Source organism: Oculina patagonica, chromosome 6, assembly GCF_052425735.1.
Source record: "Oculina patagonica isolate OP01 chromosome 6, crgOcupat, whole genome shotgun sequence".
NCBI classification, from domain to species: Eukaryota; Metazoa; Cnidaria; class Anthozoa; order Scleractinia; family Oculinidae; genus Oculina; species Oculina patagonica.
In genome coordinates, this window is record NC_135763.1 from 31238749 (window position 1) to 31310002 (window position 71254).

Genomic DNA, 71254 nt, shown 5'->3' on the forward strand with positions numbered 1-71254 from the left:
TAGTAAACTCGTGTTGGCAACTTCAAGTTGGTGTGTGTGTGTGAACGACACAACAGCAGTTGGCAAACAAGTTTGCAAACTGTTGGTTAGAATAGAGACAAGTTGATTTTGTCGCCAACAGTTGGCCAATTTGTTTGTTTGCTGTTGTTGCGTCGTTTACACACACCAACTTGAGTTTGCCAACAAGAGTTGGCCAATAGTTTGTCGTGCGAGGGCCGCTTAAGGAGAAGTTCGACTGTAAAAGTTAAAGCAGAAGAACTCGACGTCTCTTGTGACTCAAAGATCGAGAATTTACCACGTAAACCCGGACGTTTAAACAAACAAAAACATCGTTGCCTCACGACAAGTATGGGATGGTTGCTAAGGAAATCCAACCATACACCAAACAGTATCGAAGAGCAAGATTGCACTCTTCAAAATGTACTTCCCTTAAAGTAGATATGATAGAGTTCAAAATACCCTTTGTTGTATTAGGGCCTCGTTGTTATTGTAGGATAGGATGATTGCAAAGGAAATCCAACCGTACACCTAAGAGCAAGATTTCTCTCTTTAAACGTTCTTCCCTTTCAGATATCAAATGAAAGAAAAAAGGGGTTTTAGAGTTCAAAATACCCGTTGTTGTATTAGGGCCCCGTTGTTGTTGTATGTTCCAGCTAATCTACAACATATTGTTCGGTAGTCGGAGAATGTCGACTTATGGTATCTTCAATATCAGGGGTCATGAATGGTCCCTCAAAATCTTGCAGTGCTCGCAATGCTCGCAATGCTCGCAAAATTTTAGTGGGTGCTCGTTTGCTCGTGCTCGCACATTTTTACAAGTGCTCGCATGCTCGTTTTTCAGTGGTGTAACTTTTTGAAAAGTGCTCGCTGCTCGCAAGGCAAACTTTTGTCAGTGCTCGTGCTCGCAAAGAAAAACGCTTTGCTCGCATGCTCGCAAATGCTCGCAAAGACCATTTGATACCCCTAATATCAATGATAGCCAACATCTCTTGATCTTATCTGATCGATGAAGTCCAAGATTACTTTATTGGCCTTAGCCTCATTGGTGACCCTGTTATCTTAATAAAACACACATCAATCCTACTCGGTGTAGATATCGCGAAATCTGCCAAGAATACCTCCCTTCCTCCACCCGTCTGGACCAAATGAACATATATACTGTAACTCGTGTTTCTTTGTTCTCGTGGGAGAATTTGAGGTGATTTCAAGACGTGTTCATGCTGCACACGATGTCAACATTTCTTCATATGTATTGAACTATTCTGCCTACATGTATATTGAACTGAATTCTTCATTTTCTAATCATTTCCTGTGGACGTCAATTGTCGAGTACTGTTCTATACTATTGAATCATACTTAATGCATCAGTTTTCCTATATCATTTTCAGGTAGGTATGTTTCATTTCAATATCATGCATGCTCCAAGGTTTCTAGTTCAGGAAACGTTAGGAAATGGGAGATAATAGCTCTCGTCACCCCATTTCCAATTCTTCAATTGAATGAATTGATTGATCCAATTGTGGTTAAAACCGCCGTCAAGGGTAGGAACTATGAGATATATTTATATCTCCAGCCAAGATCAGTATCATACAATATCTATTGAACTGAGCTCTCGACTGGAAAGCGTAGGAATCTAGAAAAAAGATTGAAACAAATGAAACAAATTTAATGAAATGTGTACACTTGCAACTACGAAATATGACTTAAATTGGCGTTCGAATGCATTCGTTAGTTTTTGTGGGCCTGAAGTCCCCTGTGCACCTTACACTGGTCGGATTAGTCTAGAATATCATACGAGTCGAGTCGCGTGTAGTAAGCAGCAAGTGCACATGGATTCCAGTGATTCTGAATTGATTGAGAAAAAAGTGGAAAAATCACGATCATTAAATATATTAATAGTCTACAAATTAAAAAGACTTCTGCCAAGTTTACAAAAAAGCATGGAAACAGACCTTTTTTTCATGTCTACCGCAACACGATTTCGTGCGTAACGTTTTCTTCATGTAAAGCGTGTTTTACATACATTCCCGCCGATCCAGTAAAATAAAATCAGTGTCTGTAAATTAAGACAATCCTTTCAGTGTGTTTGTTTATCTAATCGCTATTATCGACTGCACAGTTGACATGAGGTTAAATAAGTACCATTTAGAAGATTTCAACCGCCGGATAGCGCTCGAAGCGTTGGCTCTCTATTTGTAAACCTGAAAACAGCGAAAGAAACGACGTCGAAACAATACTGAGGAAGACTAGTCTTTGGATGGTCATTGCAATGGAGGTTAGCAGAATTAAGTGTTGCGATGTACCCTTAAGTTTCATGAATGGAGTGTCTGTATAGGAGAGGTATAGATTTGACTGCCTACCGTATTAAGGGATATTTTTGGCAGTTGACTGTTTAGCAGTATTTGAGGGTTAACGGTTAATCTAATTCTCCCATGAAACACAAGCTTATTTAGGCCTGTCTTGCTTTAGTGTCCGACGGTTAAAAAAAATCCCATTAAGGTCGTTTTAGCCTTTATTTAACACTTGACGTTTAATAGCGCAATTTGTCTGGGTAAAGTTTTTCTTTAATAATAATAATTGCTCTACCACGGAAGATAATTTAAAAATATAACCAATCAAAAAACAAGTTTAGAACTGATTAATTGGGCCTTTTATGGCACATTACCACAAGCCTGCCAATCAAAAGCATCCCGGTTTTGTTTCTTAGCATGCATGCCTATAAAGGTAGAGGCTAGAGGTTGGCAAAAACATCATGAACAAATAAGATGAAGCACTATATAGTTTTGATGGCAAGAAAACAGTTTTTAGGCGAAAACCCTGTCAGGGTCCTACAAGGCCAAAGTTAGTTGATGATTGGCTGGCTTAGAGCTCGCTTAGAGCTCGCGATATTAATATTTATGATATTTATGAGTCCACGCTTTCTGCCCTTGCCACTAGATTTGCCGGCCCGAGAGAAAAGCGCAGAGGAGGTAGACCTCGTTGTTTCTAATTAGTAATTAAAATGCAAGAACGCAAGATAAGGGGAGCGTCAAATCGCACCAGGAGGCAATGGCGTAAGAAATTGTGATGTGTTAACGTACCTAAAATGCTAGCAATTCGGCGGGAGGCACGTTCACTCCCGCTCGCTTGTGTACATGTTCCACACCTTTATGAGTGGGCGTTGGGGAAATAGAACTGAACCACTCCAGTCGGGCAAGGGTCAATTTTGAAAACTGCCTAATGACTTTTCTTTTTTTTTAACTAAAAAAAGACTGCCAGAGAATGGCATGCCTTGTCGTGGATTTATTTTCTTTTTACGACATAAACACCCAGCCAGACAGGTGTCGAGTGAATTGAGAAAATAAGCATCAACTATCAGCTTTTAAAAGAGGGTGATTTGAGCTACCAATCAAATTCACGGAAATAAGAATCTAAAAATAAAAGCAACAACAACACTGAACACTAAGTACATGAAAACATTCAGCCTTAAATGTTGAACAAGCTACAGCTCTATTCTTTACGTGGCTACATGCCATCAGAACGCGGCGAGAAGAAAAAACAATGAAGAAACATGTACTTCTCTAAGATTAAAACCAGCGGTCTCGTATACTTTACATTTATCCCAGATATTTAATTTAGAAATTACCATCTTGACTAGAAAAGTGGCAGAACGAAGTGAGTTTGAAGTCGGTTTGTTTTTGACCATTTATAAACTTAATGTCATCATGGCACCTTCGCTTTAATCGTGACACGCGCATATAACTTTATTTGTCCACATTTGTAATTTATTTGTCTTTGTCTCAATTTCAATGAAAACTTTGCACTTAGCGTATTTGTACAGCTTAATTGCCCTTTACGAAGTCGGTGCCTAAGAGAGCTTAAAACAGGATAAAATCTTGTCATCGCGCTAAGCTGAAACTTTTTTTCATTTTGCGTGCCTTTCTTATCAAAACGTAAAATCTTGGTTTTAAATCGGAACTGTTAACCGCAGCAATTTCCCCCTCGTTTTTCTTTCTTAATAACTTTCTGTCTCCACTGTCTGTGAAAATCTTAGCCTCGAGCTATCTGATCCTTAAATTTTAATTTCGTGGAAGCTTTTAAGATTTAACGAGGATTAAAATGCATCGGCGGAAATATAAAAGCCCAAATGCGCAGCATATTTCATCAGAGGACATCTTAATCTGACTTTGTGGTTTGTCGCTAATACCGCTCAGGCCCTTCGCCTCGAGTGTTACAGAGACTCCGCATGTGTCTAGTGATAAGATTAATAACTGAACACAACTAACAGAGAACACATTCAAACTCCAGACAAACGAGTGAAAAGAGACAACCAAAGTTTTCACCGTCGTTAATGTTACAGAAGTAATTTATTCGTTTAGCGCCCGAAAATGAAAGAACTATTGTTCCAAACATCAAGCATACTTATTAAAATTTTCGCAAAATCAAAAACACACCTGCCTTAGGCAATTTACCTTCACTGTTCAATAATTGATGAATTCCAATTTCGCCAAATGTTTACGCGGCCATAGCGATCGAAAAGAACAATTAGGGATCTCGAAGAAACAATAAAGGGCTAAAAAACGGAGGATGTAATTGATTTTGAAGTATTACTAAGTTGCCCAACCCACCGAACGGAAAAAATTGGTCAAAGTCGGCGTCGTAAATCACATGAAAGTGACTTAATATCAATCTTGTTTTCATTTGCGTATCACGGTATAGCAAGAGTAGAACGTGAAAGTTATTCTGCTCAATTCCAAGAAAGAACTGCTCTTCACTTTCTAATGTGGTTCATGTTTATGTTTAGCAGCTTACGTCATTTCCGGACAATTTACTTCCGTTTTGATTGAAGGAAGCCGCTGCACGAGCTGACCAACGTTTCCAAACAAGTGCGGTCGTGTGGCACAGAAAATGAGAACGCTTGGACATGGTTTGGAAAAGTTGGATTTTCGTCTTTAACTTGGCTACGCTTCTCCTCGATTTGTCATTGGGAGATAGAGGTAAGTCAATTTTGCTGGCGTTTAAGAGTTAAGCGAGAAAACTCAAATTTTGCGGTCGCACTTGGAAACGAAATTTTTTCACGGTTCTGGTTTGCCCGATGGTTTGTGGCGATTTGAGTCGAAGGGCGCGAGTGGTTTTGTCGGATTTACTTCTATAAGTGGCGAATAAACCGCTTTAACAGGATGACCTCCTTCAGAGTTTATTCTTGCTGTGTGCGTGACTTTCCTAGCGCGAAAAAGATCTGTCATTCGAACGCTTAGGAATATGACTGCGATGAAACGTAATCTAAGCAGCGATGATGCGTTGCGGTTGTTCTTTCCCAATGGGTGGTTACTACTGTTTACTTCGACTACAAAAACACGGATAAGGCGAGGCTATCAAACCCAGTTAGAGAAAAGACCTGATGATAACGGCGATTTCGTTTAACATTTAAATGATATTAGTAAAGCCATTCGAAGGAACTTTCGCGTGTTGCGTGCCAGAGATCTGTTCGTCTGTTGATTACAACTTCATTTCTATCGAAAGAAAAAGTTTTATTTCACTTCCACTGGTTGAATATGCAGTTCTACAGTGAAAATATGTAATGTGAATTTTTTTGGCTTTGTTTGTAAAGTGCGGCCGCTTTATTTTCAAATCGTACGCCCAAAACTCAAATTATTTGGAAACCTGACACGCCACATTTTAGACTCTTTCAAGTGGAGTAGGTTTCTTCGATATTTTGCTATTTGCCAAGCAATTATCACGTCTAACTTTCAACTTCCGATCTGCGCTGGTGTTCCTTAACGCCGCGAAAATCCAAGCGAAGCAAAATTTGATTTTAGTTCATTTTCTTTTATTTAACATAACGCATCGCTGTTCATAAAAGGTTTGATACCATTTCTGCTATACCCTTTATTTCCCTAATGGCTCGCAGCTTGAGGTTATTCGCTGCTAATGATCTCACTCTTAAATGTTTCGAACACAATTCGAAAATGACAGCGATTTCTTTATTTCGAAGGCAAATGCAGCGTTTCTTTACTTTTCTAATGTCACTCCTAGCGGAGGTAATTGGAAAAATGATGACTTCAACAGAAACATGTCTGTTTCTTTTGTCGTTGTTTTCTGACAATCTGGGCTGATATTTGCATACAAGCTGCAATCGAAACATAAATGTTTTGCTTGATGGGGAGAGCGCAAATTCGTAAACAACACTTAAAGAAGGCTTCGTATTTAACAGCTGCCTTTAAAAGGTGTTTACTAAAATTGTCATTTAGAACTGGCATCGTTCGTTATTTGATTAAATGTTTCTGTAAAATATTTTACTCCCCAGCGTGGTCGGGTTAATCCGTGCGTGGAATAAACCAGAATTTTATAACAGGAAAATTGTCGCCAATGCAAATACGAGACGAAAGCAATATTATATGCAAATAAATTTCAGGAAGCATTATCTTTTTTTAGCCTTCAGGCGTAAAAGTGTGATTTCCTTTATCAACTTCAGAGCATCTAAGTTAGCTCTTAGTTAAAAGTAAATACTTTTAGTGGAGTAAAGTAATTAAATTACCACCCGAACAAAATTAATTAACATTGTACACCGCTGATAGGAGTCTGGAACAATTTAATTTGAGTGTGGTTGGCTGCCCCTCAGAATATTTTTTTCTGATTTTAAATCTTCCTTTTTTATAAATTTCAGTTGTGAAAAAGTACGATTTCAATGCCCTTAATTTAAAATAAATTGCATACGTGACTGTATGTATTTTTGAAATCTGACCAATTCACACAGGATAACATAAGAGGGCTTAACTCATTGTACTGTAACATAAAACATACTGTGAAATAAAAGTACAACCTTGTAGTAGTAATGATTTATTTTCTATTTAACTCCAATTTTGATTCTTTGCTTAGAACGTTCTGTATATTGTAAGATTTTATACCAGATAGATTTTTTCGTTCTGTGTATCGGAATGGCAGTATTTAAAAACATGTGCTTTAGTTTTGCCTTTAAATTTAAGGCATAATTTTTTAGATTTTGCTAGGTGATAAAATTACAAGAGATAAAGATATTAACTAATTACTAACTAAATTTTAAATATTTAGCAGAATAAAATTGATTAAGCCAGACATTCAAGATACGCAGATAATTATAAATTCAAAACTATTCTTAATCTTGTTTTCAGTTTTGAACTCACGCAGATTTATTTTTACTGCATATGTATGACTTATTCACTATCAATGCTGTTTTTAATAGACGCTTCTCATGAATAGTCTGAGCCAAATCCATGAATCTGATTTATTCATTCGTCATTGATTAAATTTACTGATAGACCATGATCGCATGCATGCACCCACTTGCCTTTTAAGAAAATTGTCTTTATTTTGGCTTGCAATTACATGTACTCAAACTTCCAGGGATTTGGCTAAAGCCTGAAGTTTTAAACCACTGAGAAGTAATTGGAAATCCACTGTTTAAAGGAAACTTAGCTAGAATTCTACAAAAACAATCATATTACCGGTAAATGATAGTTGAAGAGGCTGAAGGTCTCATCCACTATGTTCGAGCCTAGTGGCCCACCGGGCTGGTTCTTTTCTCTGGTTTTCAAAGCATGGAGTGCGAAGGAGTAATTTCCTACCCTCCACCTCCCCCCAGATTGGATGATTGTCCATTGCAGGGATACCCCCAGCAATTATTTCATTGTACCCATATATACACCTGGGTGAAGGGAAGCACTGTGAGAGTAAGGTATCTTGCCCAAGAACACACAGGGGTTTCATTAAGGGCCAGCCACCAGGCAAATTGACTGGCTGTGAACATGACTCTGCCCGGCTGTTTTCAACATCTGAACCAACTTCAGTTTACCAAAGAGGGTAGGGCTTTGCTGATACTTTGCCTGGGTGCAAAACCCTGATGCCTACCTGCTCCAAGCCTTAATGAATCCCCTTAACACAACACTGTGAAGCCAACCAGGGCTCAAACCTGGACTGCTTAGTCTGGTGACCAGGCCCTAGTTGTTCAAAGGGAGGGAAGCACAATATACCGTATAAATCACTATCTGCTGGATAGTGAAGTAGGTTTTGTATGGCAGTTATCCACTGGATAGTGTTATCCACCCTCTGAACAACTGGGCCCAGTGTACTACACTGTAACCATCAGGCCACTGTTACTTCACACTTGAGCGTGTACCATTATATATATTTGTAGGGTTCAAATCTAAACTCGTTGTTAACTTGTTTAATTCTGTTTTTATGCAAACAGCCATCTTGTTAGAAAGACCTAAACCCAATGTGACTGGTGCACAGAGCTGGTATTGGAGGACATATCGCAATGGCCATGGATCAGGGGTAGGTTAAATTATAAGTTGTATGCTGAGTACTTGGTTTTTCATCCATCATTAGTGTTAGGGGTGGTAAATGGTCCTTTGAAAAATGCGAGTCTGGCAGAATTTTAGTCAAATTGTAGGGGTCATGTCATCATGAATTTTCTATACCTGCCAACTCTCGCGCCTTGGGTGTGAGTCGCACGCCTGCGAGTTGAAAAATTCGATCTCACGCCAACTCACGTTTACGAACTTATTTCTCACGCCTGGTTGAAAAATGTGAGTTATAATAACCATAACCGACACACTTTCCAAAAAATGTAAACTCAAACCAATGCAAGAAACGAAAACTCTGTGTAAAATGAGTAAGTGACCATACTTTCCCCTAAAACTTAGAGTTTTGTCAAGAAAAGCATTGAGAACGAATTTGTGTTTGGCAAAACACGTCCACACACTGGGATCAGGATATGTTCGGAACGTCTTCGGAATACTTCGGACGTCTTCGGGAAGTTTCTGACATTCTTGTATCATCTTCAAAAATCCTGGCACTCTCAGGATAAAAATCTCACGCCTTTGATCCAGAAAAAGTTGACAGGTATAATTATTTTCCTGGGACGCCTTCTCTCAGTATCAACGTGTTTTGCAAGGCTGTGAAACAGAAAGTCTTTGGCTAGTGGAAAAGATATTAGCCTCACCATCTCGCAAAGTCTCAAATTTACCATTCGAAACCCCAAGTGTTTCCATCATAGTAGGTACTTAGAAAGTAAAGTGTGAGTTTGAGCCAGTGGCCCACTAAACTGAAGCTTATCCTGGTTTCTGTATCACTAAACACCCCGGGGGGCACCCGGTATATTTTTGGATGGGGGTGTGCCGCTGAGAATTTGAAGCCCTTACCCTATACCAGACCATGTTCAGCTGATTTTTGCAACCCTATACTAGACTAGACACTGAAAATCCCTACCCTATCCCAGACTTGCATTTTGTTAGAACTGTATCATTATCAGTGTTTTAATGGAAAACCATCTGTGAACAACAATGCCGCGGTGATTTTATTTACGTTTAGGAAAGCCTCTATCTCTTCCGAGTTTCTGGACTATATTCGTCATACCGTCGATCGGTTTCCCGGCAAATGCTACCCTTTTCTAGACCAAAACTCTCTGATTTCTATACCCTATCCCAGACTAAACTGCTTGAAAACCATACCCTTCACAGCGGCACATACCTATATAGCTCATGTATGGGAGTGCCCCCCCCCCCCCCCCGGGCTAAACACCAACAGTATTTCTACTTGTCCAAATGTACATGCATACCCCCATCATTAAATTCAGTACCTTCAGTCAGATTTTAAGGTAAGGTATAAAAGAAATAATGTTTTGGATGTCATTAGATTCTGTTAGAGTCTATCAGAAGCCCATTAATTAGGGGGTGAAATGTGTAACACGTGTTCACAGCATTTGAATATTCAATTTTGTCAAGTACCATATTTGAAAAATTGAAGAGTTTGTATCCTAATGCTTTATGTACACGTAATGGCACATGCAACAATGTTTTCGGTTTTGTGGTGAGTTACTTGAATTCAGACCTACCGGTAAGCATCGTACATTTCTTACAGAAACCGTCAAGAAATTCATTAAGTCCAAGTGAAGTTCTAAAGGAGAACTTAACCAAATTTAACTTTATTCAGCTAAGCTGAATAAGCTTAAAACAACATTGCACCATCGAGCGCCTGCTAGCGTGTGCCATGAATTTAATCCAATATTACAATTTTGATTGGCTAGTTTTTTCTCATGATTTTCCAAATATAGTACTTAAATGGAAAAAAATGTGCAAACACTTGTACAATATGAATCATAGGGAGTTGCACATTTGAACCCTTATGGGTTTCTGATTCTATATTGTGTGCAACATCCTAGTTTTCATTGTTTCCCTTTTCATTGATTGAGATAATTATAAATAGCAAAGCTCAATCACATAATAATTGGTTGAGAATCGCAAAATATATTATAAGTGCTAATTACATGAAGCATTGAGGTTTGTTGTTTTTAAATATCTGATAAGCAGTGAGATGTATACCAGTGTACTAAATAAAGGAAAATGGCCTTTTAAATGCAATATCTGTTAACTTACATGTATGTCTGTACTTTTAGTGGTCTGGCCTTCCAAGTAAAAGTGGAACATCATTTGAATATACTGTCTGTGACATAACTGTAAGCAAACCAAGCAACTGGCTATGGAGTTATGGCATAAACCACAACAATCTTAAGAGAATTGACATTGCAGTGGACTACTCTATGAAACGATGTGCTTTGATTGATGATGCTTTTGTGAGACAATATTGTACTGAACAGTTTGATGTGTACGGATATCAGTCAAGTAAAGAATCAAATAAATCATATTCTCATCCCAAAAATGGACAATACAGCAAAATAAAAACAGTCTCGTTACCAAGTGATTCGTCTAACCAATCTTTCAGTGTACGTAAAATTGCAAAGATGTCTCTTTTTATCAAGGAAAGAACTTCGGAAGTCTTTCTTGCCATTCACGATCAAGGAGCTTGTCTTGTAGTGCATTCGTTTGTGGTGTCATACAATGTGTGTCCAAAAAAGACTTTACCTGGTAGTCTTATACTGTTACCGCAAACAACAGCTCCAGTGAATGAATCTAAAATTGTAAAAGTTACGGGTCAATGTGCAGCTAATTCACAGCCTACAGCACCGGAGTTGGGTGCAAATTGTCGTAGCAGTGGGGAGTGGTTCAGAGGAGACAATTCTACAGGTGAATGTCTTTGTTTGGCAGGATGGGAGAAAGCTGTTTCTGAGTGCCAAGGTATGTAATAAAATAATAAAATAATAAATTATGTCATAATATTCAAGACAAATCCTTTATAATTGCCTGCTAATATTTTTCTTGTCTCCTGTCAGTTTGAGGGTGTATTGATGTTGAAGGGAAACCATGATCATCCTTCATGGTTATTTATAAGCCGGCATTCAAGCTGGGTTGGACACTTTGGGGGATGGGCAGTTTAAGAAAAAATTGATGCTAAGCTGGGGTCTTAAAAGCCTTCCTCCATCTCAGACCGAAACCCCATCTGAGACTAAATTGTTAAATTTTTATCCCAATCTCAGACTGGATTGTTTAGTTTAACTCAGTCTGTTGCGATTGGTTTGTTTAACACAATCTATTTTCATACGTTTTTAAAATATCTTTTGGGGTATACTCATGGATGTATTCCCATTTCAAACAAAAAGGCCAAAATTGAAACTCCATCACAGACCCGGAGGGTCTACATAGTGCCAGCCAAAAAAGACAAATTGCCAAAATAGTTACACAGTTTCAAATTACAGAGACGATTCAAGACATTTTGCTTGATCTCAGACTTCTTCTGCCATTAGGTCACTTTCACAAAGAAAAACACCATCTACTGAATGTAATTAACGAGTTTCCTTATTTTTACGACATTTGACCTGAATTTATGCCAATATTGTAAGACAATACCCACAATTTATTTACCAATCCACAAAACGTCGGTCAAATAATATTCTGTTAACATTTTCACAAAGATTCAACGATAAATTCATGTCAAATAAAGAGCCCATCAAGTTTTAAACTATGTGCAGAAACAAGCATGACCCTCATGAGTCATTTACAAGCCGAGACTGTTTTTCCGCCCATTGTTATCTTTGAATCCCTTCCAGTTCTATCAGAAATGCCAGTCTGAAATTATGGCGGGCGTGAAGACAAAGATAAACACTTTTATAAAAGTTGCATACCTCCCTGTAGGCTGGTGAAGCCACATCATTAGATAGCGATCTCAGCTCAACGGGGCGCTGGTAAAGATGGCCAAGCGCTTATCGTTAAACAATCTAGAAGATCTCATGGCAAAAATAGGTGTTTCATTTCCGTCGTCGCCGCCATTTTGTAAGCAAACCTCCCAAACAAAACCGCTGACCGGCTTGTATTTTTTTCTCTTTTATTTTGGGAAGGGGGGGGGGGCGTGGGTGGGGGGAGGGGAGGGGCCGCACTACGAAAAGCCTTTTCTGAAGTCTTCTTGTAAGACCTAAATACTTTTTTGGGGGGTTTATAAACAAAGTTTTCCTTTTTCTAGGCATATAGACCTGCCCTGGATTAATAGGCCAATTTCTTTTGGAACTAAGCGAAAGAGCCGGACGGTCGATCATCGTCTGCCGTGACGTCGATCATTGTCTGTTAATTTGTGAGCGCAACGAAGCGGCAAAATACTGAGGCACATAAGTTTAATTGAGTGTTATTTTTTGTTATTTTTCCTATCAGTGTGTTCCCTCGGTTATTTCAAAGACAAACTTGGAAACTTTAAATGTTCCAAATGCCCACACAATAGCATCTCAGGAACGGACAGGAAAAGCTGCAAGTGCAATCGAGGATTCTTTCGTGCACCGAGGGAAAGAATTTCAGACAATTGTACAGGTAATGTAAATGTATTTTGGTGTTGTGATTAGTTAGCTCCCTCAAATAAATAGAGATGGCCCATTATATTGCTGAGGAGGAAGAGGGGGTAATTACCATAAGAAAATTCCTGCACTATGAAAAAAGAGAGCAACAATCGTGCAAAACGAACTACGTAAATATAAATAAAACAAAAGATAACAACAGAATTCTTCCACGGCCTGACGTTGACAAAAAAAAATTTCCCCCTCCCTTCTCTTCCAAAATGTAGGGGTCAATTCCTTAATTCTTGAGCAGGATCCGTCCCACCGCCCAATGACCTAACGGCCTCTATACCGGTAATTATTTTAACACTTGGGCTTTTTGCGTCTTTTGTGTTGGGAGAAAAGAACTGTCTGGTTAAGAATGCCACTCTCCACTTATAGGGACTTAAAACAGCGAAGGAACAATTCAATAACACAGCAAATACGAAAGAAGGTACAGATGGCCAAAAGTGACGAAGATTGAACCGGATTGCGATATGGGTTTTGAAATATTGTTGCAGTGTTGTTGGGCTGAACAGTTTTCAAAGTTAACTTCGTTTGCTTGTAACTTTAAATTATAACGCCCGGGAAACACACTTGATTGTAATGAAGCTATGGTTTTGTCATTTAGATCCACAGAAGAACAAGTAACTTCTTTGCAAACATTAAGGTTTACGGCGAGTTTTTGGCAAAATAAACTAAATTCAGCCGTGACACAGTTCCTTTAATGCGCGCGGTTTTTTTTTCTGCTCCTCTAGGCTTTCCTTCTGAACCAAGACATTTACGAAAGTTGGCCATCAATCAAACAACAGTGCGTTTATCCTGGAAGCGCCCTCGTCACCTTGGTGGCCGAACTGACTTGTTTTATAAGATCGAATGTAAGATCGTGTGTCGGGAAGACCAGCTTAGCTGCAGCCAAGATTGCGGATCACAAGTACTCTTTCTGCCCAGACAAGGAAACTTTACGCAGACCAAGGCGACTGTAACGAACTTGTTTTCTGGAACGGCGTACATTTTCAAGATATATGCAAAGAATGGTGTCAGCGAAGTGGCAGAGAAAGACGGATTCGCTTCCAAGTTTGCAAAATTAGAAGTCACTACTCTGGAATCAGGTATGCTGAATAAATAGGCACGATCGCGTCGTAATTACTTCGCTACGAGAAATATTTCCCCTCAACTGCATTTTTTCATCCTTTTTTTTTTCTTTCTATAGCTGTATATGCTCACTTAGATACACTTTAAAAGCTAAAGAAAAATGTTGTCACTTACTTATGAAATTATCTAAAATGGGACGTTTTAGTTAAAATAGTGTAACCGTTTTTTTTAGCAAAAATGCAAAGCGGCGGCCATACGTAGCTACATGTAAATGAACTGTTTTGGGGGATCGAACGCGAGAACCTTAATTTACGGGGGATTAACCGAAATCTTTTAAATGTCTGGAATGTGCATGTGTTCAAATTCAGTTCTCGAATAGAATGCCACGCTTTCAAACACAATCTGCGTGACCACTGGCAACAACGGTCTATAATCTGTACATCGTCGAAATCGAATTGTCACCCGTGAAAATAGTTTCTTGTGTGTTCTTTTGTTATCTCATAGACGTTTACCGTATTTACTCGAATAAGCGCCGCCCCCGAATAACCGCCGCCCTCGAATAAGCGCCGCATTTGGGACAAAAATAAGCGCCGCCCCCGAATAAGCGCCGCAGTCCCGATGCGGCGCTTATTTGAATTTCGTTTAACTTAAAACGGCTCTACAAAGCAACTCTAAAACAAGCTTGAACATTTCTTTGCATCAAAAGCGATGTTTTGCAGTTATTGTTTTATCGCTCTCCCATTAGTTTTTCTATTCAACACTCTTACAATACGTAGTTCTGTAGATGTTGTGAAGACCGCAAACTTTGCCACGACAGCTACTAGCGCCACTTCTGTCTCAGCAAGAGACAAATACTGACGATCAAGAGACGCTCTTTTCAATAACTGTAAAAGATAAGATTCTTTGTAGCGTCCAAATTTTAAATAAGCGCCGCCCTCAAATAAGCGCCGCCCTCGAATAAGCGCCGCACTTGAGGCGCGAAAAATTTAATAAGCGCCGCGGCGCTTATTCGAGTAAATACGGTACGCTCGTGACGTTTAGCTACGTTTGTCCGAAACGCGTATTTTATAATCACTGTATAATTTAAGTGAAGTCAATAAAACACATTTCTAGTTTCAAATGTTTATATGTTTCTCCTCGTATATAGGATTCCTTTCGTCTTCTTTTTTCTAAAGCTATTTTTTTCCACTAAAATGCTGTTTGTTTATGTTATAGTTCCTGAGCAGCCCGTGGTAGCAGTACAAAGAATCGATAGCACAACCGTGTTGGTATCATGGACTCTACAGAATGGCAATGAAGGCATCGATTACTTCCTTGTGACGTACCGTAAATTAAAAGATGGTTCAGATGAGAAAACTATCAACACAACTGAAACTGAACTCAAAATAACAGGGCTTGAACCTGATGTCGAGTATGAATTTGTGGTGAGTGTTTGTGAACATACGTTGTCTTCAAAAGTATTGCTCTTTACATTCTGCTTATAAATTCAATTACCTCATTGCTACTAATTTTCGCGAAAATGCAACGGCCATATTTCCCTGGACTTCATTTTCGCGTTTTGGCCAAAAAACACGTTTAAAGCATTTGAATACGCTAAAAACACATTTCAAATAAATTTCAGTGGGTCTTTTACTTCGCAATGTTTTGAAAGTCGCGAAAATCGCGAAAAAAAGTCGCGCGAAAATGATTAACAATAAGGTAAGGAGAAGAAAACTCAAAATCAAAACAAGAAGTAGATAGTTCTAAAGGCTCTTTTTCTGTGGAGATAAATGGTATAAATCCTTTCCTTTTCTCGCAAGCTGAGAGGATCTTTACTGTTTAAAAAATCGTAATACAGTAAAAACCCGCGTGCAAGAACCTAGGGATTTAAGAACCTTCTGGCAGAAATTTGCTTTTTTAATACCCTAAAATATTAAGAACCTGTTTAGCCAAACAAACTCCAACAGGTTCTTACATGTGGGGTTTAACTATTTAATTTATTTATATTTTTTTACCAAAAACCAAAAAGATACTGCAGTACTGTATCATTGATCAATTAATGTGGTTGGACTTTTGGCAACATGGGTACATTAATAAATATTTATAATGAAGAACAGACCAGATTTTATACTTTTTTCTGATAATCAGCAACAATGTCAGTCTGTAGAAATTAAAAACCTAATTAAGAACCTACTTTGCCTCAACTGCCAATAAGTACTCCATAATACAAGAACCTGTTTTGCCAAACTCTGAAAAAAGTAGGTTCTTACACACGGGTTTTTACTGTATTTAAAAGCAGCTTCAAAGCCAACATAGTTACATGCAATGACAAAATATTTTCATTGCTTACTGGTTTCAGGTTGTTGCAAAGAACAACATGGGATATGGTCCAAGAAGTGAAGAAGCCAAAACACCAGGCAAAAAAATCGGTAAACACCATTACATGTTGTGTCCGCTCCCTGAATATTAATATTTCTGTTAATTATTCGCAAACCCAATCAATTCTGATGTCAAGATGTAAGTTTTTCTTTTCTTTTCTTTTGATTTTCACCATACTATATAACTGGGAAAAGTTGGTTTCATTTTGTAATCAATTTCGTTAGTACTGTGTCAGTACTTTGAGGAAAAGTTTAATGTAAATAATATGTTTCAATTATGTTGCAGTTTCTAAATTTGATGACAACAAGAAGCTTTGGCTTCTGATTGCATCGGCCGCAGGAGGCACTATATTCATTCTGGTTATCATTGTTATCATCACAGTGGTTATATCAAAACGAAGGTAATTGAATTCATTGATGTTTTTCGTTTAATCTCTTCAGTCTCTTTAGTTCGACCGTACATAAAACAAACCTCGTTCCTAGGGTCTCTCTCTCCCCGACTCGCCTGTTCAGCAAAAAAGGCGTGCCTAATAGCACATTTGCCTTCCCTTTGTTATTCAAATTTTGAATCCCCAGTGGGGTTTGAAAAACAATGGCTCTAATTAGAATGACAAAAAGACAAAGCGGAGGATTCTGGTAGTTGTAGTCAAGTGAGGCCATCATGCAAATCGCCTATTAGCCCTCGGACTTACAAGCAAATTCTGACGCCCCCTTCCGTTGAACAAGGAGTGATGGATAAAAGGCCTTAAAACTTTCCGCTTTGACCTTGCTTTGCAAAATTATATAATTTCTGTTGGTTGTGAGTCATTCAATGAAGGTTCTTCATCTTTCTGATTCCTTGCAGGAAATTCCGTAAACGTGCAAACACTTTTGAAGGTCAGTATGAGTATTTTTTTACAAAAACTAGTTTCCTCTGGCTCAGAGAATACGCCCGCATTTATTTTGTTGTAAAGCTTGTTGTAGTTTGCGGTGTTTTTCCAATATTTGTGTCGTAAACGTTAACGTTGTGGTCTCAGTCCCGCCAATATAAAAAATTGCCCTCCTTTCATTTGTCGCAGCCCATTAAAAATTATTTTGTTTGATTTCTCCGTCTCTAGCAACCGAGCTTTTCTCTAATCAAGGAATGTGTCAGTACGTTGACCCCAGTAACTATGGTGACCCAATGGAAGCTGTCAAAACGTTCGCCGCTGAGATTGACAGGTGTCGAATAAAGTTGGAGTGTGCAGTCGGTGGAGGTTGGTACCTACTCAGCAGATTTATCAATTTTTTTAAAGCAAAAGACGTTTGTTGCAGTTTTTACTCTTCAATTTCGCATTGCACTCACAATCCAATTAATTTTGTTTTTCAACTTATCCACTAATTTACAACCTCAAATTAGGGAACGATCAATTTCTTTTTCTGGCAGATTACTTAACATTTCCAAGCTGCTTATTCCCTTTTTGCGTACTTATTCCCTTAATGATAAGTTTCGTGACTTTCTATTCGTCTGTGCATTTATTAACTATCTTGAGGAATAAACAGGCAACCTTTTTTTATCCTCTTTAATCTGTAGGTGAGTTCGCTGAGGTTTACAAGGGATTGTATGAAGACTCTACTGTTGCTGTGAAAATTCTTAAGGTTTGTGAATATTCTTTGTCTATATCGATCGGTAGACTGATTATTTGAGCTATAAAGATTAATCTGATCTGAAGTTTAATTGTCACTGTTTTTTTCGGTGGCCTCAGTCCACCTTCATCAGAGTGAAACAACATGCTGATTACTATTTGCTGTGCTCTGATTGGATAGTACAGTAAATGACACGCTAAATTTGTTCAGTGGTTTGCATTAGTTTTGTTTTTATGCCCATCGTTTTAAAATGACACACGTTTCCTTTATGTTTGTTTCATCAGCAAGGTGCTACTTCAAAGACAAGAGATGACTTCATTTCCGAGGCTTCTATCATGGGTCAGTTTAAACATGCAAATGTCATCCAGCTGACAGGGGTCGTCACAGTTAGTAAGTGTGTGCTTCGTATTTATATCAGTTATAAAAGAGCAGTTTGGTGGCCATTTTGAATTTTAAATACGTAGTCTGCTGGTTGGAGGTCAACCAAAAAAATGTGGGGTCTGGGACGGCCGAGAAAATTCGTAAATTGTATGACAAGCCATATTCTAAAAGTTCCTAGCGGTTAGCCAAGATTTCTAGGTTTCAGACCTTGCAACAGTATATATAATATTCCGTACCCTCCCTCTGCGTATTTGAAATTCAAGATGGCATCTGCAAAATAAAAAGTCGCGTTAGCAGGTAACATTATCTTTGTTGTGTAATCGTCCTCCAGTTATTGATGTGAGGGTCCTCTAGGCAAAGCATGGAAACAACCTAAGACTCGTCCATGTCAAGTGTCAAACTCAGATGCAATTAGTTTCAAAGCGACTACTATGGCCATGTTTATTGAAATAAGCTTAAAAAGGCCAGCCGTTAATGGACTTTGGACCTCTTGTTTTGCGCTGTAATTAATGTATGAACGGTGAATTAAGCTCTCGGACGAGCGACGACTCGAAAGGGGAAAGCTACGCTTTCGTTTAATGCTCTGCCAAATCTTACTACTAGATTTCCATAATCTTATCATAATCATTAAATTTTATATCCAGAGCAACATGTAGAGACATTCGAAACGGTGAGACTTGTCCTTTCCAGTGGGCACCTATCTTTGTAAATACCCCACCACTAAACCCCGGATTAAACAAGCTTGATTAACTTCTCCAAATGTACTTAACTTAAACTCTGAGAGCCTTTGTATGGATATTTTGGACATAGTTATCTGCCCGTGGGTTAACATTTGTCTATTTCTGTGCTAATTTAAGGTCGACCTATGATGATTATAACAGAATTTATGGAAGGTGGATCATTGGATAAGTTTCTAAAGGTATACTGATTATGCTTACTAATTGTCTTCTGCGTTTTCATGTTTTGATTTTTTTTATTTTTTTTCTTACATGTAGCACACTCTGATGTAGTTGTTTGAGTTTGATAGTTACAGTGTTTTTAGCATCGTCGCCGAGATTATCCTCGTTTATTCTACTCAATTGGGTAGCATGTGGCGTTTCCGTATACGCCATCGATGTCAGTAATGTAATGTGTTGTGGTTAATAAAATATTATTTAAAAAAGGGTAGTGTGCATTGAAATTAATATTAAAATCTAACAAAGAAATTATTTAAGTAGGGTTGCTAACGGGAAAACATTTGTCACTTCTTTCTCCCTTTTGAAGAAAAACGAAGGCAAACTCACAACCTTGCAGCTTGTTGGTATGATCCGTGGAGTGGCCTCCGGCATGGTGTACCTTTCAGCTATCAATTTCATACACAGGGTAAGTCTTGAGTGAATTTAAAATTTGAACAGTACTGTCGCATATTAGAAAAGCTCCGCTTGCAATGCTGACAAAGTATAAATGGACTAATTTTTCAAAAGTCAAAGTACTATCTGACTAACGTAGAATTATGGAGTTGACAATAATGCTAAACCCTTTAGTTAATTACCGGTTTATTTTCTGTTTAATATTTTAGGATCTTGCTGCCCGGAATGTTCTGGTTGGCGAGAACATGGTTTGTAAAGTATCGGACTTTGGACTTTCGAGAGAGTTAGAGGATAATCCCGATTCCGAGTATCAGACACAGGTAATATAACTTTGATGTTCTTATTATTTTCTTATATTTTTTTTTTATCTCAACATGAATCAACTAGTAGTCTTTATTAGTCTGAAAACTTTCAAAACTAAAATTTTTAAATTTTGTAGTGATAAAGATAATTTAGAACATAAATGTAGTAGGTAGATTTTTTCTTTTCTTTTCTTTTCTTTTTTCTTTTTTATATATTGTATTGATTTGTCGATCAATTTCTCTCCAGGCTTTTAGCCAGGTAGGATTCCCCGGAGGTCCTATGGACGGCCACTTTTCAGAGAAAATTAATACGAATAACGCTATACATGTACAGATTTTTTTTTAGTAAATTTGGAAATCTTAAATACCCTTGCACTCATAACTGCAGAAAAACACCTTGCATGCTCCTCAGGCCCTCATACAAAGTCAGGCCTTATAAAATTGGCCTCCCAAACTGTAAATCGTGGCTAAAAGCCTGTTTCTTGTTTATATTTTTCTAAATAGTGTTCACCGGTTTATACCAGTGTCTTCCTTTCTGAACTTCGCTGATTGGTCATTCAGTTCTAAGTGAAGTTATTATTATTAAAAAGAAGCTACAATAAAGTACCAGAAAGAAATCATTTTCACTGTTTTCACATGGTTTTGTCCATGTTTGCAGTGTTGTTCTTCGCATGGTTTTGTCCATGTTTTCAGTGTAAGGATAGTCCTGTCTATTCTCACTTTCCTTCTCAAGACAACGACATGATATTTCGAATTCTTGACCTATTGAGTAATAGTCACGCGGCTATGATCAATGGGCGGGTGTTTGAATTTGAGCCCATCCGGATTGTCATTACCACGAGCACTTAATAGACAACTGTCTTTGCGCTGATTGCTCTATTCTGTGCGGCATACACTCTGCTGAAGAGACCCAATCGGGTACGAAACAGCTGTCCAGAGTTTGCATTTTTGACTTTCAGTTTGGACTCTATCATGTCGTTGTCCCGTTAAGGTTATTTTCATTTCTACGTAGTGTCAGCCTTGCTTATCTTGTCGCTATCTTACCGCACTGCTTGTTGCTGTTGTTCTCGTTATAAACCAAATACCATCCCAAAATATCATGTTGGTGTTTGGCTTGTTGTTGATCTTTAGCTTACTGAACTAGATTTTTTTCTTAAACTAAGTACGTGGAATTATACGAACGTTTTTATTGTCCTCTATAGGGTGGCAAAATTCCAATTCGTTGGACAGCTCCCGAAGCCATAAGGTACCGGAAATTTAGTTCATCGAGTGACGTGTGGAGCTATGGAATAGTGATGTGGGAGACCATGGCATTTGGTGAAAGACCATACTGGGACTGGAGTAACTTTGAGGTAACCTTCTAAAGCAGATTGAATCATTATCCGAGACTGACTGCACGCGTTTTAGCTGGTGAAAAGTTTGGCTCGCCATCTTGTAAAAGTAATATCAAGTAATTCTGGGGATAAAACACTCAGTCGTTGAAATCATCATCATGTAAATCATCGTGTTTTTGATGGTTCAGTTCTAATGTGGATTTCATCTTTATATTTACAGGTCATGGACAGAGTAGAAGGAGGCTATAGACTGCCAGCTCCTGTGGTATGTGGGTCCTTCTTCAAAAAAATTACGTTTGAGCTTTTCAAGTTCTCTTAAGCGACTAACGTTGAACGGTCTTTCTGAAGTCGAAAACTGTGAGTTATTACAACCATAAATGGCACACTTTCCAAAATTTTCACCATTAGAACGAAAACTTGACCTTTCAGGAAGTTTCTGCTATGTCTTTTTCTGCTTGTTTCTGTCGTTTATATTTGGCAAAACAAGTTTGGATTTGTTGGATCAGTTGGTTTATATTTTTCGGAATAAAATATCCCTAACCCTGTACTATAAGCAATCCAGGTGGTAATCAGTGTGCCTGCTTTGTCACTCGACGAACAGTTTGTCAAAGACTTAGAGTGGCGTGTTTAATGGGTACAAGAATGCACAGTGGAGAGATCTTTGACTCGCCTCCCTCCAATGTGGCCGCCGGGGTTCGAATCCCGAGCGCAGCGTCATATGTGGGTTGAGTTTGTTGTTCGTTCCCGTCCTTGCTCCGAGGATTTTTCTCCAGGTTCCCCAGTTTTCCGGCCTCCACAGAAAAACAACTCTTCCAAATCGCGAAATTCCAATCTCGATCGGGAATACACGGCCCCACAAATTTCTGACTTAAATACAGCCGTGTATAAATCAAAGTTATTTATTTTTGAAGTGGCAAGTTTATTGAAATACTTGTTTTGTTTTGATTTGTTTAGAAATGTCCTAAAATTCTTCACACAATTATGATGGACTGTTGGGACAAAGAAAGGTCAAATCGACCCAAGTTCGAAGAAATTGTAAAGCGTCTAGACGAACTCATTCGCACACCAGAAATGTTAAACGACAACCTAATTTGTTACACAAGGTGAGAGATACTAATACTATTAGAAACAAATAAAGCTACATGATTAATCCATTAACTAAGGTTTGTGAGTTAGAGTTGCTATTCAATAGTCAACCTTTCGGGCCCCGCAGGGCCGAGACAATGGTAGTCAACTAGCCATAGTCGTTTTTCTCGTACTGTGTTCACCGGCGATGGCACCGGGTACTAACAAAACTGATTGGGTAACTTGGGAAATGTGTTACCTGAGTAGATAAGACCCTAGTCAACCACACCTCTGTTTTTGTTTACATGCATATGCGAGCGATTTCGGTATTATATTTACCCAGAGCATTGCTAAACGAAAGTGTTCACTGTGAAACTGCTTAAAGGAATTAAACAGATTTCCAGTAACGCAACTTAAAGCAATGCAATTAAATTTCCCTTCACCATACAACATTCAAAATCTCGAGGTCATCGAAAGACGACGGAGGCTGACAAGTAGTTCTTAAATAGGGGTACTTACCATTTAACCAAGAAACAGAAAATTTCTGTTGGAGAGCAAATGGAACAGCAATTTTCCCGAAAATCCGCTCGGAAATTGAAGACTTCGTTTTAAGATAGTCCTTTTGTACCGGTTGGTACGAGCTGTCTTGTCTGTACCATTTATTTAATTCATCAAGGGAATACAATAACCACTACTTTCTTGGCTTCGACAAGCAAAATCTCCCAGAAATACAATAACTGAAAACTGAATTATAAATGTGGTAAACACCATCTCCTTCGGTCGGTTTGCTGATTTACCATTATTGAACAGTGATTCCACCCAATCTATTCCGGAAAATGGTTAACACCCTATAGCATAGCCCTCCAGGGCCAATTATAATAAATTATCTGTAGTCACATCATTTCACTCTTATTTCTTACCTAAATGCTGTTTGCGTTAATTTAATTTTCGTTTTTAATTCTCAAATCTCGTAGTCATTTGCAATTACTTATTGACATTATGAGGAGAAATTAATTTCCTATACAATGAATGTACCGACTAAGTTAAAAAGTTAATTCCGGAAGTTATCTGTGAGACTTTTGGAACAAACAAGCTACGCAGCGCGAATCAGGGGGCAGATCTACTAGAAAGCCTTGTATCACCTGTAAACTTACTTTGCTTATCTCTCTTAGCGCCGTGTCAGCGGACTTTACCAAACTAAGCACGATCAACGAGTGGTTAGGCAGTATTCATATGGGACAGTATGCCGCTAACTTCAAGACTGCGGGCTTCAAGGACTTAACACAAGTAACCTGCCTCAAGGACCACGATCTCAAAGACATTGGAGTTAACCTGATAGGCCACAGAAACAAGATTTACAAAAGCATCAAGTCGATGAGAAAACATTTCGATAACATGCCTGAGGCGGTGTAAAAGAGCTAACAAATTTTATTCTGCTCGAAATAAATAACGCTTTCGCGCGCGGAAGATTACCAAACGTTCCAAACGGTTTGGGAAGTCGGGGAATCCAAAAGGTTTCCGAAATCGGAGTGTTCCAAGCCATGTTCTATGCAATTTTCTGAGCCAAGATCAGTAGGAAGAATCGACGCAGGGCTAAGGAGCTCTAGAAGAACCCAATTTTGGGATTACCAAACGTTCTGAATACTTTGGGTTGTTGGGGAATCAATATCCTTAAGGTTTTCTAAGTCGGAGTGTTCCAAGCCGGCCATGTTCTTTGGAACTTTTTCAGCCAAGATCAGTAGTAAGAATGGAATAAGGGCTGAGGAGCTTCGAAAAAGCCAATTTTGTATCTGGTTTAAGATACAAGTGGGTGGTGGTAGGAATATGGAAAGGATTAGATTGCGAGCAGTCCCTATTTTTTCGCAGTCCCTATTTTTTCGCAGAGTCCGTAGAGCGTTCGCAGGGCCCCGTCGAGTGTAAAGCGAAAAAATAAAAGACCGCGCGAAAAATAGGGACGAGGCGGGGTGTTACCGCGCGAAAAAAACAATGCTATGGATGATAATATACAAGCAAACCGCAAAAATATATTATGTAATCGCCACCTTAAAGAGTGGAAATCTTAACGTAATTTTCTTCTGTTTTTTTTTTTCAGTCTTGTTTATTTGCGTTTTTGTAATTGAAATTGAACTTAGACATAAAAGTAAAAGAGGAAGGGAAAGAAATCGTTATTGGGCGCGCAGTATTAACGGACGTAATTTACAGAAAGGTTTTTAAGCTATCAGTCAAAAAGGCTAAGTGATAGTGATACTCTAAATATCTCTATTCTAGTTTAACTTTGTTTCAGTTTTATTGTCTGCATACAGTGTTTTTTCGAGTGGAACATATGGATTTTTTTTTTTTTCAAATTTGATACTGAAAACGAGGTGACATATTTATTTTATACTGCGCCCCAGAATTAACTTATTTGCTCGCTTGCTTGTTTTTTTGTTTTTTTTTTTTTTTTCCTTTCTTTCTCTACTGATATTGAAGTTCCCCTCAAGTCGTTTGACTCTTTTTAGAGGGGGTAAAAAGTTGACTTTGTTGGGGACGAGATTTGTTCTCCCCGGATATTAATTTGAATGACTGGATCATCCGCTCAAAAGGAAACCCGGCAAATGACAATGTCTTCCATACCCTTAAACAACAAGGCAGGGATACCTTTGTTCCATTGAATAGATGTGTTTATACGGCCAAGCCGAAAAGTTCACCTTTATTAAAGCAAAGGTTGGAAAACATGTATTATACCTTTTTGCGTTAAATAAGAAGCTTTTTATTTCTTTATACGCTTTTTTAGAAACCATATTTCGAAACAGTGTTTCAATAAAGTCCAACTAAATGTTATTTTATGAGTTGTAAGTAGGGTCAGGATTTTTAACTTAAGTATATTTTAATTAAAAAATTACGAGCATTTTGGTAAATTAACAGCAAGAAATTTTAGGTTCTCTGCTGTTTATCTGTTACCATGGTTGTGGTATCAGTTGTTTTGTTTAAGTCGTATTTCATACACGTTTTATTTAAACTAAATGGTTTTAGTTGAAAGGTAGCCGCCATTAGATAAACTGCTCAAACCGTACATACCATTAACAATATTTTACTGTAGGTATATATAAATAAATTATCAAAGATTTTTGTAAAGTAAATACTTCCATTTATGACAACAGTCTTGTTATTGATGGTGTTTACATAATTATATATTTCGAACGGTGCTACACCGTGAATTATCAAGACCTGAGTTCAAGTTTAGCACAACAAGAATACAAAGCAAAATACTCCTGGGAATTAAGAAAGGACTAAGGCCCCGTCCACACTGACCCGCCGGGTAAATTTGAAAACGGAGAAATTGAAAACGCCGCGTAAAATGTTTTCCGTCCACATTAACCCGGGTAAATTTGAAAACGATACGCTTCATTAGTAGAAGTAAAAGTAAAGTCTTTATTTAACGAGGGTAGCACTAAAATAACATAAAAAAATACTAACAAACCAGTGGCCCTCTAAAGTTATTTACAATAAAATATAAAAATACACTATTTCACGCTCCAAGTCCAAACGCTCATTGGTGAGCGTTTTTGAAAAGCTCCGTTTTCGGTGACCGAAAACGCCGTTTTAGTGTGGACGGTTGGCCTAACCGGAGAAAAAAAAGATGCGTTTTCAAATTTACCCGGGTCAGTGTGGACGGGGCCTAAGACAAAAATAACAGTGAAAGAGACATTATATTTGACGAGCCCAAATAGTTTCATGATCAAATTGGGTTGTGTAAACACGAGAACGCGTTTGACCTTGGACGCTCGAGAGAAGTGTAAGGTATATCAGGCTTTTACCAGATGTCACGCTATAAGCTAAGATGACGCAGCTTTTGACAATCATTCAATACAGAAGTTATCAACTACAATTATTTGGTATACACTGATTATTTTTTCGGCAAATTTCCTGAAAATTATTAAGATCTCCCTGGGAAACGTCATCGCTTCTACATGCATTGCATGCCGTTTATGGCATTTCCTTAGCATTTTGGCCGAATTCTATAACCGTTTCTGGTATTTTCTGACTTAAGTGAGAAAATATAGTAAAATCCAACTTGAAAATGGCGAATTCAAGATGACGGGCTTAATGACGTCATATGACGACCGAAAGTTAAAAAAAGAAGGAACAAACCACTGACACTTCGAACTTTCCAGTGCGAAAAAAAAAAACACAAACAGATTTTAAATGACAAGAACGGAAAAATCGAACTGGAGTTCGCTTTAAGCGATTGGTTGTCAAATGCGGTATAAAACCAGTTCTCCGAAAAAGAAAATGAATCATTACAGGTGTTTCAATAGTTCGCGCCCCTTTTTTGAGCAAACAAGCTTTTCAAACTTCCAGGCCTTTTAAATCTATCGGTCTGATGACCTATGTCCGCGCGCGAATGAGCAAAATTTGGTGAGTTTTCCGGCACCAGGTCAAAGTGACCTTTGTACGGCATGTTATGTTGACTGATACTCCATCTTGTGTAATGGTTTTGCTCTTTTTGGAGCTAAACAGCTTTATGTGTTTTACGGGTTCTTTTGTGTTTGTAGTTGTTCGGTGGCTATGTGAAAGCTTCTTTAGCAAGCATTTTGCTATACAATATGTCGGCGGTTTAAGTTTATTCTTGCGGAATGAAGTCAGTGAAAGTTTGATTTGTTGAGACGCGGCTAGCCATTCCCCTCAAAATGATTTATTTAGCCTTTTAAAAATACTTGCATGATATACTGGTAGGACTTGGTTTTCTTGTGAACCCCATACGACATCATCATTTTTAGATTAGGTAGCTGATTCACAGGCTACTAAAAAGGTACCCATACATTCGTCTGTAAATATAAATTTTTCCAATTTTTCTGTTGTAAGTCAGTTGATTTCAAGCGGACATGGCGGTTTTTTTTCGTTATTTTAAATAATATTTTTACGTACGCACGCTCGAAAGGCTTCCACTATTTTTGTTTATGTATCGCCGTAAAAATAATTTTGCTATGCATTTAAATAACTTTTTAACTTGAAAGGAACTTAAATATGGCAATTATTTTTTAAAAAAGCTTCTGAGATGGGACAATTAAGTGAATTAAACGCTTGTAAAGAAAGAACACGAATTTTTAAAACACCCTGTAAATAACGACTGAATGGTATTGTTAATTAGTGAGAATAACCCTTCAGTTTTCAGTTTTATTTTCTTTGCACTCGTGTTAATAATAAAATTTGAATGAAAGGTGACAAAATCGTCTTATACGGTAATTTTCCCGCTCGCAACATATGAAAGAAAAGGCATCTTGAGCTTTTTACTGAAAGCCGTTGTTTATTTTCCAACTTAATTAAAATTATCTACAAGGAAGGAAGCGCTCGCACGAAAAGATCCTCTCACTTCTTTCAAAGATTATTTTTTACCGGAAATTTGACAATGTCAATGCCAATGTCATTTCAAAGGCCAATGTGAGTATAGTTATTGTGTTGTAAATGAACTCATTTGTAGCCTTTACACCTCAATGACAGCCAAAATCGGATCACTGATCGAGGTGAACCAAACACGCTTAATATGTAAATTTATGATCGAAATCTTTTCTATATGTACGCTGGCTTTCTCCTCTTTGTTTGTAAATGTGAACTGATCTGTGATCCCTGTAAAGGTTTTGAATTGACATTCATCTTTGATCAGTGCTATATTCAGGGGTGAGTAAAAGTTTTGAGTCTCTGTCGTATATATGGTATGTATGTAGTAAGTTAACGAGGGCATTACAGCTGGAAATATGTTGCTTTTCAGGATATTTAGATAATGTAATAGCAAAAAAAATATACACATCCAATAAACTAAACTATCGAGGCGGGCGGTCAAAACTGCTGGATTCTTAGAATATAGCTTGACGAAGTAAAAATAAAAAGAAAAGAAAAAAAGGACACAAACACAGAAACAAGAGGAGAATACTAAATCAGCATGATTTCAGTTTAAATGTATTTTCATAGGCGGGTAAAAACACAGAATCTGTGGTAAAATGCAACAGATCTGGTCTTTTCAACTTAAATCAGTATGATATAAAAAAAAAATCATAATCAAATAAACTTTTTTTTGACATCCACTAGTAAAAATAGATATCAAGACCGATGACTTGGGATTTAAGCTACCAAGTGCTATGAAACCAAACATGTTTCAAGTCTCTCATTGACACGATAAACTAATGTAAATTTGTAGAGAAAACCGCCTTATAAAGACCGCCGTAAAGAGCGAAAAAAGTACCAGCCACGATATAAATAGAGTAATTGGAACTTTTTAGGGAAAGACCTAATCTGTCCGGGAGGGCGGTGGCCAGGTAGTGCGCCGGACCGGACGGCGATCAGCGAGCCCCGGCCGGGCACAGGGCGGGCAAGACACACCCATAGTGCCCCCCACCCAGGGAAAGGGACCGGCGAGCGAGGCGGAACCCGCAAGGACAGCACCCACGGGGGGGGGGGGGGGGGGAGGCCAGCCGCAAGCAGGAACCGGGAAGCCGGCAGGGGGCCGCGGCGGGCTCCCCCTAATCTATCCTACATTTTAAGATAATTTTTTTTCTATTGGCATAGGAGGAGTTGATAAATGATCGCTGGCATAGAAGCAAGCCTAATCTCTGTCAGAGATATATGATAATATTATCGCTGTTAGTGTTGCTTTTTCTCAAGTCTACTTCTATATTCTGAGAATTTGCTAAAATTTCTTTGGTAGATAACGATCATGTTCAAGGTTCGTTTCTAAGAATGTAACGACACGTTTGACAAGTAACTTTTCAACCAATAAGTTTCTTTGTTGATTGCGTATAGAGAAAGGTAATACTCCTCGTTTTGAGGCCAATGAAATCAAACGCCTTACAGACTCACACATAGCCTGTTGTAGTTGACTGACATTTGTTTAAAAGAGCATTTAGATAAGCCCGACGCGATACGTTCTATTTTTATAGTATATTTTCTCTTTTTTAATTATTATTTTTTATTTTTTATGTTTTATATTTTTTAATAATTATTAAAATATCAACCATCTCCTCATAATAATAATAATAATATTAATGATGATGATGATGATAAAATAATAAAAAAATATTTTTTTAGCCTCCATATTTTTTCCTGTCGAAAAAAAAAAAAAAAAAAAAAAAAAAAAAAAAAAAAAAAAAAAAAAAAAAAAAAAAAAAAAAAAAAAAAAAAAAAAAAAAAAAAAAAAAAAAAAAAAAAAAATATTTTTTTTTAATAAAATAAATTTTTTTTTTTTTTATTTTTTTTTTTTTTTTTTTTTTTTTTTTTTTTTTTTTTTTTTTTTTAAATCTTCCCCGCCATTTTAATAATTTTCAATATCTTAAAGTCGCGTAACGGTGCTCGTCCTTCTTTTAGTCTGTAATATTTCGTATCCTTAGTCCGAAAAACGAGAAAATGTCGCCATTTCGTAAAAGAGATTCCATTTTACCGTGCCGCCTGTTCAGTTATGGATCACAGATGACGTCAAAATGTGGTAAGAAAACAAACAAGTGGCCTACGGGAAGCTTGGGGAGTGGGTCATTGATGTTCTTATCGCATTTTGACGTCTTCTCTGAATACTGCGCGAGTCGCACTTCGCAGTGACATCAACTGTACTTTAATAGATGACAGACATCAACCAATCACAATGCGCGCAGTAGCTCAGTTATTGTATAATGGCTGATGGTGTACGGTAGCTCAGCCAATCAGATTTAAGCATTTGCATAAGAACACTAGTAGAATTCTACTAATTATGAGTATGCGAGTGTTTTGTTTAACATATCTTACTAAAAGCCAAGGTACAATATTATTTAATGTATCCATAAGAGATTACGATATAGCCACATTAGGTGAGATATTGATTTGTGTAGTACTAGCATACTCCACATTGAAACACTTTGAAAGTCAGAACAAAATCAAAACTTTTATGTTTAAACGCTTTGAAAAAAAAAAAACTTTAAGAAGAATAGGTTTAGTTTAGAGACCTAGCTATGACAATAGTTTTGAACATATAACGATAAATTTGAACAGTATAAAGCTTCCAAACACGTGACTAACAATACATCTGTTGAGAACTGGCAATCAGATTTCCTTTGAAGAAAAATGGACAGGCTTTAGACTTGTACAAGATTTAAAACCGTTAAAGCGACCATATTGGGATTGCCCTCTGATGGTTCATAAGCTTAGACCTCGCTGCGCTCCATCATATCTTACCACTAACCGCCTCAGGTCTAGTATTAAATATAATTTACCTCTTGCTCTGTTAAAAGAAGCGCGTCATAATGAGCATCTTAGCCAATTTCGATATTCACCTCTCCACTTCATTACTCCTCAGAAGGAGAACTTTTACAACGATTCCTTTGGAAGAGTGTTTCCATACATGAGTAATGCGCCTTTTAAGTCAACGAGCAGTTTTTTTTTTTTTTTTTTTTTTTTTTTTATTTACAAACAAAAAGGAGGAAAAAAGAGAGAACGAACAAAAAAAAAAAATAAAAAGAAGGAATGATTTTCTTTTAATTGACTTTCTTTGTGTTTTTTTTTTTAATCAAGCCAGCCTATCCTTAGACTGATTCTCACCGAACTTTTTGTCATACATCAACATCCGAAATATCGAATCGATCAATAAGCAAAACAAAAACTCAAATTTTAATATTGTTAATTTATAACTCGGAAAGGCTGACGTCTGACTCCTCCTCTGATCTTCAAATTGCTTTGCCGAATTTACAAAGCAGTAAATTTACAAAGCAAAGTTCGGAGAATTTGAATAAGGACTGAAAATAAAGTAGCGACGAAATTTCACATTCGTTACCAAATCCCTTAAGGAGACACCCCAAATTTTTTTTTTTTTTTTTTTTTTTTTTTTTTTATACGACCCCGAAATGAAACTTGACTTTGTATGAGCTAGAAATGACAAAAAAGATGTGGTTTAATTAAAGGAATTTCAGGTCAAAATGATTTTAAAATAGCTTGATCGGGTATTTTCTTTTTTTCAACATTTACTACCACAATCCTTAAATACAAAAAGCTTGATCAAATAATATGATATTTGCCGGTTTTCGCTTTTTCTTTTTACAAAGACAAAATAATACTATATATGTTTTGATATTATATAAGTCCGTTTTAACAACATTAATCCTTTTCAGCACTCTGTATACCAAAAACGTTTTTATTTTATCAATTTGCGGAAATAACAAGTTTAAGCTAGCAGAAAGTAAAGACCACTCGAAAATTGAGACCACCCGATAGTATTGCTAGCAAAAAGTTGCTAAATGTGTTTTGCTTAAATTATCAAACAGTGTAACATAAAAAATAAAATAAAAATAGTACAAAAATTACAAATCAATAAATAGAGGAAGAAAATTTTACATTGTCTTTTGTCAAATTTCACGATCAAGCCAGCTAGAATTAAAATAGGATACGTTACTTAGACATAACAACATAAATTTTGCTTAAGCCAAATTGCCTCCTAGCCCTGCTGAAAGAAATTAACTTATAAATTTTTAACCGTTTCAAAGACTTTTCTTAGTGGCTGAATAGTGAAACAAGTGAAAACATCATTTGTTAAGAAAGTGAAATATTTTTCCCAGCGTTGATTTGCATTAAGTAGATTACGTAATCTCAACATTTTACCTCTTTTTTTATCCTTTATACATTATTTCCTTTAAAAATTTTCATATTCGATTGTACTACTTGGAACGAAGGTATAGATGAAGGTAAATTAAAGAGTTACGAATGGGACACTGACACACTGTTCCGATAAAACTAAATCGTGTTTGCTTTTAATATGTAAGTAAGAATTCATTTGCTACTTAGCACAGTTTTTTTTTTTATCGTGTATGCCTTTTATTTTTCTTTATTTATAGTCGGTATAAACAGAATACAGTTAAAATATAGGAGATCTGACACAGTTCCATGTATCTCTGTTACCAAGCTACAAAAACCTGTTTCACGTCTATACTTAGCGCATACGTGCATATATCCTGCAGTACTATGAAATATTACAGTATCGAGCATTAAAGTACGGTCAATATGGTTAAAATAACATTCAATTAAATGCTGTGTCACAAACATGCCAAAAATTAAGTAGTACTCAGAACCAACTGTTTCAATTTCCTTTCAAGAATGGAAAAAACAATGACATTCTCTAGACACACAATATAAGCCGCTTCCCTTCCTACGCCCCCTTCGATTTACTATTAATATCGCCAACAAACATACAAGTACTCTCGCAGCAGATGTTTAAGGCTTCAAGATGAATGGATATGATTGATATTTATGTTTAAACTCATTCTTTTAGTTACATTTGAAAAAACTTCATTTCACTCTAGCTGACGTGTGTCTTCGCTCTACCAACGTCAACGACAAACTGACGTGTCATGAAATTACTTTTAAAAATTGAAGGATTCTTCTTTAGTTTCCCACGCGAAATCTTTAAACAACGAATGCTGTGAAAATTTAATATCCCACTGTGACTAAAATGGGACGCAACACGTTTGTAATGGCAACCGAAATAGGTACGTTTAAAATAGTGCTCTCTAACTTGGAGTTTTCGCAATAGATTTTATCTCGCACAGCTTGCGTCGCCGAGTGAAAACCACAAGACACATTCAAGAGCGAGCAAACATTGGTGAGTGCGGTAAATTGTGTGGTTCGTCGAACGCTGACATTGAAACAGATGAAAAGTTGAAAGACGTGAGGGGGCCAGGAAAGAAACCTTCTTTGAAAACATTTATAGAAGAAATCCAAGGGTACGGAACAGAAACAAACAAATCGTCAGCGAAAAAAGTATTCAGAAGCCTCTTTTCGTACTCAGGTAGGTTCATGTTGTCTTCATAATTTTCTGTTTTCAAAGATCCTTGAATGTTAGTGAGTAGTGAAGTAGTATACGTTTCTTCTTAAAAAAATGGTCCTTTGGCATGAATACTAGCCATGATTCTAGGGCAATGTTTTTAATTTATATTTTAAGGAAGAATTTCAAGTCTTGGTAATTTTTGAAATAACATAGACTAAATTGCAAACATTAATTTAAAGAGAACTTGAATAATCGTCGTCGTTGCCTTTACTTTATTTAGAAGTGAGTGGTACTTTTTTAGGTAAAACAAAACGGCATCTAAAAATGTCGTTGTTAGGAGTTCGGTGAACAGAAATAGCATTCGTATTTGTTACACAAAGCATACATAATGTATAGCCATTCGTGTATAAGAAGAAGATTGGTTGATCATATCGTTTTAAGGTATTTTAGTTGCACAAAAATAGGGGCGATAGAAAGGCAGCTGAAGAAGTTACATATATCTTTATGGTTTATTAAACCCCAAAGGTACAATTTCCATTATGTTCTTAATAAGTATCCTTCGTAGGAAAGACAAATAGGAGATACAATCTCGGTGTCTTACTAAACTTATCACTTTATACTCAAGATAAAGAAAAAAACACATAAGTTGCATAAATTTGTGTTCAGTAAGAACTGTTCAACTTGTTTCGTGACATTCTTTTCAAGAAGAGCTTCACAGCGCACAATATGACACAATGTATTTTTTTAAATTCAACGCTCACAAATGAATATTTTTTCCTGTTTTGCAAAGAACGGTTTTTAGAAACCCTCTTTAAGCGACCCCATGGCGCGAAAACTTAACCACATAAAAGTGCACGTATTCTATGATTAAACTAATTCTATAAAAGAGGTATATTTTGCAAACCTGGGCTACTTTAAAAGGTATGTTTTAGAAAAAAATATTCAAAATTATAGTGAATTGGGTGAAAATTGGGTTTATCTTATCAAGGTGAACTTGGTGTGGAATTTAGCGCAAAGTAATCTTCTCATTTTAATGCTTAAAAACACAGTTATTCTTGCTGATCACCGTATTGTTTTTAATATTTGTCCGTTGCTTCCGGCGGTACATCAAAAGAATATTTCCCATATTTGTTTGCTTTCAATCCCCTGCATGCTTTACCATCGTGTATGAATTCCTGAGAGTAAAATATTGATAGCACTTTGAAATTGTAATACGGTTACTATAGTAATGGAACTATAATCCGAACACGGTATTTTGAAGCATTATTCTAAATTTTTAAAGTTTTTGGTTCTTGGTGTGTGCTATTGTAGTCTTTTGTATATCTTCAGTTTTGGACTTTTCTTTCGATTTAATAGAGAAAAAAACAACGTGTTTTTATTTGAAATCTGTTAATGGTACGTGTAGAATAAACTTATAAACGAAATAAAAGAACCAGCGAACCGGGGAGAGAGAGTACTTTCTTATATAAGCTATGGTCTCAAATAGGGGATAATTTGTGTGCTCTGGTCAGCAATAAAGTCGAATTTTTGGAAGAAACGTTCTTTTATGATTGTTATTACTTATCCCTTAAGAAATTATCTTAAAAAACGTCGGGAATTGGAAGGCCTAGCCTTGTCAAAAGTTTGCTATGAAGTAGGGTAAGGGTTTCAGGAATCGCATCGTATCAGAATCGTACACCTCCATCAAATTTTCGGTTAGTAATCCCCCTCCCCGAAAAAGGGGAGGGAGTGGGGGGGGGGGGGAGGGAGACGAGCGAGCGAACGAACTACAAAATAAGTATAATTTAGAAGTTAGGCGCTGATTTGATAGCCATTGCTGTTGTTTTTTGGGGAGGTTTCAAAAGAGTGGCAACTGTATGAATCGGTGGCCTGAAAAAAAGCCGATTGTGGCAGAAAGGCCGGCCGCTGAAATGAAATGGCCATATGAAAATAAATAATTTGAGATTGTTCAAAGACAACTCTTCGGGAGCGATTGATGCCCCTTATAAAGGACACGTGCACTACGGTTTAATTAAATAAGTAAAAAAGAAAATAATAACTCTGTGAAAGCAAAACGTTAAGCAAAATTCAATAGACTTGTAATTAGTACTTTTTCTTTTTCCGAATAAACTCAGGCTTTCTTTCACAATTATTTCACGAGCTCGAGTCGGACATGAGTTGGCTATAGCGATCTTAGATCCAACAAGTGCGAGTGGAATAATTGTTTTATTAAAAACTCCCAAAGAATGACAATACATGTGCTCGCCAGCTGTTTTTGTTGACGCGTATCGATATTTGTGGTCAATGGTATATGAGCTCATATACCATTGCCTGTTAACCAATCAAAATTCAGGAATTGCAATATACCATTGCTAGTTTTTAATAATAAATAATATACTAGCCTAGAATACTGACCTATACTGAAAAATAACTTCTTAGGAAGAGAAGAGTTGGTACCCTGACCTGGAAATTTATCATTCCTAACCCAAGTGCAGACCTTGCATGCGGATTAGAATTGTTAGAATCGATAATCGGCAGTAACTCTTTTGATATTATGTTTGATTTGTTTGTTCTGTAGCTGTACGTGCATGGATCACTTGACAATACTGGTTTGCCTCATTGGAGTGTGCATTATTTTTCCTTTCTGTATAAACGGAGAAAAAACTATCCCTGCGCGTATCAATGGAGGAAAAAATACCCCGGCGCCGTACACTGGATGTAAAGCACGTGAAACAAATTCACCTCCCTCGAGAAACTGTAATAGATACTGCGGTGAACAGATAATGGTGATTTGGAAGGCGTCGTGCAAAGAAATGATCAAGAGATCAAGTACAGGTATCGTGTATACTCTACACATTTATTGCACCTTAGAACATAAAGTGAATTCAATGGTACAATAAGACATTGAAATGCACACTTGATTCTGGTACATTACTCGTGCTAACAAATTACGGGGAGTCGGGGCGGCTCAACGTATTATGAATGACGTACGTGCAAATTATACCCCACCGTGGTACAAGGGGGCGATGGACCCTCCTAAGGCTTTCGTTCTATCAATGCGCAGCGCAATTATTTTGCACTTAGTAGGAAGCCATCAGCTTACTCCACAAGATGACAATACTTGGGTTCACATTAGACCACTAAGTCTGACTTAGCAATCTCTTAAGTCGACTTAGTGAAAATGAAAGGTCTGAACCGCTAAGTCACAAAAGCGTAATTTCTGTCTTAGTGTCGGCAAACTCAAACGATCTAAGCAGTTCTTAAGTCTGTTTCAAACATGACTTAAGGCTGACTTAAGAAACCTGATAACAAAAAATTTCAAAAGCGCGGAGTGTTATCAGATAGAGATTCTCGCGTTAGGCACGAAAACCAAAAAATCACGACACGGCTATTTTTCTGCCACGAAGAGGAATCACTGAACATGCATCGCCGAGTGGACGAAAAGTTTGAAGGCAAATTACGCTACGGACTTTCCACCTTATCCGACGAACGCTCAAAAGTACGGCGGTCAGAAAAAGCAAGCTTTCACTCTCTTGGAGAAAATCTTCCATCATTCTTTCACGAAGGAACATAAGATTTCGTAAGGTTATTTGGCTGATCAACCATTGTAAATTTAATAAACAGACAACAGCCGCAATTGCAGCGATTTTACGACTTCTCGGTCTTGTTTTGACCTCAATTTCGTCGCTAAAATGGATCGTGACTACCTCACGAAATTTAAGACGATACGATATGTCATCATTAGCAATAATTTTTATCGCTAATGATGACAGTTTTGCACGGAAAGAATTTGTCTTCAAATATATGTCTGAACGCTTAAGCGGACTTAGGATGACTTGGCTTGACTTAGGCTAAGACAGACTTAGTGTGTAGTGTGAACCCAACAATTATGTTGGCTGTGACGTCATATAACGTCACAAGGGCCGCCATCTTTGTTGCTACTATTTAATAACAAAAATAGCAGAAATTGTTGTTCTGAAGTCGAATTACTCAGAAAACAGAAATCTGAGTACACAGCAGGAGTTGAACCCATGACTTTCTGTTGCCAACGCTGAATTCCCTTTCCTAGATGGTCGATGCCGACATTGGTAACCAAGCTTTTCGGAGTGGACGATGTCATATCTGCTCTTGTTTAGGCTTGTGCTCTGATAATTAGATGAAATTAGGACAATTAAGCCTACATAAGCCAAGAATTAGACCTTAATTCGATTCACGCTTTGGTAGGTTAGGGATTGTGATTGCGTAAGCTATTACAGTCGTGACAGCTAAGAAAGGCACCTTACGTCATTTAATTGTTCGGTGGTTTGTCGAATCAGTCTGGAGGTTCAAGGTTCAATTCTTGTGATACTGAATGTCGTCGAAATTGCATCGACCGTTCAGGAAAGGGAAACGTGCCCATCCAACGGCAAATTTATTTTTATTATTACTGCTGTTTTTAATTTCAGAATTAGATGTTGGCCTTAAGAGGGAAGACGCATTACAATTTCTGTCACTGTCTCACCGGCCACGCAGACGCAGAAAGAGAAGTACCGATATCGATGAGGAATGTTGCCAAGAGAAATGTTCTGCAGAGGAAGTAATCGAATACTGTTATCTTGTATTGAAGAAGATAAGAAAAGTCTGCAAGAAAACTCAGACGATTTTAAGAGACTTTCTGTTTTTACCTTACTATCAGAGACACAAATAGAAAAGAAATAAAAACAACAATTATGTACCAGCAATGTTATTTCACTTTTGTCCTTGTTTAATAGTTGTTACTAAGGATGGGCCAACGCTCGCTACCAAATATTCGATACAGTAATATTTTGGCAATTTCGGAAAATATCGGTTCGCGAAAAATTTCGCGCTTTCGATACTGCACACGTGAGTTAAGCCTGCGGTCTTCTGGTCAGCACCTGATGTTGATTTTATTTTATTTTGATGAGTAACTTTTTTTATAAAAAAATTTAAATTTTTTTTTTTTTGGGCCCTTTTCTCCACACTTTAATATAAAAATAAAAAAAAAAAAAAAAAAAATTAAAAATAAAAAAGTAGAAATACCTATGTTTGGTCAAACAAGTCACGTGACATACTAGCTAAGTCAATGACATCATAGTATCGATATCGAATAAAAGGAGCCAATATCGTATCAGTATGGTATCGTTTTGAAAAACATGGCACCGGTCCATCCTTAGTTATTAGACATATTTTCTTAGACGTTTTATTTGGAACTGCGCAGTTGAAGTGTAATGTTTTTGTGCACGTGCTTCGCATACAAGTTTTTATGATAAATTTTTTGTCAATAAATAGTATTGTACCAGAAATACACATGAACACAGCTCTGGCCACTGTTATTCATCTCACTGCAATTCTCAATGTCCTGTCCATACCATATTTGAAACTCCTGGTTTACTGCAACTGACATGGCCCCTGACTGACTCATTTTAAACACGAGCTCTGGCGAACGATCGTCAAAGCCATCAAGATGGTAGGAGTATCCAGAAGCGCAGTTTTGGCCGGGGGCACCCATCCGAGCTGTGTGTCTAGTCGGCAAAAACATGGTGCGGTTGTCATAGGTGATGACTGTCATAAGCGTCTTATCGCCGTAGAGGACTCTTTCGCAGCCCCAGTATGATGTAGTGCTTTGTTGATGGCAGACAAGGACACCTGATACGTGAACCAGCTTTAAAGCTGAAATAGACCCAGCCTTTGCAACAGTGAAGGAGCCATAAGCGTCATCGCGCGCTCCAAAACATATAGGATTGGTGTTGATTTTAAGCCATGTTCCTAAATGAAAAAGCAATTCGAAAGGGAAAAGTTCAGTACTTTTATTGCGGTTTTCAGTGATATGCAAACTCTGAAATTCAAACCTCAACCAACGGTTAACGCTTTTTGCTGCCGTCAATCATCTTATCGGACCTCTCGGGAAACAGACGTTCACTTCAACTGGGTCAAAAGGTCACGTCTCTTGATTGTGATTGGTAGATTTCGATCTATTTTGTTTGTTTCTGTTTTTCATGGTTCGTTAGATGCGCCTTAATTATGATTGACAGGCGGCGGCGATAAACGCAATCGTCAGTTGGATTTTAAAAATTTCAGAGTTCGCATTTCACTGAAAACTGCAATAAACCGATCCAATGACTGGTAAACTCGCAAGACAGTTCAAGTTACGTAGCCACAGAAGATTGCAACCCTTACAAAGAGGTTTTGTACTAACATCCAATCAGTAGTCAGTCAGTCGGTCCTTCAATCAGTCAGTCAGTCAGTTAGTCAGTCATGATCAGTCAGTCAGTCAGGCAGTCAGTCAGTCATTCAGTCAGTCAGTCGGTCAGTCAGTCAGTCAGTCAGTCAGTCAGTCAGTCAGTCTATCTATCTTATACTATCAATCTTAGCTAACATACATTGTATAAAACAAAAAATTCAGGACCGAATTGACACACAAAATCTTCATGTACTTAAGTCAAATTCATCCAAGATGTTCTAACAGCAAGGAGATTAAAATGTTCTTACCGATTTCGCATCTCTGCCCCACAAATCCCGGTTGACATTCACAGCGATAGCCGTAGTCTGTAAATCCATTCTGGCATTTACCATTAGCAGAACAAGCCGACTTGGAACACGAATTCTGGTTTAGAAGAACAAAAGTATCTACTATTTAATAATCTATTTTGCAAGCAGTTGATAACAAGGAGTAAAATGTTACAATTTCAACGGCAACAGATCAAACGCAGGTCAGAAATGCTTTCGTTCCATATTACTATAGAGAGGTTTCAAAAGAAAACTACTGTATAATAATCTGTTAACCGGTAATTAGTAAATAAACCCCTTCAGGAGGCTGGTATATTGGAGGATAATGCCCGAGGCTGAAAGATTGTCCGAAAAATGAACAGTTGGCCGAGAAGCGAAGCTTGGAGGGCAACTGTGAAATTTCGAAGTCGAAATACAAGAATACAAGAACCTTACTTTGGTTGCAACATAAAGAAATCCATGTCTTGGTACAAGATCTTGAGGATGTTGTCCATCGTCAGAATCGCTGAGCTCACAAACGTACTTGCCATCTACCAGTGGACCAAGGTTGTATGAGAAGCAGTCGTTTTCTAGATAGCATTTCAATTCACAGTTCTCTTTTATCTCCAGTGTGAGCGTCTTGAAAACGTGTCCTGTGAGGGAGCTTTCTTCTATTGGTTCAGTAAACTTAAGTACTCTGCAAGCATCTGTAATGATAAACAATTATGGGTTAGAGACTGTTGTAAGTGTTTTGTTGACAAATACACGCACGCGCTGACCGCACAATGAACGAGAAATTTTCAATACTGCACGAGGCGTAGCCGAGTGCAGTATTGAAAATTTCGAGTTCATTGTGAGGCCAGCAAGTGCGTGTATTTGTCAACAAGACACGAACAGACAGACTCTAACCCTTTTAATATTCAATCTGAGTACACTGCAAGCGATCATCGACTTAACGAACTTCAAACAATAAGCTTAATGTTTAAAAGTAAGAAGTGTAGTCTATAAATATATAATATAAATAAAGCTTAAAATGGTTCATAAAATCGTTCATCAGCTGCTGTGGTCGTTCATAAGTACAGTCAGCGAGAAGCTTGTTTAAGGCGAGTCGATGGCTTTCACAATCAAGAAACTACAAGCAAGTCAATCGCACACAAAAATGTATTTATTGAGCTGCAGTTTACCTTTAAACATGAAAGCGCTTCAAGTTGTTATCCTCTTCGATTTTGTTTGGTATTGGATCGTTGATAATTTGAGGAATACATTTTTCTTCCACTTCTACAAGCCTTGAAGCTGAAGGCATTTTCAATAATGCACGATTTTTGTGCATTATTGTCAATACTGCACTGTCGGAGTTTGCTGACGACAGGTAAAGCAAAATCACGTGATCTATTTAAACCAATTGCGCGCGTGGAGTTTGGACAGTGAACGAAGATTGTATATTAATTAAAGATATTGCATCCAACATTGCATGTTAATCAGAAAAGAACGGAACTGTCTTCGCATAGCTGTGAAGATGAATCACAGAAAAAGAAGCACTGTTGACAAGCCGGGTTTCTTATAAAATGACTAATAAAAATCTTTCGCTTATGAACCCAATCAACTAACCTTAACTAAAATGTTTTACACCCAGGACTAAAGGTAGCTCAGTAAGTTAGATTATCCGCGGGTGAGAGTGCCTCTAGAAAGAACTGTTGTCGATAACAACCGACAACCCTAGCAAAAGTAAACTTAATTTAGAGTCAAGTGAAAAAATGCTTGTCAGTTGATGGTGTTAACTCTGGTCCGTTGAAACTGATTGGTCAGTTTTGCCTAGGTGTTCGTTTATAAGTGGTTTCTAATAAGTGGTTTCTAAGGCGCTAGTAGTTGTTGACACCTATTGAGCAGCGGTTGTTCTAAGTTAGTGCATCATGCTAGCTTTGTCGAAAATACTTGGCCACCTGCGTATCTCTATATTTACCTCTAATACTCAATGTACATTGTACTAACCTCTAAATGAAACACCAAAGAGCGCGTTAGTGTAAGAACAATCTTCATGCATTTTACATCATACAGTTTGTATTAACAGTAAATCGAGAAGTGCTTAATATGTACCATACATGTACCTGCTTCGGGTTTTTCAAATTGAAGAGTACAGATTATATTTGCTCATTTGAATTGGGTTGAAAACCTTTTTTGGAATTTATTAATTATATAATTATTTTAACGTTTGAAGACTCCACAAAATTATTTTTCCTAGCTTAACAGGCTGGTTAGGACGATTTGAATATGTTTGCAGATCAATAATTTTTTGAGACCTTTTAGTAATTTATATGCGCGTTTACTTCATTTTTAGCCTGTTCAGTTCTTTTTAACTTCACTTTCATATTGGTTTTAAGCCCCTACCTTGCTGTGCCATGGTGTGTTCCCCACACATCCAAACAGCGCATACTGCCAACCTTAATATCACTTGGAAATAATACTGATATCGTCGCCACTTCATGGATTGATTATAAACCCAGATGAAATTTGTTTAAATTTACTTTGTGATGCCGTAAAAATGTCAAGAGATGTTTTCAGGGTTTTACACTTAAGACTTTGTTTAAACGCTCTCAGTTAATATTTACCTCTACTGGCTAAACTGCAAAATGTTAAAATGGGATTAGAACATGGTTCTGTCCTTAAAAAATGGTTTCGAGCAGGTGGTTAATTGAGGGTGTTAATTTTCAATAAATATTAGCATGTTACCCTAGCTACCGAATATTTACTTCACGCTTTGAAAGAAAGAAGGAAATCAGTTGAGTTAGTTGTGTAAAAACTTTGCATTATCATTGCCTTCGCTTTTGTAAAAGTTTTATAATTTACTTGTTTTCTTAGTTAGACAAAATATTCAAGAGTTTTCAGATTAACTTCATTTTGATCCATATATATCGGAAGAAGCATGAGCAATTTATGATTTTATTTAAGAAAAACATCACAGTCTGGCGGTAAATCGCGCGAATGGTGTTAATATTTTAAAGGCTTGGAAAATTAATTATTAATTGAGTTCACTAATGGATAAGCCTGTGAGTTTAATTACGCAGTGAGCACATTTTAAGTGACATTAGTTTCCAACTTATGGAAAGTCCATCATTGTCAATTATTTCAGTAACTTTTTGTTATAAGCCACTAATGGAAAGCAGGTTATTTCCTCCGCATGATTAAAATATTAAGATCACCGTTTTCGGTTTCTGAGATTGAAGCTTGAAAAGACAAACAAACAAACAAAGATTTTTTTTTTCGGTAGGTTCGGTTGATTAACCGATAGGAGAAAAAAACTAATTAAATGACAGTGGCCATCTCAAATCATTCTAAAAAGCTTGATAATAAAGTGTATGGAGAAGTGCAAAGAGGAATGCAAAGCGGGAGGAGAAAAGCGTTTCATACATCACCAAAAAATGCAAGAAATTAAGTCCAAAAGGAAAGTGTCCTCGGGGTCTTTTGGATACTTTTAGGAAAAGCTGATGATGTGTGATAAAATAGATGATTTGTGGTACAAAAAGACATAGCAATAATTTACAGTTCTTTATTTCAAATTCAAAAGCAAAACTGTACAACAGGCCTTAAACAGAAACTGATTAATAATGCATATTATGGTTATAGATAATATCGGTGTTCTAAAGCTACCTTAATACCTCCACCATACTTCGTTTTCGTATTTCTTTTAAAAGAAATAAAAAAAAACACTCATCTGTTCTTAATCATCTTAGAAGTTCGAAATCCTGAATCCTCGAATTCGGTTGATTAACTACCGTGACGACCTAACAATACAGTAACGATACGAACTCCGAGTTAATTAGGGACCATTCATTTTTTAGAAGGGGGGGGAGGGCCGGAGGAATCTTGGGGGGGGGGTCACTAATTTTTTACAGTGGCAAAAGGGGAGGGTCATCGTTATTTTCGTTGAGGGGGGCGCGTAGAAAAACACTCCATTTTTATCCAGATCAAAATCTTTTATTTTCAATAAATATTAACTATTAAAGACCAAAGTAAAACATTTTATATTTATAAATACTAACAAAAATTTTCTTTTTTTTCTTTATTATTAAATATGTTCTTTCAACAAAATAACAACATTGTTATGAAACAGTTCTATTTTGCATAAACAATAAAATTACACCAGTTTAATACAAGTAGTGTACAAATTCAAATTTAAAAATACTCTCCAATATAAACTGGAAGAATCAAACAAACAATAAGCATCAAACTAGAATATATAGTTATACATAAAATCACAACTGGTAACTGTAACTATAACTGTGTAGGAATGGCTCTGCCACAGCCATCCCTATCATCTCCACTATCAGAACTCTGATCACTTTCAACATCTTCTCTGACAGGTAATAATCTAGAATGAACTTTCTAGCCTCATCTGTTATAAAATGATCCTCTGCTTCCAGGATGTCTACAAAATCTTTACCTCTCTCTTTGCTAATCCCTCTAATTCCTCAATGATCAGATCTCCCTTATCTACCTTCTTAGTAAGACCCATAACCTCTTCTGTGGCAACGTCTGGCGCAATCTTTTGAAAACTGCCTTCCTACCATTTTCTAATCTGATTTCCTTCCTTCTTCTTGCTTTCCTGTCATTTTGCTTACGCTTTCTGGATTTTGTTGTACCAGCTTTTAAAGCTAGACCCTTGAATGTGTTCTTTACCTCTTGATCCCTTTCACTGAGACTAGTAATAAATGAAGAAAGCTCCCTTGACATGGTGTTTAATTTTTCAATTGTAGCTACGTCAAAGTCATGATGAATTGACTTCCCAGGGCAGAGTTTTCTACCAGTTTTATCAAACAGACTTTCGTCAAAGACTCGTAGTTCGTCTTTGAGCTTGTTAAAATCATCCTTAAGTTCAGTTAACTTTGCAATATTCTCTGATAAAACCCTTACATCACCAGGCTTTGGAAGATATGAAGCGTCTAAATACTTTCCACAAGCAGCCAAATTGTCCCCTCTAGCAAAGTCAAGCTGCTTCTGCATTAATCTCACCTTTTTTAGTCTCGTATTGTCTGCTTCTTTCTTCCATGAAAATCTTCGAAATGCTCCAACAGAAGAACAAAAGGGCCAAACAGCCTTGTAAAATTTTGGTAAAAGTTCCATGTATGCTTCGGTACGTTCACCTTTTGATGTGGAATATACCAAGGGATTTTTTTTCCACGGTTCGGGGCCAAGGGTTTGTCAGTCCACTTTAGGAAGTTGGGAACTTTTTATCTTGCTTTAAACCAGTTGCTACTGGCCCAGTTGCTTCTTTGGTCTTGCGTATTGCTAAAGCCACTTTTTTCTCTGACCCAAAAGTGGGATTGCTGTCGCAAATTCTTCTTCAATTGTTTCATCAGAAACAACTTCGATGATAACAACAAGGTCATCATAGCCCTTGTCTTTAAAAGCAGTGAAGTAATCTGAAATGCCGTTTTCATGAAACCAATCGTACATGTTTTTATGAATGTGGTGAGGCGTTAATCCTTCTTTTGTCGCCGAAGTGCCAATAGCAACTTCTGTCGTTTTCCTGGTAAACTGATTTGCTCTTGAAATTTCTTCCAAGAACTGCTTATCCACGGACTCAAGAATTAACTCCATAGAATCAAAACCATTTGAAATAAACAAGTCAGCATATTCGCCAAGTTGATGCTTTGAAAACCACTCACGCACGTCCATATCCGCCATTTTGAATATATCTAAATGGATGACGCTGGCGAAAAAATAGCAGGCTCTAGAAGGCTTGGTTACGAGGTTGATCAATATGGCGACGGAGTCATAGTTTTGAAGAGTAATCAAAAAGAGGATGAATCAGCTGCAGTGATCAGGCAAACATGGAACGAGAGAAGGTCTTCATTAAGGGAAGTATCAACAGGAAATACTCCTGCACTACGCATCTCCCGCCAGCAGTGTTCTGTCGAAAATTGCCTTTCTGTTTGGCTGCTCTTGTGAAGGAGTGAAGAAAGTGAAGAAAACGTTATTATAGTTAATCAGATATGGAGATTTTTTGCCCCGAAAGGGGAGAAAATGGAAGAAGAGGAAATTTAAATACGAGGAGAGGTTATGGAAGTTTGGATGTTGAAAAAAAAGAAGAAAGTGGCAGAGGAGGAAGGGAATGGAAAGAGAAGGAAGTGACGGGCATAGAGGAAACGAGTGTTAGTTAATATAGGTAAAAAAACATATGGAGAAAAAAATAAAAAGGAGTTAGAGAAAAAATAGAAGAGAATGGAAAAAAAAAACCTAGAGGAGAATTAAAGCGTTGAAAGAATAATTTGTCCAAAACAAAAAACAAGTACGGTTGTCAGCAATAAAAAGGTTGAAAGAATGAAAACGTTATTGAAGAAAATCGAGTCAAGCGCAGAATGGTCAGGGAGCTCACAGGAAAAGAAGAAAGAAATATGTAGAAGAAAGGCCACACCAGGTAGAAGGAGAATGTACATAAACCATAGAGTAAAAGGAAGGATTTTAAGGATACTTATCAAAGAAAAAACAAGGAAAGAAGCCAAGATCAAGCACAACAAATATAACAGGGCCGACCAAAGAACCAAGAAGCACAGTCACAAGAATGAAACTGCCAAAAAGCTGCCAAAAACAGAGCACAAGTCCAATCTGTGTACCCATCACCAAAGAAGTATGTTAAGAATGAGAAGCATACAGTATTCAAAATGAAGAATTTGGCACCACAACCTATATAAGCAAGGAGATAAGTGTCATTTCAGTAAGAACCGGGCAAGCTCCACGGATCGAGGTTGCCTGATCCCCTTCAAACTTTCAGCGTTTTTCTCTATCGGATAGGATTAGATCGGTGTATTCTTAGTATAATAAAATAAATTCTTCGATTTGACCACCCCATTTTGAAGAAAACAAGATAGGTGGAATATCAACTTCCACGGTATATAACGTCGGATACCCTTGATTTCGATGTTACGATGTCCGGATAAAATAACTATTTAATAAACGATTTTGGATAAAAAGTTTACTTTGGCTCGACTCCAAATATAGCATTTTTTGGAAAGCAAGGATTAAATTTTAAAGCCATTTTCTCCAAAGTGCGGCAGTCTCTTTGAAACCAAACATATCTTTTATGAGTCCGTCCATAAGTCTAAAAAAAACCGCAAACTCTCATTTGGCAAGTCAAAATCCCGTCGTGTGAACTTCCTCACAAATTGACCTAATTACATATTTATTATTTAAATTGAATTCCCAGAAAATTGTCACGTTTTGTCTCATTTGAAGGTGTTTATTAACTTCTTTTTAGTATTAATAAGCACATAGTCTACTTTCTGAGAATAATAGGTATATTTAAAAAATTTTCCCACTACAAAGCAAAAATTCTTCCTACAAACTTCCTAGAAATTTGAAATATTTTCACGAAATTCATTCTCCCCGAAAAATTGTCCGTGATTATTTCATGTTGAAGGCGTCTATTCTCTTCAAGTGTTTATGACAATTCTTTACCAGTTTAGTGGGCATGCTTACATAGAGTTTTTCGATTGTTTGCTCGTTTGCTTTTTCTTAACATGGAATGTATAATTATTTCCGCCGCTCCTGTAGCGATAGTATGCTGGGCGTTTTCTGCAACCAAAATTAATAATCCCGAATATATTTTTCATACTAAAAGTGAAGAGGGAAAGTAATTAGGAACAACACGTTAAAATATATTGTAGTTTAGAGGGCACACAATCGCAGATTGTACTGGTGACTAATCTTTAAGTAGGGCGTCCGTCCGTCCGTCCATCCATCCATCCACTATCATGATTAACTAGCTATCTATCTGACTCACGTCTTATAAGCCTGGGTGTCAGCTTAGGCTATTAGAAGGTTATTGATCCTGAATCGAGCGGGCACATTGTTATTAAAATGACAATAAATGCCCATGATAATTATCTAGAATAGAAAGTGATAAACTGGGTACACAGAAAGAGTATAATGCTCGTATCAAACCCACAGGACCGCGGGAAAGCATAAAGATGCCACGCCACGTAAGCAAAAACTTGGAAAAATAGATCATTCACCACTGTTACCATGGCTCTGTAAGTATAAATAAATGTGCTCGAAAAGGAAGGTAGCGTAAAAAAAATTGAAAATTTTTCTTAATATAATATCCACGTTGGGAGGGAGAATTGTTAGGGAAACTTATCTTGTTGATGGGAGGGTTAGTGTGACAGGGAGGTAGGGGGGATAATGTACTTGCTGTGGGTTCAGAGGTCGAAATTTAAAAATAAAGAGAGTCAATGGAAATAATAAGATTCTCTACTGGGCCGATTAAGGCTCTTTTTGTCGTATCCTTGGGGCGCTTCCATTATTGCCACTCGTATTTTAAATAATTAATAATATGATGTCCCTGCATCTATATGATTAATTAAAACATTTCTACTAATAGGAGGTCTGGAACAAAAAAGTTACGTGGGTAGCCGGCGTGAGGTCTGGAAGGAAAAGCGTTTCGGAAACCGCTCGGATTTTTTCTCCCCTTGCCTCCTTTTTACCATTTTGGAGGCTAAATTATCTAAGGGGCCCCTGAAAAAATCACATAAAACGTGGTACGATAATGGTAAAGATTTGATGAAATGCGAAGAAGAAGAAGATGTGATGATAGAGAGGAGGAGGAGGAGGAGGAGGAGGAGGAGGAAGAAAATGGCGATTGTCACGACTACGATGTTGAGTTTGTGGTGAAGTTGCGATCGTATTTTATTGTTATTATTTTTTAATATGTGTGTTGAAGAATGGCGAATAACGTCAGAATTTGACTAAAAAATTCGGTGAGCGTGCAAGAATAGAAACAAGGCCGATCCTTTGCAGGTAACGAGGAGAGAAGATGTTAGAAACGAGGATGGTCAGCTCACCTTTAAGCCTGGAGAGAGCAGGAAGCACAAGAGAAGCAGCAGATTTACGCCAAGAAGAGTGCAGCGCTATAGGGGTATTGACCCTGAGGAAATCACTAAGGAAGACATTCACCGTGGTGTCGGAGATGGCCTTGGACACTCTCAAAAGTTTGTTGATGGATGACAGGGCAAGCAAACCATCAATTTTTTTTTTTAATGCGACCTTGTTAAAACCAACAAAATTCAATCTCAAACTATTGTCCTGAAAGAAATCTGCAAGCAGCTACATCTGATGACAAGCGGACCGTTATCAAGAAAAGACTTTCATCGAGGCCATTGAAGCAGTTTCCGAAATTTGTACATGCTTTCAAAAGTAACTTAACTAAAAGCTTATAGCTAATAACTAATAATTTTGTCACAAAGGATGTCGAAAGGAGATGTGGGATGGGTGGGGGTGGGGGTGGTGGAGGACACTCTGCCAAGGAACCTACGACATAAGCTGAATTGTCCCAAATGCACCTATGTCGCTTTTTGTAACCCATCGTCTCCATTAAGGCTTGTAAGCTAGGTACACAGAGTCTCTGAGATGACAGGCATTTTAAATACATGTAAAATCGCGAGGATACCCATTGGCTAGTTTAGCCCGTCTTCGACATTACGTGCCAACAAACCGCCAGCTACGTAGAATCGTCAGTGTTCTTTTTGTTGCTTAGATATCAAAATTGATTCGAATTTTATTATTCATCCATTTGTGTAGATGTAGTTACGTAGACATCTACTGCCATTTAGGTTAGAAACGCAAGGGTGAAGAGGAATAATTGAGATTTCATTAACCAGCTCTAGCATCTCCATTATTACAGCTCTATTAAAATTATTTATACCTTGCTGGTGCCCTATTCTATTATTCCACAGTAAAAATCGTCATTCGTATTCTTTATTCCCTATCGATTTCGTACCCAAATAATATCGGACTCAGCTCTGAACTACTTACTAGTTAGGTGAAAATTAGTATTTAGAATAGTTGCACATGCTGTAAGAAATTCACTGTATAGACGTGATCAAGGATAAAATTTATTCGTCCCGACAGAAAAAAGTAAAACGAGCTGGGAGATCAACAACAAATAGCGTATTATCACTTTTACACAATCTCTAACTGTCACGTTGTCAAACAAAAAAATTGAAACAATATTGAAACGTGTATTAAATTCTGGTTTAAGTGTAGTAACAAGCTACTTGCGTGCAACGCGTAACTAAACTGGCCACCTTTTTGGAATGATTTTGGTTATGAAGATTAACTAGTTCTGTCAATCTTTTGCTTTATTGTAGATTAAATACAACACACGATGTTAGTTATAAGTGCCATTTCAGTTCAGTCGTATACTCAATATAGCATATGATCAGACACCGAACAGTCCGAACGTGGGGACTTTTTTACGCCTGAAAAACCAATCAGTTTCATAATAAACAAAATACGATGATGTGTATTATCGTTTGCATCTGAACAGCTCATAAGTAAAGTTTTCCCAAACAAATAGGCATAGTGCAAGTTGGTCAAATTCTTAGGAAGCCTATAGGATAGACTTTTACTTTGTAAGTGGGAAAATTCTTTACGTATACCTACTATTCTCAGAAAGTAGTCTATCGTGCTTATTAATACTAAAAAAGAAGATAATAAACACCTTCAACATGAAACAAAAAGCGTGACAATTTTCTGGGAAATCAACAATTATGCAAATTAGATCAAATTATGCTAATTAGGTCAATTTGTGAGGAAGTTCACACGACGGGATTTTGACTTGCCAAATGAGAGTTTGCGGATTTATTTAGACTTATGGACGGACTCATAAAAGATATGTTTGGTTTCAAAGGAGACTGCCGCACTTTGGAGAAAATTGGCTTTAAAAATTGCAAAAAATTGCCTTGCATCTGATAACCAAAAAATGCTAATATTTGGAGTCGAGCCAAAGTAAAGCTTTTTATCCAAAATCGTTTATATTACAGAAATGAGTTATTTATATGCCGGACAATACGTAACAGTCGTAAAAATGATCAAGGGTTATCCGACGTTAGTAAAATTAGCCGTGGAAGTTGACATAAATTTGCCACCGTATCTTGCTTAATTTGCTCCAAAAACTAGGGGGTGGTCAAAATCCGAAGGAATTTATTTTATTTTACTAAGAATAGCACCGATCGTAATCTTATCCGATAGAGAAAAAACGCTGAAAGTTTGAAGGGAATCGGCCAACCTCGATCCGTGGAGCTTGCCCGGTTCTTACTGACAATGACACATAAAGCCTATTTGAGGCCAGGAACCGAGTTGGTATGACTGGAGCAAGAAACCAAGTGATTTTTCAGCCAGTCGATGAAGCACAAGCAGAAAGCACCAAAAATTGCCAACCAAGTGTATATACTCCAGCTACTCACCGATATGAGAAGGAGGGAGAAAAGTGAAGAGAAACAAAGACCAGAGTCGCAGGAGAACTGGGCAAGCTAAGCAGAGAACAAAAAAAAACTCCCACCACACAAAGAACCAAATAGAAGGATAGTAGTGAGGCCAAGAAGCCCAAGGGAAGCGGGGAGAAGGAGCTGCCCCGAGAAAGGGAAATTAACCGAGTCACACAAGACTGCCGCACAGAGTAAGAGAAAGACAACTAGGAGAAGAGCAACGCTGGCAAAGAAAAACATACAGAAACTACCATCAACCGCCCCCAGTTAGACCCTGCACAGAGCTCACAGATGGAGGACAGGGTGTGAGAACGAGTGAGGTTAGGGAGAAGATCGCGACACAAAGTGACAGACGAAGAGTACACGGCAAGAGGTAGAAGAGGTGAAGTAGTAATGCGTATCGGAGATGAGTTGATGGAGCCAGTTGTAGGGAATGAAAATATTGTCAGAAAGGATAAAAAAGAGGAGTAATGATGGAAAATGAGGCGGTGGAGAAGAGGTTCGTATCCGTATGATGGAGAGCCGCACCCATGGCTTTCTCTCAGTATAGTGTCAGAGAAGCTGGAAATCAGTTCTCTACAAAACACTGGTAAAGTACACTCTGCCTCTAAAACAAAACGTCTTGGGTTCCAGGGCACTCCTATTTCGAAAGATAACAGTCGATAGAGCGGGGAGAGGTTGGAGTACCCAAGGGAGATGTTTGAAGTCTGAGGGAGAACTGCTCCTCTTGCTCAGTGGAGGGTGGATTGTCAGAATAGTACAGCGCACACCACGTCCCTACCTGAGCCAAAACTACCAACATACCATACCTTTCACCTAATAGTACTCCACGTCACAAGATGAGGTGCCAAAGAGCCTGATGACTTCCAACCTGCGCTCAACTACGAAAACTCTACGTGGGGGAAAGATTGGAAAAAAGAAGAGTTCTCCAATAAGTATTACCAGCACAGATTTAGGAACCTGGAGATAAAGAATATAGAGAAGAAAGGCGACAAGAAAAGACAACCTAAAAGAGAAAACAAAGAGCTATAATGATTACGACTGGAAAGGATTTATGAAGTTGGAGAACTAAAAAGTTGAAGGTTTGTGAACTTGACAAGTATCTCAATTATCACCACTTGCCAAAGGCAAAAATGACAAAATTGCAGAAGCTTCAGGTAATATCTGCCCACATCAGCCAACAGATTTGTCAGCAAATTTTGAGAAATGCTTCTCAGACTGACATTGCAGTTCATGCAAACAGATCTCAAATGAGTAGTTCGGAGTCTGATTCACAGTCAGAAGATGATACAGGGTCCAGTGAGGATGAAATACTTTTTGATTTGGAAATGACTCTGAAGATGACTCAGAGTGAGATGAAGCAAAGAATGATGGTAGAATATAGGAAACTGGAAAATATGTTCGTTTAAGAGAAATAGACAAAGTCATGAACATTTTGTAGCGTATGCTGTCAGAGCTCCAGTTTAGCAGGTTTGGAACAGAAGGGAGGTTTGATTGATTTTTTTGAGTGATGTGGGGGGTGCAAATTTTCCTTTGGGGAGGGCCTTCCATTTTTCCTCTGGGGGGGCCAAAAAGTTTCAACTGAATCACACAGGATTCCTCGGCCCTCCCCCCCTTCTAAAAAATGAATGGTCCCTTAATACATTGCAATATTGAGAGAGCTAAAGATAGATCTTTAGAGATCTTAAGCTACCTTCACAAAAGCATCTACCTTAATTTGTTTTTGTATATCTTTCAAAAGAAATAAAAAAAAGCACTTATCTATTCTTAATCATCTCAGAGGTCCGAAATCCTGAATCCTCGAATTTGATTGATTAATTACACACGACCTAACAATACAATAACGATGCGAACTCCGAGTTGATTAATAAATTGCAATATTGAGAGAGCAAGCCACATCAGCCCTAGCACAGGCTTTCATGTGGGAACTATATCAAGGTCCAATTGGAATTTGGAAATGTTGATTTTGCAGAAGGGAGAAAACCGGGGATCCCGGAGAAACCTCTTCGAGCAAGTCAAGAACAACAATGCAATGAACTCGACCCACACATGGCACCTGGCCTGAATCGTTGCTACGGAAGCGATAACATCGGATGGCTAGACTAATTACAGCTTCCTGACTTCAAGCAGCCTTCAGATCTTCCCAAACCTGCTGGGTTGTGTAACTAACGTTTCCGAGCAAGTTAAGAACAAACAACAGTGGACAGCACCGATTGGAGGAACGTAAAATGATGGCCTAATTACTTGAATGGGGTTGGAATGAATGCGTTTTCATTTTCTATAAATATCTAACAATACTCATTTAATTGATTTCTGAAAGTTTGATTTAGAAACGATGCCTCGTTTGACTCAGAGCCCATGGTAATAAAGATGCTAAAACAGTGAAAACGAACTGAGTATAAAAAATTGTACAAACGGGCTACGCGGCCTATTCGGTGGCACAGAAATTGTACCACAGCCCCCGAGCAGATTTAAGAGAAGGTGGAGAGGGTATGAAGGGGTTAAATGGGAACTAAGATTTTCCTCTGGGAAAATGGAATTTAATTCACTGAGACTGGGAATCACAAATACAAATGGGAATGGAACTTGGGAATGAGAATTGAAAAACAAACTATGGGCTGGGAAAAAGATAAATATGGCCCTCCACTCCGGTCCCCTCCCCCTCCTTCTGGACCCTCTAAAGAGCTAGACGTGTCAACGAACAGTCAGTCAATGTTGATAAAAAAAACATGAATTAAGTGACAATTTTTGGGTATCATTGCAGTTAGAAAACATCCGTTATTATTAATTTTGTGTATGTTATATTTAGTTAAAATCGCATGGAAATATATTTAAAAACTCATGTCTAATGACCCTGTTAGAAAAGCCATATATTAAAGGATTCAAAGCACTACTCAAATAACGGAGAACGCCGCCAGTGAATAGCAGCAAAGAAAAACGATTTCCTGTAAAATAATAGACGCAACCAAAAATGGCAGCTAGTACATAACAAGAAAACAAACTGACTACTACCGCAGACAAGTTTTTCGTGATTTTGATTTCTTCTACGGTTGTTCCAAGATGCCCGTCTTGACCACCGTGTAATGATGGCGCGACACTTGTGTGGTGCTGGCGGATGTCTTTGAATACTTTTCGATAACACAAAATAATAGTAACTGTGCAAATCATGAAGGGTACTAAAAGAACCACCGGTACACCATGAGGTATGCATATCCCAATAGGCTCCAGATACTGGAATGACCAGTTACTCATCAGAAGCGTAAGTACTCCAAAGATGATCCCACATATCCAGGCTAAGACACTAAATACGGTAACGGACTTTTTAGAAAATAACTTCGCGTATTTGGCGGGCTTGACAATTATAAAATATCGATTCAGTGCCATCAATGTTAACAGTTCCACACTAATAAACGATAGCGAACACGATAAATGAGCTGTTAAACCACATACAAACTGGCCAACAGTTCGGGTGTGATCCATTGCGGTTTGTGAAGCACTTGACGGCATCACCGTACACGAGAAAAGCAGATCACAAATCGCCAGGCTCAGCACAAGTATGTTGGATTGCGTTCGAAGACGACGGTTTCGAACAAATGAAGCTATGGTTAACAAGTTCCCTCCAGCGGCCGTGATAGCGATTGCAACAATTATCAGCACCTTTATTGCGATGAGAATGTCTGACATGGCTTCCAGTAACGAATCCCTTGAATGTTCCTTTCGGCTGTCCTTTGTCTATTTTATATAAATGTTATTATTGATGCAGCAATTTGCAAGAAGCCTTTTTGTAAATGTCGTGGAATTCCTCAAAATCCCATCACTCGAAAAAGACATCCTTGAAGCGACGATTTCGTGCATTAGATATTGGCAACGAAAAAGTGTAATATATATGGAAATTTTGTTCTCTTATTCACGTCAATATCTCTCGTTTCATCAGTCGATCGCGATATCTATATGTTGACAGGTGCTTCTGTTTTCCAATTAATGAATTAGCATGTAAACAAACGAAACAAAGCCTTAAGTCCAAAAACAGGAAACATAAATGTTTTTTTCTTTCACAGCTTAGGTTATTGGGCCCAGTGTTATAAGTAAAACATAATTCCTTACAAGCTTCCCTCATAGCATAGTTATCATTTAAATTTGTTCTTCTCAGCATGGATCATGCCAAGGGACTTTCTTTGTTTATTTAGTTTTTCGTTCGATGCCAAACAAAACCTATGCCTTGCATGAGGAAAATAAGTACCGCAAATCAATTTATTGGCAGCAATTGCCTAATGTCTTTAACGTATAATATATATTTCGTCGTATATATTCACCAAAACCTTGTCTGTATATTAAGTATCAAAAAACTTAAATTAATTAAAATTTTATCTAAGTGATTATGTTTAACTATATCTGACAAAGCGGAATTAATACGATCATACAATGCCAAAGTTTTTAGAAATTTCTATTAATACTATACAAATAAAAGGTATGGCTATTCTGACAGAGCGTTCTAAAATATCAATATTAATTTAGATTATTCCATAAATCAGTTATTTGATTGGATGGCTTCAGATTAAATATTATGTTTTCTTATCGATGACTTCGTCAACCACACTACGATATTTTAGCATATTTGGAAAGGGAAAACGAAACAAAATCTGTCTAAGTTCGGACTGAAGACTTTTTACACTTTCTACACTTAACGTTCATTTAATAAGTCTGTTTTGTAAATAAACGCCTTTTCTTTAATACAAATTAAGCTAAGAAAAGTAGACGAAAACTTAATTCCCGATTTTGTACATGCAGTATGAAAAAGAACAGAAAGTTTTGCTTTTCCATAAATGGATGACAAAATGACGTCGCCTGCACTAGAACTTCTTGATGCGAGTTCCAATTCCCCAAAAGCGTACTTATGTGGCTATTCTGTATTTTTCGTTGTTTTCCAAGCCTTTTCTCTTAATGTAATTTTACTTAAGTGACTGTAAAAAATAATAATACCGTATTATTAACTGCAGAGAACCAAACATTTTAAGTAGAGATAAATCATTTCATTCTTTTGGTTTTTATATGTTTTTAAGTAAGTTGTGTTTAATATGCGTACTATTAATACACATATATGCGTACATCTCCTCTTTAAACTTTAACTTTTCTCAAGATAATTAAAAATATTCTATTCACATATATGTGTACATCTATTCTTTAAATTTTAACTTTTCTCAAGATAATTAAAAATATTCTATACACATATATGTGTACATCTCCTCTTTTCGTCATACCTCTGTTGTAATTTTAAAAAAAAAAATGACGAAATGATTTTGAACTATTTTTATTTTTTATTAAAGAATTGTGGTTATAAATCTGGAGGAAAGGAAACTACAAATTAAACAAGTTTTAATTATTTTGAAAGGATGCCATTTTGAACTCATTCTATGTTAAAATTGGAAGGATATGAATTTTTTAATGACTACGTTTTGACTGTAATGGGTAACCGCGTAGAATATAAATTGCTTCGTATAATGTTGAGAAATTTTACCTTCTAGGGGTCATAAATGGTCCCTCAAAATGTCGCAGTGCTCGCAAAATTAAGCTTTTGCTCGGAATGCTCGCAAAATTTTTGTGGGTGCTCGTTTGCTCGTGCTCGCACGTTTTTACAAGTGCTCGCATGCTCGGTTTTTAGTGGGGTAGCTTTTTGAAAAGTGCTCGTTGCTCGCAAAGCTAATTTTTGTCAAAGAAAAACGCTGTGCTCGCATGCTCGCAAATGCTCGTAAAGACCATTTGATACCCCTCCTTCTGCGTAAATTGATACGTAGTATTATGCAGTACACATGTGAATAGTTGCGGAGAAAATCGAATTTATGTAAAAAACTGCACTCATTCGACCGTTTTTCTTGTCAAAATGGTAAACCTACCCCTCTATTCTCAAACAAAAAACTGACATATTTCTGATGTTTTTTTTTTTTTTAAATAAAGGCGAGTAGTTTCACCATCTTCTCCATGTAATATTACAATTCTTACAACTATATACCTTATTGTTACTTATTTTCGTGGGAACTTAATTTCGCGAAAATGGAACGGGCATATTTCGCAGGACTTAAATTTCGCGATTTGGCCAAAAATACGTTTAAAGGAGCTAAATTTCGCGAAAATTGTCAAAATACTGCTCTACGTTAACAAAGAGCAAGCCTTGAAATCGGCAGAACTAATTTTCCACAGCAATAGTTTACAATGACACTGAACAAAACCATATAACACAACGAAACTGAAAACAGTTTGACATGTCCTTTGTAACAAAGTTGAGCTAGTTTGACGACTGTACCAAGATAATTATGTATTGTATTATAACCATTTCATGGGGCATTGTGGCGTATTTTGCGGGCTAAAATGGAGAATTCAACGGGCTAAAATATATTTTAGCCCGCTGCCGTGGACCAATCAGAAACAAGAAAATAACAAAGCCAGCCAATCAGAACTGAAAACCATTCAACTGTTCGCGCTGTTTTCTTGCTGGCTGGCAAAAGCTGGCATCACTTCAAGCTCCTTGAGTCGAGACGCTTCCATCTGCAATTGCAAACTGTTTTTAAGCTTTATAACGACAAAATTGTTGAAGGACTGAACGGGGAAGCAAATTCTCAGTCTTCTCAGCTAGATGAAGAGGAATTACAGAAAGTTAAAGAAGAATCCAGGCGGCGAAGTAAATGTAAGTTTGTCTTCGTCGAGGGAAACTCGCTCAGTTAAGCTTATATTCCAAACTGCCAGTTCAGTTAACAGCACAATTAATTTAAACACTTCTAAATGACGACTATTTCTTTGCTGCCGATACAATTTTGTAATTTCCTTTTCAAGCTTAGATTGTTTTGAGTAATTTTGCGATGTTCAATTCTGCCGAGTTTTGTAAACTTAAAAATCTGGTTTACAATCAGAAATAAACGCCGACTCGCAAGTCGGCAGTGTTCAAGATATCGCTTACTGTTTTTGATTCCTTAACTAAATGCCCTCTGAAATTATTATAATAGTAATAGAGTTGATTTTCTTGGGCGTAAATATGTTTTTGGCCCTTCTCAGAGCTCATTTTAGCCGCCTGCGGCTGGGCTAAAATGAGCCTGAGTCGGGCCGAAACCATATTTACGCCCGCGAACATCAACTCTATTGTTATATTAATCTGCGGACGGCAACGTTGATTAATCATAGCGAATTGTATAGAAAGGTATTAAAGTTCGCGTCGTTAATTTTCGCATCGCAAGAACCTTTCTTCGCAGGTCTTTCGCGAAAATTAAGTCCCCGAAAATAAGTAACAATAAGGTATTCGTAATCGCATCTATAACAACTTTGTCAAATATAACATATCATACCAAGAAGGGAATGAAATATAGAAAGGCTTAAATAAGAGAGTAAAAGATATAAAAAATCTACACAAAATTAAATCTGATCCATTCAGTTTTTGCTTTTGGATCCACAAACAATTAACCTCGCTCACTACAGTGGAACCCCGATATAACGATATGCCAAGGGGGCAGCAAAATTATTTTTTTATATCGAGGATTCTTTTTTTCGGGGTTCCCTCCCTTATTTTTTATTATTGCCGGGACATAACATATTCTTCTTTATATCGGGAATATCTTTATATCGAAGATCGTTATATCGGGGTTCCACTGTATTTAGCCTCACATCTTGTCTCGCCTTGTGAGGAATTCCCTTCATTTTTTTCCTTAAAAATTTTTGGCGGAACAGTTTACATTTTTGGTGGTTCACAATTTCAACAGCACAAACAGTGAAATTAAACTTAAGCAAACACACTGACACAAAGATTCTTCCTTATTTGCAAAGGTACTTTTTTTAACGAACCGCGCTCAATGAATGGCGGAAAAACTACACATCAAACAAACCGACACATACTTTATTGACATTGACAGCCGACCAGCTGCACTTGGCCGGTTTAATTTATTATATCAGGTCATTGAAGAAATGAGAGAATACAGATTTTTTATTTTTTAAAAAATTTAACGTTGCGTAGGTGACGTTTGAATTGAATCAATGACTATATCAACTATTTCACATCCTAAAGAAGAAACGATGACTGTCAGTTAAGACTGATATGGTGAAAGGCACTGGCTTCCCGATCATGTTAAACCTTTGTTTAGGAGTGGACTAAAATAATTAAACGTGTAGTTATTAGCAAAATTGAATTTCCCAGAGCTCCTTGTATTTTTTCTCGAAATCTGAAGGACTTACTTCCTTATTGTTAACTATTTACCGCCGTAGTTCCAGCCAGAAAGAAAGAAAATATACAGTGTTCACAAGCGTTTGACCTACATTAAAATCGAAAATGAAATTTGAACATTTCCATCAAGTTCCTCTCAAATTGCTTGCAAAACCAGTTCTTCTTGTTGAGTTTCTGGATTTGTTCTAAAATGTCTTGTCAACATGAGCGCCGAGCACATTTGAACTAGACGTTGCTTGATTGACGATATTAACTTCTTAAACTCTTTCCGAAACTTATGATTCATGACACCATAGATTATGGGATTTATTGCACAGGATAAATAGACAAGCGTAAAACAGATCCACGGATACTCTGGAGGTAAAGTATGCATGATTTTTGCCAGAATCAGGCCGATAACTTGTGTCGGCACCCAACAGAGAATAAAACCAAGCATGACGAAAAACAATATTTTGGTAGCATTAATTTCCTCGCAATTTGGCCCTAGTGGTTGTTCCCCTCGCTGCAGCGTGCATGTTACTGTTAGAGAGTGTCGACGAACAGCTTTATAAACCAATAAATAACACGCGAATATCAAGATGGATGGGAGCAGGTAGCCGGGTATTGAAACGACAAGAGGAACATAACGAGGAAAACAAGTGCCTGCCTTTTGAAGGAAGACAATTTCGCCGCCGCTAGCCCAAACGTACAGCTCTCCAAAAGAGAGTCCTACAAGCCATATTGCAGCTATCATGATGATTGTTGACCGCTTGGTAAATATGGATGGATATTTTCCGGGACGAACAATACGAAAGTACCGATTTACAGCGGTGAGCGTCATTGTTTGTAGAGAAATGAAGGACAATGATACACCAAGAATGCCCTGGAACTTGCAAACGGTGTCGCTCATCGGCCATTTAACGGTTATCAAAGCAATGGTCGTTAAAGGCATACAAAACACTGCCATCAGGATATCAGATACAGCGAGGTTGATAATATAAGCGTTCGTTACAGTTCGAAGACGCTGGTTTCGGTATACAACTGCCAACACCATGGTATTGCCAATAATTGAGACCAGTGCTATGGTTATTGCGAGAAAGGTCTTGACAACTTGAACAGAAACGGTTTTGGCGTCCATTTCAACCTCAATCAAAAATGAACGAACGTTTTCGAGTTGAAAGTAAACTTTACTTCCTTTTCAATAACAGGGCTTACTTTGTTACACAAACCTGTTTCATGAATTAATAAACCAGGAAGCAATTAACTGCTAATTTAAATCGTATCTGTGCCCATTAAACTGCATCGCCTTTATATCCTTAATGTCCAGTGGATGTCAAAAGCGTCCATTCTTATGTTACAAAAAGAGATTTCTCGTCAATTATATCATTTTAGCTAGATTTTTTGTTTTCTTCTCTTCATATTTTACGCAAGTAATTCCTTAATTGATTATCCGCATAATTGAAAACGGCTAAATAAATATTCAAGAGGAGAGTGTAATTCTTTGTAAATATGGCCGTTCATGTTGAGATTATTTTCTTTGTTTTGTAGGCAAAAAAATAAAATAAATAAAGGCTGGTTAAGAAATTTCCGTCAATTGATACACATTTTCTCATTTTCTTTACAAGGTGGATTTCCATAGAGTTATTTTTACCAAGCCGAGAAATCGAGATGTTCACGGGTCGACGAAACATAAAAACCCAAAAAATCGAAAGATTATTTTTTATTATTATTTTACGCAACAATTTTTACTAGCTTACGTTTTCGTACCTTAGTTTATATCTGAAAAATTAATTACGGAAGCTGTAATAACATGGCGTACCTTTAGCGAGAGTATAAACTCCTTCCTTTTACACCGTACTTGAAAACCAGGGCGGGGGCGACGCAACCGGAAGTGACAAGAACCTGAGGGCGCAAGGAGGAGAGGCACAAACGTGGGACGGAAAAACAGAACCCACGAAAAAAACGAAACAAATTTCACGCTAATCCTGGATTAGCAACGTGCTTTGAACAACCGGGCCCAGTACTCTATACGAAAAAAACAATGAGAACTGACACTTGACAGTAAGAAAGACACTTCTGCAATAAGAAGAGATAATCTTACATGAAGATTAATCATTACTTATACACTTGTAATAATAGTCAATTTACAAAAAGGAGAATTTTTTGACCCGATGGTGTAGTGGATATTACGCCTGACTAGTAACAGGGAGACGCGGGTTCGAATCCTACTCGGGGCATGCAATTTTTCTTTCATTTCAGAGACGTGATGTCGAAAGCCATCTGTAATTTATTTACATCTTTCTTTCTCAGAATTTTTTGAATTATTGTTACTTTTTTTTCTAAAACCAACTTAAAATGTTAACTTGTTTTTTGGGGAGTTGAAAAAATATTCTAATATTAACTGAGATAAGAACTTGTGTAATAACCGACTCACTCGTGATACGCGTACAGCTAATTTAATTATTTAAGGTTGTCCGTTCAAAGCTTTAAGCTAATTTGGCAAGACAGAATGCTGCATGAAACTAGAAAGAGCGGTCTTCACTTGAGTGCTAAAAGTAATCCGCGGCGTTTGCATCGATTTTGCATTTCTACGCTAAGTAATTTGTTAAAAAAACCTCGCCACGATCTCGACCAATCAAAAATATAACCAAAACCACTCGTGATTGGCTCACACACGTTTTCCCGCGCTTTTCCTCAGCTACCTGCACCTGCTTCGAGTTTGGTTCACTAGATTGCCCACGTCCTTTGTGTTTGGTCAGAGTGATTACTCTGATTTCGGTTTTTACAACGCTCGGTCGAAAATCTATAACAAATTGGCGAACGTAATTTATTTGTAAGTTTTCTTTCTCTTCAGGCATTTGAAAACAATATATTTTTTCACACTAAACTTTGGAAAGGTTTTCTACACTCAAAGCCATGTAACCGTGAAGTAACACGGATACAAAAGACGTTTCACGAGAAAAAAAAACAAACAAACAAAAAAATACTTCACGTACAAAAAATTAAACTTCAAGATTTCCTCCACTCTAATATTAAATGCAAAAATCCAATGAATTAATACACAGACCACCCTTGGTCTTACCTATATTGAACCATCTCATATAAATTGTTCATTAATTAAAGTTGGCATAAAAGTTATAGTATAAATGGGCATAAACATTTCTTAAAAAAAAGACACACACAAGCTTGTCTTTGAAAATCTTTTAAAGAACAGTTGGCTTTTTGGCAAATAGAATTGAAATGTGACTGCATTTATATAACTATACTAGAAACATTCAGGACAGACATAATAGGCCTTATCACGGTTTTCGACGCCATCTTGACGAGTAGGCAAAGCGGGTAGAAATTACGGTGTTTGTATGGGAATCCGACGACAAATATCTTTTAAAAAATTCAAATTCTGGACATGTTTGTAATTGTAATTTCTACCCGCTTTGATAAGGTCTTTGATTAAACAAATAAAGAAGCCCGACTGTGCTCTGTTCTGTAAAGCACGAGGAAGCGGGAGCACGAAGAAGTGTAGGGTGAAACGCGAGCCGTAGGCGAGTGTTCCCCTACAAGTGCTCAGTCGCCCAGGCACCGAGACGTCGAGGCAGAAAGAAACATTTCCCCGAATCGCGCATTCAACCTTGAAGGAAAACAGTGGGCAGGACGCGACCGAAGTACGAACAAAGCACAGGAAGAAAGATTGGGAGACAGAGCCACGCGCACCACAGGAACCCGCACCAGCCGCGAGGACGACCGAGTCCGAGCTAGGACCGGACGACTGGTGAACGCCCCGCACACCCCCGTGGACCGGCCGGCGCCGCGACACACCACGACGTGGCTGCGGGAGGAGGGCGCGGGGGGGCGTAGAGTGATGCCGGCGAAGCGATGACCTGGTAAGTTCACCGTTTTTGTTCGAGCCGCGAACGAGGTTGTTGTCTAGCTTCTTTGTTGTTTTGTGAAGGTTTCTGCACGCACAGCTTGACGCCAGGGTTAGGGGCTTTGTTTTTTGAATTGCTTGTTTTACACGAAAATGTAGCTGTGCGTGCTATTATATGTGAACTCCAACACAATAGCCATTACTTCTCGTTTCTTTAATGCCTATTCGGTTGAATGTTGTTTTTTAGACCGCGTTCCGACTACGAATACTCCGCGATTGTGAGGAACGAGCGAAGCTCTCATCTCGTAGGTCAAGAAGATGACAAGAAACGGGAAAGTGTTGGCATATGTGATGGTGACACCGACACTGAAAAAGTACACTGTCATCCAATCAGAGCGGGTATATGAAAACTTAATTATAAAAGGTGATAAGGCCTATTCAGAGCTCGAGGTCTATTCACTATCGCCATTTTCACTCGCACCTGCACTTGTGCCATAGTGTTGATTATTATTATTGTTTGTGCTGTAGTGAAATGGATATTATTCATATTTCATGGGATCCGTTTGGTGAATAATTAAGCGCCCTGTTTTTTGTTTTTATGTGTTTGCAATTAAAAGGAATCTGACTTTTCTCGAGTTTTAACTATTAATTATATCTCTGGCTTTAAATTTCAGCAGCTCGTTCCAATTAAGTTAAAGTGTTATAACCTATCTAAGAACAATATGGAGGGTTTCTCTAGTAAGGGATTTTTTCAGCACTTTTGGAATTCACCTTTTTGTTTCGTTTTGTTTGCATTGGTTTTGATTTCAAAGGCAAACCAGAGTTTACAAGGTAAGTTTCATTATATATTGATCAAAAACCACCCCTTATATTTAACGTTCGTATACCCGTTTAAGGTAAATGCCGATTTTGCTTCACACAGAAAAGATACATTTACACTTACAACTGTTTCTGTTAACATGTTAAAGGATACATGTTTATAAAGTTTGAGTATCTTACTTTTATTCATTTCTGACTCACACAGTACTTGCACGAGGGAAGCTTTTATGTTAGACTGACAAAAATCTAATTCTTTATAAACGGCCATAAAAATAGGATCAGAAGTTCTACTGTATTCTAAAAGAACCGGCAAAAATGCTTATTTCTTCTGTCTTTATTATTATTCTTTTCTGTGCGATTTTACAAGAAATATCTTTGCCGTTCACTCAGTCTTTATTAGAGAACTGTAGACTGGGATTTTAAAATTGGAAAACAGATCAGCTAAACTGAATAGGCCCGGTCCATCACTTTATTTATATTTAACATTACTTGCCTTCTTTTAAATACAAGCTAGCGTTTATGAGCTGAGATTTATACCAATTACACTTTCTTCACTCACAAGAGTCTGTTTTTTACCAAGACAAAACCAAGCATTTCGTAATGTTCAGAACGAATACAACAAACACTTGTTATCTTTCTTCACTGAGTTCTGTGGGAGTTCGATTAACAGATTATTTTAAGTATATAGCAACCCTAATTTAAAGAACGGTTTATTATTTATTTATTGCTTTACCTTTCAATTACAAACAGTACATGTCGGCACGACCTCCTGTGTTATTATTTATTTTGTATAACTGAGCTTCGGTATGGATTACGAGAGCACAGAAGGGTTATTAGTTTTAGTATTTTTAAATGCTTAAAAGCCCAACCAATGCAAAACTTCCATATTTTGGGAAATCGTATAGAGGCAGACACAGCACAAGCAATAAAACTTTCTCTTTTCTCCTTCTGCAGCTGGTTCTGGGCAGTTCGTGTGTAATTAATTTCTTACCTAATTGCCTTTCCTCAGGTAGTCACTCTTTTAGTGACTGATTGGACCTATAATTACTCAAGGATAATATCGAGCGGTAAATTAGTTCGCGCCTGTCGCCACTGCTTCATTAACTAACAACAGTCAAAAGACAAATGACCCAAAATGCAAACTGTGAAGTCGGAGACTCTCATCATACTCATACGATCGAAATAAGTGTTATTCTTAACAGCTGATAGTTATACCTCCCAATCAACCAACACTAGGCATTTAATTGCAAAAGTTCGGATTTAGTGTTACTATTACTGTTTAGATAAAGCGGCTACAGAGAGATTATCCCCCCGTTGCTCAATTCAGTGAAGACCTTTTACAAAGAATTTTTTTATTCAAAATTACTTTCAGAAATGTTTTGGTAAAGTAATTTCACCGTATGCAAACTCTACAGAAATCATTTTACATGAAAAAAAAAAGAAACAAAACAAAACAAAATAAAACAAAACAGAAACTAAACAAAACTACCATGATGGGTTTCATGGAAGATCGTATATTATTTGTTTGGGTTATAGACAAACACGTTCGCATATACGTTTCTTCTGATTGATACATGGAAAGAAATTAACATGTTTGACTATAAACATTTAACAAGTTATACCTGAAAAATAAAAAAAAAAAGATAAAAACTAAGTAAAAAAGCAAAAACAAATTAACAAGTTATCGTCTTGCGCAAATATTTTCCCCCTAAATATCATTTAGAATTTTAGGTTACAATGAATCTTAATGCTTTTGAGACTTTCTCATCCTTGGCATGTTATTACAGTAGAGGTCATTGATACTATTTTTAAAGAATAAATCTTTTCGCTGCGTGGCACTCTAACGTAATATTGCGAAAAAAAGTGTATTGTAAGTGGTTCAAACCAAACGTTTCGGGCTTAGCCCTTCATCAGTGGTGAATTGGTGGTAAATGAAACGACCGTTAAAAATACTCCACGAGAGTATGTAGTTTTAAATTCATTTCTCTAGCACGCGCGCGCGCGAGAACCTCAATAGAAACGGAATTCTAAGTTGAGGCCGCGGGAGGCAGGGCCAAGTTGGAAAATTAAGCGCATCTCCTGCCGCTTTCTTTGCTTGTTACCGCCGCAGAGCTTGACGCCGCGGACCTGTGCGTCCGCTGAGCGTGTCCGTTTGAGCGAAGCTCTGCGACGGGAGGCCAGGCGCACTCTTGGTAATGCTTCTTAGATGTTCCCCAAAACGTTCCCTTAGAGTGCGCCCGGTCGCCGATGTAAAGGAGGGCAGCGACGAGGAGAGCAGTAAATGAGTGAGGACAAACACGTGAACAAATCCCAATGTTAATAGAATCCTTTGGGCCCTGAATGTTGGTTTACTCGAGATGGTCACAAGGCAGCAGGAGTTTCCCCAAGGGTAGACCCTGAGCGGGGGAGGACGAACGGCCCGGACGGACCGCGGGAGGAGTGGACGGACACCAGGGAGGGGGAGGGGAGAAGGATCCACCCCGAGAGCGGAGGGCCGCGGAAGACCCTCAGGGGAGGGTGGAGAGCCACGCCCAGAGAAGCACATGGGCGGGAAGTGGGGGAAGAGGGTCGAGGCGACTGGGTGCGGAGGCGAGGGGGGAAGAGGGAGAAGAAGCGGATGGGAAGGAGGTGAGGACGGCACCAGAAAGCATTCCAAGGTAACCGTTTCGGAGAGTATGGTGAATGAGAGCGGGAGAAAGAGAACAAATCAATGTATTCCCAAGTTCCACACGGTCACAACACGCGACCCTACCACATCGTCGATGACGCATGGAGCTGAGGCACAAACGGTGTACCGTTGGCATGCCCCACAGCCACACTGCGAGTTGGGGCCCATGTCCCGGGACCCTCCCCTAGAGTCACGTAACGAGAAGGCGTTAAGGGTGAGCACCAGTTCGCTAAGCGAGTGAGGGCGGGACGGCGGGCAAGATCAACGCTTCTAGGCCACTTGTGCGGGATCCGGAAAGAGATGATGTCCAGTGAGAGACGGTGGAATGAAGTGCGGGTCTGACGTATGTTAAGATTGAAACGAGAGGAGTGACGTCCAAGTAACGCAATTTTCTAAGGGAACGTTTGGGGAACACAGAACAAGAGTGGCCGGCCTCCCCGTCGGAGAGCGCGCGGACGCACAGGTCCGCGGCGAGCGCGGTACAGAAAGAAAGCGGCAGGAGATGCGCACCCTGGCCGCCACCGCGGGCCCCGACCGGAGGCGGCGCGGAGACTGACAAACAACTCTCGTGGCGTTTTAACGGCGTCAACGACCAATCACCACTGAAGGGGCCCGAAACGTTTGGTTTATTGAACTTTTTAGCACTTACAATACACTTTTCGTGAAACCAATTACAAATAATATATTTCTTTTAATTCTAAAAGCTACCCCAGGCACCGATGATGATTGCCGGGTACTGGAATTCAAACCTTCAATGAAAAACCATATGCTGGTAGGTCACGTGATTAAGAGTTTACCAGTGACTTCAGCAGATGGATGCGAGCTAAACTGTTTCATGAATGCCGACTGCGTGTCAATAAACCTTGGACCATTGCAAGACGGGAAACATGTTTGTGAGCTGAGCAGTTCAGATCATGACTTACATCCTGAAGATCTGAAACAACAGGAGGAATTCATCTACAGACCTGTATTGGTTAGTCTGAGTAAAAAATTTTTTTGTATTATAGTATTATTTGTATTATTTGCTTTGGTTTTCCTTTATCTTTATTTCGCTTAGTGATTGGTTTAAAAAGCTCGCGCCACTTTCTCAACCATCACAAGTAAAACCAAAACCAATCGTGCATTAACACAGCAGGAAAACAAATCTTTACTGTGATGTAAAGCTCAAGTAAAGCTGGCGTAAATTTGGAATTTTAAACAGCTTTACGCTTACTTTACATTCTTTTAAAGCTGACCTTTATGCCAGCCTTGCACTCATGTTTAAAGGCAGATAAAGAGACTCCTTTACATCAACTTTAAATCACATTACCCACGGTAGCGTAAAGGTCAGTTTAACCACCTTTGACAACATAAATTGATGGTTGAAGTTGGCTAACCAACCTTAATTCAGATTTAACCACCTTTAATTTCACGTAAATCCCAATTTTCATGCTGTGTATATTGCTCATACGCCTTTCCCCACACTTCGTGTAGGCTACATGTATAATTTTCGAGTTTTGATTTGATAACTGGATTATGCGTGTCCTTTGTGATTGTCTAGAATGATCATTTTGATTTTGGTTTTACGAAACTCAGTTGAAAATCCCTCTAGATCTATTGTACTGAATATGTTCACGTTTGAGTTACAAGCTTGGCTGACTATTTGATTACGCCACCATTTCAAACAAAATTAATTTTGAAAACTGTGCAGCCTAACAGTTTTTCAAAACCCCACATCGCAATCTGTTTTAATCTTCCTTAAATTTTACCCATTCGTACCTCAGCTCTTTGGGATTTAATTTGCTATGTTATTGAAATGTTCTTACGTAGTTTAAAGTGGTTATCTTTATATAATTTACTCAATTTGGTGACCACTTTTTATGTCTAAATTTGGCTAAATTTTTACCCAGTTAAATTTAACTTTTTATGTCCCTCACAACAGAACCATTGTTCGAGCAGCCCATGTCCTCCAACTCATCGATGTCAAACAGGATTTACTGACAAAGGATACCGTTGTATTGGTAAAATAAATGTCATTTTAAAAATAACATTGACTTTAAGAACTATATTGACTTTGTAAACGAGTATTTGTAACTTACATTGGAATAACACATCTGTTCTTTTATCTAACAGAACTTTAAAAATAATTCACCCTGTGCAAAAATATATTACTAATATGTTACTGATATGTTCTTTACTCGCGAAACAAACGATTATTGCTTTTTGGCCCTTATCCCCAAATGCTTACGTTTTTATGTGTTGAACGGTGTTAGTTGTTTTCTATACAAAAAACCCATGTATTTTAGGCTTATTTAAAGGTTATCTAGATAGCATCAGTTATTCTAAATAAGACTTACTTCGATTGCTAAAAGCATGCTACTATAGTGGTTCTGAAAAAGGAAAAGAAGTGTTCCTCATGAAGCAGTCTCAAAAAATTTTCAGAAGTTTTGTTTCAGGATAATTTGTCAAGTGGCATGCTTCACCCAATGCAAGACGCGAGAGGGAAAATAAATCGTATATCAAAATGTATTTTAGTAACACCAGTAATGCATAACAGATGTTTCTCTTTTTAGAAGTGGATGAGTGCGCAACTGGCGATCATACTTGCCACTCCGCCGCTGACTGCATCAACACCGTTGGCTCATTTGACTGCTTTTGTCGCTCGGGTTACACCGGAACTGGCTTCGACTGCTCAGGTATATAATCCTTCTTACTTGTATCTGCTCATTGGGAGATTTTTTAATTTATTTATTACCGTTTAACTTATTCTCCAATTTTGATGTACATTTATAGATATTGATGAATGCACCGATGGTAGTCATAGCTGCCATGTGTTTGCAAACTGTAGCAATACTGATGGTTCGTACACTTGCTCGTGTATCACTGGTTACAGTGGGACAGGCTATAGCTGTGAAGGTAAGATTACATTCGGTATTCAAAGCATTATGTTTCAATAATGCTCATAAGAACCATTCTCAACATTTGTTAAGGTGATTCCACTGAATTGCATGGCACATCCTTGCTGCACAGAAGTTTTCGCGTCATTAGCGCGCGCACACAGAACACTTCGAGATTTCCTTCAGGCTAAGCTCGGTTAGGAAATGAATGGTCGTTTTCTTTTAACCGAGCACGGCACATTAATACATTAATTTAAATGTCATACGCTTGTCTACAATATACCGCGATTTAAGGAAAAGTTTAAATTATACATTGAGATATTTTTAATTGAATTAATTTCGTTAAAAACACGTAGTGCTGCTTATGAGCGCACGAGGCAAAATCTTTGATTTTTTTCATTATCTTAATTCCTGTTCAATAAGAATAGTTTATAATATAAGATCAAAGTCTATTTTGTTGATCATGAACTAAACTTATATTTTAATGCAAGCAATGTTTTCCTTTTCTAGAAACAATAGTTCCCCATTAGGATTACTAGAGTTCCTAATATATTCCTCACAGGTCGTATATTTACTATAATGGCCATCCATTTTGCACAAAATCTAGCGCGGTGACCCCCATTTTTAATTTCATTTATGTAATGCTCATAATATAGTTGTAACCTGGACCAAGTTTTAGAAAATTATAAATAATACTTCTTCTATTTCATTGAAATCACCTTAATTCGAACATCTCATACCACTCTATATACCGTATCGCTGTCGTCGCCTATGTATAGAGTTGAGTAGTTTTATTTTTTATTGTAAATAGTTACTGATAAGCCCTGTGGGGAGTTTACTATTAAAGTTCTTATTCTTAAAGTTCTTATACGTCGACAAGCACTCAACAGGAGATAAAGTCATAACTGCTTTTATTTTTTCCCTTCCTGACCAGATATCGATGAATGCATACATGGTCGTCATGATTGTCATGTGGATGCAAATTGTACAAACACCGCCGGATCATTTATCTGTGCTTGTAAGGAGGGATTTACTGGAGACGGACGCTTGTGCTCAGGTATAAATCATCTTTGAATTTTTACTTATTTTATCTTACAATAGCAGAACTCCGGTGCGCAAAGTGCGCCAGCAGAGCACCCTGGGTAAGAAATTTGGTTACCTGTCGATGCGAGAAATTTTGGTTATGACGTCAGCGTACACCCAGGGTCCGTCCGTACAGACTATGGGGGCTTGGAGGGGATTCCCAAGGCAACCCGAAGGGGGGAAGGGTGTTTTTCTTTAGACCGTCGTTTGCGCGTTGTTCACTTTGTAAGCTGAATGAAAACGCAAAGAATGCAAGTAGATGAAAATAATTCTGTAAATATTCCTCGCTCTTAATCTCTTTAAAGTTTTCTGCATGCTGGAAAGTTATGACAAATTAAGGTAGCAGGAACATCACGGCCAAAATAATGGTGGAGCTGAACAAGTCATAAGGAGCAAATTACAATCTGCTATGTTATACATGAAAAATTGTTTTAAACTTTTGCGAAAAGTAAACGCTGCTGGAATTGTGTTGGGGAGCTCCGCTTTTAGGCTTGCCTAAATCTATATAATATTTCATCTTTAAAATCTAATTTGTACCTGTGGGATGCAGAGAATGATCTAGTCATTTTTCGCTGTTTTATTTGGTCATCGCCAGTTCAGGCATTTACAGTTTCTCTAGATAGTACTAAGACATGAAGTGAGTTTATGTTTATATTTCTATTTTGCAAGATACCGATGAATGCGTAACTGGAGACCATGACTGTCATTTTGATGCAAAGTGTATAAACACCGCTGGATCATTTTACTGTACTTGTAAGCCAGGTTACATTGGAGATGGACGCTTGTGCACAGGTATAATTTTTTTTAAAGCAAGTTTAAAGTATTTCAATCTTTTGACACTAATTAACAATTAGACTACGAGCCCGAGTTTCGTTGAGTGGCTATCGCTCATAGAAAACGAGGGCGAGTACAGTGGAACCTCGATTTAACGAACCTCTATATAACGAAGTCCTCGATATAACGAACGATATTTTTCGTCCCAGTAATAGCAAAATATATGGAAAAGAACCTCGATATAACGAAACCTCGATATAGCGAACACATTTTGCCAGTCCCTTGGCCCTTCGTTATATCGAGGTTCCACT

At 37.8% G+C, this 71254-nt stretch overlaps 5 protein-coding genes across 7 annotated transcripts in view; 3 read left to right on the forward strand and 2 right to left on the reverse strand.

The window, feature by feature from the left end:
- The first annotated feature begins 1227 nt into the window (after positions 1–1227).
- Positions 1228–25337, forward strand: LOC144658109 (ephrin type-B receptor 1-B-like). 2 transcript variants are annotated; one of them, XM_078518441.1, is made up of 20 exons: positions 1228–1388; positions 4784–4976; positions 8207–8292; positions 10415–11093; positions 12558–12710; positions 13471–13824; positions 15023–15231; positions 16146–16215; positions 16451–16565; positions 17009–17040; positions 17262–17399; positions 17717–17781; positions 18054–18159; positions 19008–19069; positions 19414–19512; positions 19709–19819; positions 21004–21153; positions 21356–21400; positions 22090–22238; positions 23373–25337. In XM_078518441.1, exons 2-20 carry the CDS (start codon positions 4904–4906, stop codon positions 23611–23613), a joined length of 2937 nt encoding a protein of 978 aa, XP_078374567.1. In that variant the 5' UTR covers positions 1228–1388; positions 4784–4903; the 3' UTR covers positions 23614–25337. The 2 variants fall into 2 exon arrangements, with proteins under 2 accessions (XP_078374567.1, XP_078374566.1); XM_078518440.1 differs by lacking the exon at positions 1228–1388 and having other exon boundaries at positions 4178–4976.
- Positions 25338–27790: 2453 nt separating this feature from the next.
- Positions 27791–37827, forward strand: LOC144657052 (uncharacterized). 2 transcript variants are annotated; one of them, XM_078517343.1, is made up of 4 exons: positions 27791–27858; positions 32720–32974; positions 35511–35767; positions 37378–37827. In XM_078517343.1, the coding sequence occupies exons 3-4, from the start codon at positions 35521–35523 to the stop codon at positions 37617–37619; spliced, it is 489 nt and encodes a 162-aa protein (XP_078373469.1). In that variant the 5' UTR covers positions 27791–27858; positions 32720–32974; positions 35511–35520; the 3' UTR covers positions 37620–37827. The 2 variants fall into 2 exon arrangements, with proteins under 2 accessions (XP_078373469.1, XP_078373468.1); XM_078517342.1 differs by lacking the exon at positions 27791–27858 and having other exon boundaries at positions 32377–32974.
- Positions 37828–38033: 206 nt separating this feature from the next.
- LOC144658395 (uncharacterized) lies at positions 38034–42002 on the reverse strand. Its single transcript, XM_078518814.1, has 4 exons — positions 41804–42002; positions 39875–40125; positions 39421–39536; positions 38034–38709 (listed from the first exon to the last, which is right to left on the reverse strand). Exons 1-4 carry the CDS (start codon positions 41898–41900, stop codon positions 38211–38213), a joined length of 963 nt encoding a protein of 320 aa, XP_078374940.1. The 5' UTR covers positions 41901–42002; the 3' UTR covers positions 38034–38210.
- Positions 42003–59015: 17013 nt separating this feature from the next.
- On the reverse strand, positions 59016–60167 carry LOC144658027 (melatonin receptor type 1A-like). Its single transcript, XM_078518355.1, has one exon. It carries the CDS (start codon positions 59994–59996, stop codon positions 59016–59018), a length of 981 nt encoding a protein of 326 aa, XP_078374481.1. The 5' UTR covers positions 59997–60167.
- Positions 60168–63471: 3304 nt separating this feature from the next.
- Positions 63472–71254, forward strand: part of LOC144658141 (uncharacterized) — a 10294-nt gene continuing 2511 nt past the window's right edge. The window contains exons 1-7 of the mRNA XM_078518489.1: positions 63472–63554; positions 66915–67183; positions 68132–68210; positions 68763–68885; positions 68983–69105; positions 70021–70143; positions 70839–70961. Coding sequence (XP_078374615.1) covers positions 66965–67183; positions 68132–68210; positions 68763–68885; positions 68983–69105; positions 70021–70143; positions 70839–70961 — 790 coding nt within the window. The 5' untranslated portion in view covers positions 63472–63554; positions 66915–66964. The remainder of the gene's footprint in view (positions 63555–66914; positions 67184–68131; positions 68211–68762; positions 68886–68982; positions 69106–70020; positions 70144–70838; positions 70962–71254) is intronic.

Excerpts from the sequence above, each read along its gene's own strand:
- LOC144658109 (XM_078518441.1), top strand. The coding sequence starts at position 4,904 with ATGGTTTGGAAAAGTTGGATTTTCGTCTTTAACTTGGCTACGCTTCTC. Across the intron at positions 17,041-17,261 it reads ACGTGCAAACACTTTTGAAG|CAACCGAGCTTTTCTCTAAT; the intron begins GTCAGTATGAGT and ends CTCCGTCTCTAG. Across the intron at positions 17,400-17,716 it reads GGAGTGTGCAGTCGGTGGAG|GTGAGTTCGCTGAGGTTTAC; the intron begins GTTGGTACCTAC and ends TTTAATCTGTAG.
- LOC144657052 (XM_078517343.1), top strand. The coding sequence starts at position 35,521 with ATGGATCACTTGACAATACTGGTTTGCCTCATTGGAGTGTGCATTATT. Across the intron at positions 35,768-37,377 it reads GATCAAGAGATCAAGTACAG|AATTAGATGTTGGCCTTAAG; the intron begins GTATCGTGTATA and ends TTTTAATTTCAG.
- LOC144658395 (XM_078518814.1), bottom strand. The coding sequence starts at position 41,900 with ATGAAGTGGCGACGATATCAGTATTATTTCCAAGTGATATTAAGGTTG. Across the intron at positions 40,126-41,803 it reads ACACACCATGGCACAGCAAG|ATGCTTGCAGAGTACTTAAG; the intron begins GTAGGGGCTTAA and ends TTATCATTACAG. Across the intron at positions 39,537-39,874 it reads TTCTTTATGTTGCAACCAAA|AATTCGTGTTCCAAGTCGGC; the intron begins GTAAGGTTCTTG and ends CTTCTAAACCAG.
- LOC144658027 (XM_078518355.1), bottom strand. The coding sequence starts at position 59,996 with ATGGACGCCAAAACCGTTTCTGTTCAAGTTGTCAAGACCTTTCTCGCA.